Source organism: Melozone crissalis, unplaced genomic scaffold (genome assembly GCF_028551555.1).
Source record: "Melozone crissalis strain CALT ecotype California unplaced genomic scaffold, PUWL_Pcris_2 ptg000063l_1, whole genome shotgun sequence".
Taxonomy (NCBI): Eukaryota; Metazoa; Chordata; class Aves; order Passeriformes; family Passerellidae; genus Melozone; species Melozone crissalis.
This window is the reverse complement of record NW_026535841.1, coordinates 6157815-6227633: the sequence shown is the minus strand read 5'-3', so window position 1 is coordinate 6227633 and position 69819 is coordinate 6157815. Positions and strand designations below refer to the sequence as shown.

Sequence of the window (69819 nt, the reverse complement as noted above, 5' to 3'; positions counted from 1 at the left end):
CCTTCCATGTGTGAGTTTCAGGGAGAGAGTGTGATTTAGGGGAATTTTTATTTTGGCTTTCCTTTTGCCTCTTTTGGGCAGTTGCTAGGTTGGTGGGTTGTTGTCCGTGCCTTGACTGGATGGTTATTATTTTAGGAACTAACATTCAGTCCTTGGAGCTGTGTGATCTCACAGCGATCCTCATGTCACTGTCCTTAGGAGGGTCCCAGCTCTCCATCTCCATGGCTTGCTCAGCTGAGCTCCCTCCGGAGCTCCAGAGCTGATAGGGAATGCAGCTGTTTTCCTGCTGGCCCCTCTGGCTCTGAGTTCCAAAGGGAACTGGAGGGTCAGAGCTCTGTTTGTCACCATCTGACCCCATTGTCATCTGGGGGGACTTTGCCAATGACATTGAGGAGAGCAGCACAAGGGTGCTCTGTCATGGCAACATCACTCTGGAGTAACAGTGGGGAACATTATTTAGGATTTTCTTCCTATGTTGTTGCACATGCTAGTAAAAGTCTAACAAGAAAAATACATGTTTATGAAAATCCTAGACATGGTGTCCCCACAGCCAAACCCTTCACGTGTCTTTATGTTGTTGGATTTTGGATGTGCCTCTCTCTTGACAGGAATTGCATGCCCAACCTTAAAAAGTGGCAAAATATTCAAGGCTTATAAGCCATAATTTTGATTTCCAAGAGGCAGCCATGGGACTGTGATATCCAAATGATCCATGAAATACTGGTGCCATGGCTAGTGCTGGATCCTGTAAAGAATGGTGTTTGGGTAAATATTCTAGAAGAGTTAGAGCAAAAATACTGTTTGCAGGAGAAAGAAGACCTGGGAAGGGGTTGATTGATGCTTGTATTTTGTCAGTCTGGGTATTTTTCTGTGACACACATCTAGTTTAGAGTGCTGGTATTAAGCTCTGATGTTGTATGTTGCAGGTTTTGTGGCTTTTCCAGTTTTCTTAGAAAAGCTGGGAAGAGTTTTGGTGTATGTAGGACAAAATGTGGCAGGGATGACTGGAACTGAGTTTGTGAGCACACAGGTCCCAGCAGATGTTCCTAAGGCCAGGATACCGTAGGAGAGGCAGAGCTGAGTGTGACTCATGGGATTTTAACTGTGCCTTCCCAGACTGACAGTGAAGCTTCATCTTAACTGAGGGAACTGGGCTGAGAGCTGGGGGTGTTCAGCTCGAGAAGGCTCCAGGGAGACCTCGGAGCCCCTTCCAGTGCCTAAAGGGGCTCCAGGAGAGCTGGAAAGGGACTTGGGACAAGGGATGGAGGGACAGGACACAGGAAATGGCTTCCCACTGCCAGAGAGCAGGGATGGGTGGGGTATTGGGAAGGAATTGTTCCCTGGGAGGGTGGGTAGGCCCTGGCACAGAGGCTGTGTCTGCCCCTGGATCTCTGGCAGTGTCCAAGGCCAGTTTGGATGGAACTTGGAGCAACATGGGATGGTGGAAGATGTCCCTGCCCATGGCAGGGGGTGGCACTGGATGGGCTTTAAGGTCCCTCCCAACCCAAACCATTCCATGATTATCAGAATTTGGGAGGCCTGAGTCTGTATTTTGTGGGTTTTGAAGGTGATTTGGAAAGAAAGGGGAAAATGTCATGGCCAGAGCTGAACCAGTTTATGTTACCACCACATTCTCTCCCTGGCCTTGCTGCAAGCTTTCTGAGAAACTATAGACCAGTCACATATTTCCCTCCACTGCCCTGGTATTATTATTTGAGAATTAGAAATAATTAGCTGGTTTTTGCCTGTTACATCTGTTCAGACCACAACTAACTGGAACTTGACTTTCCACTCTGTGGCCAGACACAAGAGCAAGACGTTAGTCTGAACGTTTGGCTTGTCTGATAATTTTCATAGCTAATGTATCAGATAAAACCAAGCACAGCAAGAACGTGTCTTGTTCCTGACTCTGCTCTAAAGGTTGGCTTGACAGTCATGTGTTTCTGCACCAGTGGAGCTGCTTAAGCCAGTGTAATTGTGCTGCTGCATACGTGGGTGGGACTGATTTTGGACTGGAGATGTTAATGGCTCGAGCGTGGTGTAGGACTCCAAGAACAAAGGACGTGGAAGTTTGACTCCCAGATCACAAGTGGGAGATGATAAGGGCTTTATTTGAGTCTTCTGGATATCATCTGATACATATCAGATCATCTGAGTCCCCTGATGAAGGAGGTGGCTAATAAACCCAGCCTTGTGGCAATTCTACCACCCCAGCTTTCAGAGTTCACTGGTTCATGCTGGCAGGTAAAAAGATATTAAAGAGATGGGTACCTCTTATTCCTTAAAAGTTCTTTTTTTACTACCCTGTGTCTCCCAGGTCATCTGCACTGGTTTTTCATGTCATTCTGCTGGGTAGGAACACAGGGCTTGAGCTGGCATCTGTGGGGAATTGCTGGGAAGCTTTGCCCTGCTCGTACTCACACTCCAGATCGTTTACACAAGCTTTGCAAATCCAGTGTTTTGGGAATATGGTCGGGGTATGCTAGAATAAACTAAGCATGCTGCTTCCATGAAGTGTGGGAGCAATGAGTCACATTACACAGAGGGACTTACGTAGAAAAACTCCCTGCTAGGTGTCAGAAGAAAATGTGTTTTGTGCCTGCAGCCTCTGTGGTTGGGCAACACATGCTGCAAAAATGTTCTGGATGTGCAGGAAACCAGCTAGAGCTGGGAGCTCTGACCAGATCCCAGGAACACAGAAATCCTACACAAATGTCCAGAAACTTCTCAGCGGGAAAAGAGGACATGAAATAGACTCCTGACAGTGTTTTATAGGGCTTTGGCTTCCCCCTTTCAAGGGGATTTGTTGGATACACCCTGATGCAAGTTTGGATGGAGCTGTTGCTGCTCATGGCAGAACATCCGAGATCACAAACTCCCTTCTTCCCCATTCCCGTCACAGAAGCCCTTGAGGAAGGGAATAGCCTGATATTGAAATTGTCTGTAAGCTAGTTAGATCAGCATCCCTAGACTGCTGCAAGGGCTCTTGGATAATGTATGTATAATTTTTTTTATGGCTTTTTATGGAAAAGGAAGTCAGGGCTGGGTTGGTGAGACTGGAAGAGCAGGGAGTGGATTGGCTGTCAAGGGTCAGCCTCCCAATAGCCCTGTGATCAAAGGCTGCTCTCAGCAGCATGAGTTTATAGGCAGCCAAGACAAACAATGAACGACTTTATCTACTTTCAGAAAAGAAAAAACAACAAAAAACCAACACTTAAGTTCCAGGAAACCATTTCTGGACTAGACAAATTTTGGTTGTTATTCCCCTTCTCTCTCCTAGTGCAGCTATTTGTAGATGTAGGATGATAACAGAGAGGCAGCAGAGCAAAGTCCAAACATGAACCAGGTTCTCAGGTGGTGAAAATCGGTGCAGAGCTGGGGAACTCCAAGCAGCAGCACCAGTTTACTCCTGCTGAGAATCTGGCCTTCACCAGCAGCTGTCCCTGGAAAAGCAACAGGAAGCTGTGAATTGAACCGTGGCCATTTCCCCTGGTTCGATCCCTTCTCCGAAGGTGTTGCCTCATTTGTTTGCAGTTGGAATATTGCCTGTTTGGCTGTCCCAGCTGGGCCTCCAAAGTCAGCTGGTCAGAGCACAGCTGGCCAGTTTTAAACATGCTGTCTGCAGTCTCAGCTTGCTGGATAAAGTGAGCAGAGGGGAAAAACATTTTGGGCTCCTGTATACTTGATTATTTGTTCGGGAGGGAAAGGAAAATATGAGAAGAAAGACTCTCATTCCTAAAATGGAAAAAGTTGCAAAACATTTAGTTGGGTTTGGATGCGAGGGAGAGGAATCTTCTCAAACTGCAGAGTGTTCTTGATTTAGGATTTCCTGTTGGATACATTTCAGAAAGCTATTCCAGTCATAAGTGGCCAGATTCTCAGCTAGAATAGATGTGTAAAGCTCTGCTGATATGAATCCATGTAACACTTTGACCCCAGCCTAAGATCTTAGGCCATGGTCTGGTCATGGATTGCAAAGATCTATCCCTGTTTATGGGCTCAGGGCAGGACTAAATCCAAACAGAAGTTGCAGTTCTGAGGTTCAGAGCTGCAAGTGGGTGTTTAGTCCCCTCCAGTGACACCCTCAGTATTTGAGGGTTGGACTGTTCTTGGAAGATGTCTTAATTCAGGACTGTAAGGTTTGTTTGGTGTTATGCTAAATGGGCCTGTCACATCTGTCGGGGGAGAGCCAGGAAGCCCCCAACCTTCCAACCAACCAGCCTTGGGGGTTTTATACACATTATGTGTTTGTACCCTTCTACACACTGAACATGGAAAATATTGTGAGAAAATCTTCCCAAGCCAGGATTTAGTGCTGAGAATAGAGGCAAAAAAGCCCTGGGGGCTCAAGAGAACATATTTCCATAGTCTTTCCAGATGTCCACACAACATAGTGGAGAGCTGGGAGGGCATTGCCCTTTCCATTCGTGGGTGCTCCTGAGAAAATAATGGGGACTGTGGCCTGGATGTGCAGGAACAGGACCATGGGAATGGAGCTGCTGCCCAATGAGGGATGAAGCACCAGGAGAAGTTCACCTTCTCTTCTTCCCATCCAACCTGGTGGACTCAAAGGGATACATCTAATCTCCTGTTCTGGATTTTGGGATGGAAGGGACAATTGGGTCCAGGCCTGCATACTGAGGTCAGCAGCATAATCAATATCAGGACAGGTTGTCTGGTTCTCTGTCCTGGCTCTTAGTACATGAAGTTCATCAGGTTTTGCCAATGGCTGCAGCCTAGGGTGGAAGGGCTTTCTCCAAGGAGTTACTGAGCTCTAGCTGGAAGATCTGAGATGAAGCAGAGAGAGATTTGTCAATGTTTGGGGGGTTTTGAATTTTTTTTTGTCTCTTACCCTTCCTCCCACCATGGGAAGGCACAGCTACTGGAGACCTCCATGGGAGGGGAGGATTTCCAGGGCCGGGACACGAGGCCCCTAGATTTTCCTTCCTTGGCTGGCACCACTGCTCCAGGATATATTCCCAAATCCCCAACTTTGTTTCCACACCTGTCAGCAAGGGCTGGGCTGTGTCCACTGCTGTGCTCTCCCCTTGATGTCTCATTCTCTCTGCTCACGTTCTGTGTGTTCCTCTGCCTTTCTCCCACCCTTCAGAATCAACACTGCAGCAGCCTGTGAGTGACAGCAAAAAATGAGCTACTTTGTTTTGTTGAACTTTATTGACTTACAGGCCTTTGTTTTAAGCCTTTAACATTCAGTCTGCTGCCTGCTGCTCCTGCCTCATAGGAGCTGTTGAACTCCAGAGGCACCAGAGCTCACAGGTTGGTGCTAACACACCTGGTACCTTCAGAAGGTCTAAGAAAATTAGGTACTCACTTGCCCAGGGATCTTAGAAAAGTTCAATTCTCCCATTCCTAGAAGGTGCCTGTGACTCCTCCAGTGAAAACATGCTGCATTTCCCCAGCGTGGTTCATTATTTATACAGTATTTCTGCATAATTACTGGGCTCGTGTGAAGGTCTCAAGGTGCCCTGCAGATGCCAAGGTGTGACCTCACCTGCAGTTAATGAAACTGGTGACCGATAGACCTGTGACTTGCCCAGGGCACAAAGCACTGGGCAACGTGAGCCGGCTCTCTACCTCCACCCTGATGAGTTACCCCCATTCTGCTGCTCCAGAGAAGCTGGAAATCCAGTTTAACCATGTGCTTGGGAATTCCCCAGTAGCTGGAGGGGATGGAGCATTCTCACACCCCAGCACCGTGGGTGCGGTTGAGGTGAAGGACGCATGCGTGGGATCGTGCGCGCTGCCTGAGCCTGGCTGACCCCCAAACTGTCCCTTGGGAACTGGGACAATTGCTCAGCACTCAGCGTGGCACTTTGGGCTGCCAGCTGTTTCCCAAGGCTGGACAGAGTGTCCTGAGCATCCTGCAAGCTTGGTGACTGTGTTTGTGCTGGGATGTAACTGGAAGAAGAGTGCCTGACGTACGGGTGTTGGGAATCTGCCCCATCTCTCTGGTTAGAGGGCCTGTGGAAACCTGGGGACAGAGCTGCATTGCTCTTGAGCAGAACAGACTTTATGAGGGGGGAATACTCCCAAAACCAGCAAAATCTCTCTCTGTAATTAAGGAAATTTCTAAAATAATAGCTGCAAGCACCCTCAAATATTCTAAAAGTGGTTTGCAGCATAGCATTGTTAGGACCTGGTTCTCCAGAACTCACACTGGAAGTTTTGCCATCTTCCACTGCCAGACAACAATTTGGAAAGCCCCAGCTGTTGAACAACATGTGGCAGCAGCATGTGCTCCAAAATTGGGGAGAAACCCATAAAACAGTGACAGTCAAGCCATAATTTGGACCACCACTATTCTGCAGGGTTGGGGTTTTTTTTAGCATCTCTGATTGGTTTTTTAATTCATTCTGATTTCTTCACAGAAATAATCCAATGGTTTGATTGAGGAGCCTGTGGTTCCCTGCTGACTGGAGAGGCCCTGCTGCTGTGGCAGGGCAGGGGGGCTGGTGCTGCTCTGTCACTGGTGGTACAGAAGGAGCTGAGAACATCACCTGGACAGAGGTGATTTATTCAGTAGTGTGGGGATCTATTGCCAAACCCCACAGAGTATTGCATAAGAACTGGGAAGCCAACATTAAGGTTATTTGTTGCAATAAGGAGTTTTTAAATTTATTTTTTTGATAAAGGTCCCAATGAGAGCAGCTCAACAGAGCTGACTGGATCTCAGTAGGATATCCTCATGTGGAGAGGGCAGCACTTGGAGTCGTGCTCAATGCTGGGTGTGAAGGGCCATTCTTACAACCCAATAGTCAATATATTGGATAAATCTGTATCCAGCAATGAAGTCTGGATTGAGTTAGAATTGCCCAATGACCTATTAGTGCAATGTACTTGTTCTTTTTCCTGGCATGCTTGGGTTTTTCTCTACTCCTCATGGTTTTTTCCTGCAGTTCACAGATAGTTGGGAAAATGTACCGCCTTTATTTTCTGCATGGCAGAAAACATCTTCATCTTCTGCTCTTCTTTTTTTTTTTTTATTTTAAGCATAATTAACAGAGCAAAATTGCTTGCAGATTCTGCTTTTCAACGGTCCAAACACAAACTGTCGGTTTTGCTTTGGGGTTTTTTTATGGCTGAATTTTGGGAAAGAGGGGATAGAAGAATTAAAATTACCTGTTTTTCTGTAATGGGTAGAAACAGGAACCTTTTCATGAGAATTGACTGACGACAGTACTTTTTTTATAGGGAGGAGGGAGGATTAGGGTAAAGAGCAGAAAGAACAGCACGAGTTAAAACTCCTTTTGCCAAGTGAGCACACATCAGCACACTCAACAAAATTCCACCCTGCCTCTGCTAGATTGAGTTGGATGCCATTAACCTCCCAACTGCACTTTCTTTAGCAAATATGGTTTTCATTTTGCCTGTTTTGCTGCTGTTTAGGCCCTTATCAGTTCCTTGCTTGACAAGAGATGCTTCTGCTTTTTCTTATTTGTCCTTGCCTTCCATGCTCAAACTTGAGCATTTCCCATCATTGTTGGGTTGTTTCATCACAGACCAAATCATTCCCTTGCCTGTCCCCCCTCCTCTGCTGTTGAGCTTCATGATGAGGAGTGTGGAGGAAGGAAAATACAGAGCTCATTTATTTTTAAGTAACTGTAACTAATGGCTTCATCAGCTAACGTAGTGGAAAATATGCAAACTGCTTGGAGGAGAGTGGATGTTAAAAATGTAACTACAACATTATTGAGACATCTTTCAGCTCTAATGACAGGCTGAATAACAAACATGTCAGAAACTTTGTTGCTTCTCTAAGCAAAACCAAATAATTGAATTTATTTTCAGTGATGGTTATTTCTTTCACATATTCAGCTCCTCATCCATTTTGCTGTAGACCTTGTCAGATCTCTTTGAATAAACAGATTTTTTTCTTAAATGGTAGCATGAGCAGGGGGACAGGACTTTTTCGTACCTCCCTTTCTTCTCTGACCTACACTTTTTTTTGGTTTATCACATAAGACCAATTCTTAAATGTTTCTGCTGTGATTCCATCACATGCTTACATGGTGGTAGCTGTCTCTGCTCCTTGAGCACATCCATAGATGATGTGGACTGGACCCAATTTATTTATTTCTCAATAGCTGTGTTACCTTGTATCAGCTGATGATCGGGTTCCCATAGTCTGGAGCTGTGAAAGTTCTTGCACAAGCCTTTGTGTAAGTTGGGGGTGCTCATTCTGCTGTGGCCAGCAGGCTCTTCTCTGCAAGACTCCCATGATGGCGCAGGCTGTGAACAGCGCAGCAGAGTGTACGATGGGATCTTTTCTCACAGTTCTCACGGGAAACAGGGGAAACAAATCCACTTGTCTAATGGGACAACCCTTGAGAAGGCATGTATTCACTTTAAAGGCATCCTCCCAAAGAGAAAGGTTGGTTGGATTTCCATCCTTCCCCCATGGAGGGGCTGGGGAGGCCCTCATGGCACGGTGCCGCGCCGCACCTGCCAGCCCCTGCAGCTCTCTGCTCCAAATTGCTCCTTGCCCTTCTTGGCACCAGGAGCTAAACCTGCAGCTCTCCCTCTCTGAAAGGGAAGCCTGGAGCTGGCCCACAGCTCTGCAAGCAGTGGGGACATGGCAGCTCAGACACATGGTTCTTGCATGTGCGTTTCTTTTTAATGTAACGCAGAGCTGCAGCAAACCATTCCACCCACAGGTGAGATCCTTGGAAAACTGACTGCCCAGAGCTCTGAAGCTTTCAGCCTTCACGCTAACACACGGGCCCAGCTGGCTGCAGATTAAAGACCGCAGTTGAAAACCAAAAAGCATTTGAAATTGCACCACTGAGCTGGCAGGAAATTCCAGCTTTTTGTAGATGTCGGAGGCGTTGGAACGGCGAGGAACCAGAAGGTAAAATTCCGGGGTGAATCGCATCATCAGCGTTTCAGCAAAGCCTTGGACATGGGTTGTGCATGGGGGGGCACTATCCCCACCCCTCCCAGTCTTGGGAAGGGGGGAAGAGCATCCTGGCTTGCAGCTTGGCTCATGCCTCAGCTGTCTCTGAGCACAAGAGGCCTCTCAGCTCAGTGTGAGTCCCAGAGCGGTGCTCAGCACTTGCTCTGGGGATGGAGCTTCCAGCCCTGTCAGCCTCAGCCAGCCCCAGGCGTGCCAGAGATCTCCAGGGCAGATTGGAGGCTTTTGTTGTGCACAAGATAAACGTTCCCTTTGCTTCTTGGACTGACTTGCTCATACCCTTGGAAGATAACTCACAGTTTAGCGGGGTTTTAACTGCTCTGAAAGGAGTCAGTGTTGTGTGCGGTTTGATCAGAGAGGACATCTGCCTGCAAGGAGCAAGGGTAGGAGACCAAGAGGACTAAATGGTTTTTTGGACCTTTATCCTTTATTAGTGCAGGCATGTGTGGGCATGAAATGAGGCTGTTGGTGGACATTGATTCTGAAATCCTCCTGAAAATCAGTGTGACTGCTCATTCCCTTCCCCTCCTAAATGGGCTGCCGGAGATTATCACTCCAGCAACAATGCTTACAGGCAGCTGAAGAACTCGAGGCCTCCTGTGAAGCCATTGGCACCAATGGGAGACTTCAGCTTCCTCTTCTCTCATCCCCTTTCCTCCCCCCTCACCAAGAGTAGATCAAGCCCTGCCAGCATGAGCGGTGGAGAGCAGAATCTGCATTGACGACAGATGGAACGAATGTTATGGATGCATCCCAGGCCCTGAGCTGTTGTGCCACATAAATCAGTAGTAAAACTTTGCCAACTCAGAGTGCTTCATAGGACCAGTCTATCAGCCAGCTTAATGTCTGGCTCTGCAGCACCAAAATTGCATGGTCCAAGTAAAAGAAAAAATAAAATAGTGAATGCATGTGCCCTCAGTTGAACTTCCAGCCAGCAGAGCTGGGTTGGGTCCAGCTCCTGGAGATGAATGTGTCTCTGTGATAAGTGACTTGTGAAAGATAATTCATGGTTTGGAAACCTCCCACTGCACCAATGGGCCGTGGATGCTGCAGATGAAGTGTGAGGTCCCAGGCTGCAGATGCTATCGGAGCTGGGCAGGCGGCTGGATGTGAGCAATGGCCAGCCCCAGCCATCAACCCTGATTAGATACCAAAGAATCAGAGCACCCAAAAATACTTCATCTTGCTCTCCTTGTATGTGTGCCAGTGCCTGGACCACTCTTTTGCAGAGAAAAGCTGGAACCACACACAAGCACCGTGTGTGAAAACTCGCTCCCGTCAGGAGAGCTGCTTCCCATGCACTGCATAAATCCCAAGTGGCTGGGATTTAAGACCAAAAAAAAGGCAAATAAAAAGATTTGCTGTTAAAATTATGGCTTGGCAACCTTGTAGATGTGCGTGGGGGAGAAGTGCCTGCAACCTTTTTAGAGGCAGACTTGCCCTTTGGAAAATGAACTTCCATTAAAGTAACAAGGCTTCACCCTTCTTGGTGGGATTTTGGCAGCACAAGGGGGAGAGGAAAGGCTGAAATGATCCCTTCAGCTTTCTCACTCTGCCTCAGCAATGATAAAATGAAATATTTTAATGCAGCACTTCAGATCTCTGACAGCTGTGGTAGCCTGGTGTTTACAGAGGACATCCTGTTGCTCAAGGGAGACACTTCTGCCTCACTGAATTTAAGGGGTTTTAATTTTTTTCCCCTCCTCACTGCTCTTTAATGCAATTTCCACTCCAAGAGGCCATTGCAAGGGTGACTCTGCACATTCTGAGGGTAGTAACAGCAACAATTATCCATCAAAAAGCAGATCCAGCTTGTGGGAAAACTGCCCTGGCACCCACACAGGGCTGAGCAACACTTGGAAGGGAAAAAAAGTCTTGATGGTCATGGAAACTCTCGCTGCAGCACAGAGTCCAGCACGTGAGTGTATCCTCCTGGGATTGCATCCCAGCTTGCAGCACAGTGGGATGAATCATAAGGAAATGCCACCCCAGGGAACAAATTGGTCATTCTTGGAAAGAGCTGATGGCTCTTGGACTAGCCATGGAAGCAGGGAGGGAGGCTGCATCCAGCTCGCTGCATTTGCCATAGCGCTGCAGGAACACGCCAGCGAGGCCGGGCATGCTTTGCTGCCTTCCCAGCAGAAAAACCATTTCCCTGTGTTTTTGGTTCCTTGATCTTTCTAAATAAACAGTTTCTTTGTACTGAGAAAGAGAAAAAAAAAACCGAAAGCTCAGCCGTTGGTGCGCTGTAAAGATTTTTTTGGGAAGTAGGGAATGTGGGGACTTTCACCTGCTGGCAGCCCCTTTGGTGCTCCACAGGGGTTTTGGAGTCTTCTGAGCAGGGTGATGGGAATGATAACTGTGAGCCTTGAACAGCTTCTTCAGCTTTGGATCTCCAAACCTGCTGCACTCTCAGATTTTCCCCAGCCTTGTGGGCGTTCATGACTTTGTTCAGCTTTGCCTCTGGATCAGGAGAGCTCACGGGGCTCGCTCAGAACTCAGGGTCACTGGGAGGATCAGCAGCTGAGCCAGAATCAGTGGTTCACAGCCTGCTTACCACGAGCTGTGGGGTAGCTGGAGTAGGGGGAATTCTGGTGTTTGGATTCTGCTTTTCTTGGCAAAGGCTGTAAGACTCAAGGATAAAGCCTGGTTTACTTCTGTGGGATCTTCAGTGGAAACCAGGTGAAGATCTCACGTCTTTCTGCGATGACACCCCATTGGGAAGTCCTGTGAGCACCACCCAGGCATCCTTTGTTCTTATGCAGGAGATCCTGGGAGCTGTGACTTTAGAGGCCCATGATGTCACCAGGGAGAAATCCCTGCGGATGCTCGAGTGCATTCAGCTGGCTTGGGTAGGAGAAAGGGTGAGTCCCCCAGACTGATGGATATCTTGCACCTCCGGCCACTGATTTAAGGGGAAATGTGTCGCCGTCCTCCTGTCTCCCCACAAAAAGCCTTAGATGGAAGAAACTGGGAGATCTTACAAGATCTCTATCAGGGGACTTGCTTTCAAGTGACAGCCACGTCTTTAATCCAGCAAAATCTTTCTGTTTCTATTGATGCCCTACAATAAAAACAAAAGTAAAGAGAGGGAAGAATTAAGAACAGGGAGACTTGCTTTTAAAAGGCTTATAAAAATACATATAAAGCGAGACACGATGAGAACAAAGGGGTAATGGAAGCCGACAGACAGTTCTCATGCCATTAAACTGCATCTCAAAAAAAATCCTCTCAAAAAATAAAAAAAAAGAAGAAGTTAATCGTTATTGGGGGAGGGGGGAGTGTTTTTATTGTGAACATGTGCAAATGGAGGCTTCAGCCATATAAAACCCATGCCCACAATAAGTATATTTGTGTAGCAATTAATGTGAGATCAGAGGCTCAGCTTTTGCCAAATAGTCGTGTCAGCATGGGGTACATTATGTGTGTCAGGAATCCAGTTTCCAAATGTGGAAGACATTGGGCCACTCATAATTAAATGTTTTGTCATCGCGGGGCAGAGCCGCGTGCGCTTCGGCTGAGCCGAGCGCGGCACCTCCAGTGCCATAGCCCAGGGTTTGCTTTTTGGCAGCTCTTTAAGGAAACTTTATGCAGAAGGAATTTAAAGACACTTGTAATTAGATCTCCCCCCCTCCTTCTTTTCTTCCTCCCCCTCCCTGAAATGCAGAGGGCAATTTTGATTTTCTCCCTCAGCCAAGAAAACCAAGTTTCAATTTCTCTTTATCGTAGCAGGGATTATCTCCCTGATTGGCTGCATTGAGACATCATTTCCATGGGTTTCTGTTAGTGTTTCTAGTAACACTTCCGTGAATCCAATACTTTCTGGGAAGTTTATTGCAGCAGCTGCTAAAGGCAAAGCAGAGACGTCCAAATAGTGCAGGAACATGCATTTACCACACTTATAACTCCAACAGATTCAGTTACAAGAACTGCTGCAATATTTCTTTTTGTTTTCCTCCCTTTTTATTTCCTTTTTTTTTTTTCCTTTCCTATTCCTTGTGGTCTTATTAAGACCCAGCAAAGGCTGTGGTCCCTGGTGCTATGTCTCTGAATTAATTTTAAGTAAAGCAGAGGCTGGAGTGGCGTGTGGGAAGGTTCTTGGCATGGATGGACTTGGCTGGAGTTTTCAGTGGAGAGGCATTTAAGGGAAGGGAGAAGAGGATTGCGTGTGTGTATATGGGGGGACAATATTTTTTATATACTCTGCACAAAAAGCCATCTCCAGAGCTATCAGGCTTTCATCACCCCAGTCTGATCCAAGGATGTTCAAAAAGTGAAACACGTCGTAAATCTGGCAGGCTGGCTGGAACTTGGAGAGGTTTGAAAGGCGCTGGAGGGTGGGAGCATCCTGGCTGGGCTGGGCTGGTCAGCGCAGCCCGCGGCGGGGGAAGCCCCTTTCCCCGGCTCCGGGCACTTCCATGGGGCTTTTATCTCCTTGCTGAGGAGATATCCCAATTACTCCCCCACACCTACTTCCAGGGAGATGGGAACAGATGGGCCCCACTGTAGCGCTAAGCGCTAAGCAGCTGAGACAGAAGCTTGAGAGTTCAGAGTGATTTTTTTCTTTTAATTTTTTTTTTAGTTCTTTAATGGTTTTCTCAGTGGTGATGTGAGGCATTGCTTGAGAATAAGGAGCGCAGCGCAAGTCAGTTTTCATTCCACCTTTCCCAGTGCTACTTCTTCAAGCCAGTTTTTATTCCACCTTCTCCAGTGCTACTTATTCAAGTGATCTTCCACTTGATGAGAATTGGGAGAGTGGTGTAAAAGATGATTGGGGGTGGATGGCAGAAGCACTGGTGCTTCCCCACTTTCAGTGCCCTTTTCTGCGTGAGGTGAGTTAGACTTGGATGGGCAGCACTGGATTTTGGAGCCTTTCTGCCCCTCCACTGGTGGTTTGTGACTCAATTGCCCTGGTTAATTCAGAATGAGATCATTGATGCTCCAAAACTGCAATAATGCCTCTTGATTGCAGATCCCATGGTGGTGGGCTGGTATAGACAGTTCCCTGTACCAAAATGTATTCCAGGAATTTTCCCGACTGTTTTCAGACCTCACACTTTCCAAAAGTAATAGGAACATGCACCAGTGATGGAGACATATTTTACTCTATAATGAGCAAAACACCCACATTTCCACATTTGCCCTTTATTAACTTTAACCACAACTCTTCAGGACTGACCATAAATTAAGTGTCAGCCATATTAACTTTGAAAGATGATGTTACTTAAAGACACCTGCTAATTAATTACAGCCAGAATCTTAGCAAGGCTCTAAATGAGAGGGGTTCTCACCTCCCAAGCAGTATTTCATAGGAGGCAGGTAGCGTGCCGAGCTCATGGATACTTCGCTCGGTTTGTTTGTCTTGTAGGTGTTGCAGCGGGATGTAAATTCTTGTTATTATTAAGAAAAAATCCCCTTTTCTGAAAATGATTCATCAAACACTTCATCCTCGTTGCATGTAACATCTTGCTGAGCCTGGAATTGCTCTCTGCTGAGCGCTTGCACCGCAGGGAAGGCGCTGGGTTCCACAGGAGCCGGGGCGCTCGCGAGAGGAGCCTTTGCTCAGTCTGTGCTTGCCTCCCATGGCTGCATGGGGGAGAAGCCTCTGGAGGAGTAGAGGCCAACAGGAGTTGGTTTCAACTTGTCCCGAAGAGGTGAAACCTTCCTTTCCTCTGAATCTCACCAATGATGCTCAGTTTTCCATTTCCCCTGCAAACGTTGTCCCTGCTCAGGAAGTCCACAGAAAGGGAGGAGCCCAGGGTGGACGAGGAGATCCTCTTTCCAAGAGGGAGAAAAATTATTTGGGATTAGTAGTGAGGCCACCTAATCCTATAAGAGCTTCTCCTGGAAGGCAAAATCTCAATTAATAAATCTGCAGAAATCTCAAATATTAATGGTGAGGCTGAAGGGAGAAGGGGAGAGGGTGGCAGCAGTGATTGGATTGCCTGACTTGGTGGCGTGCACTTCCCATCCCTGCTGGGGGAATTCCAAGCTTGTCTGTCTACTTTCTGTGCCTTCTACCACACTTTTGAAATTGCCTCTCTAGGTAGAAGGGCTGAGGGTAGTGAGAGTGCTGCAGATGCACAGCATCCAAAAATGCAAACCTATAGCATGGGGGAAATCTGTCTGAAACTCACCCAAGATTAGGGTGGCACTGGGCATTTGTGCAGGAGGTGTTGGTGTTTCTGCTCCTCCAGGGACAGGGATCCCACAAATTCCCAAACCCCATTGACACTGGAAGAGCTTTTGGGGCTGGAGTTGTATCCAGTGCAGCACCTGGGGCTGCACTTAGGTGTGTGGGGTAATCACAGGCAGCAAAGTGATGGCATCTGCCTGCTCTGCATGCCCCATGCATTATCCAGGGTGGGAAAATCCATGTCAAGAAGGTGGATTTAAGGCTGAACTTGCTTTCATGGATTGATGGAGTGCCTCTCTTTGTAGCAGGATGAGTTTATCTGGGTCCCTTCTCCAAGGACAGGTGAGGGGTGTGACCCACACTGAGGGCTGAGCGCTGGCTTTGCCATCAGGGAGGTTGGGAAGTTATCCTGCTGGTTTCATCTGCCCTTCCCAGAACCAGCACCATTCTTGTCCTTCATGTTGGTAGTGCTGCAGGGCAGTGGCTGCTTTCTGCATCCCAAAATCCCTTTGCGCCAGTAGTGCTACTGCAAAAGCTGCCTGGAGCAGCCCAGCAAAAATCTCACCTTTTCCTTCACTCTCTACCAAGAAAGGTCTCAGTGTTGAGCTAGGAGCCAGACTGTATCCTCACTCCCAAATCCTGGCCCTGTGGATTAAGCTCAGTAGCACCTGGACACACCTTTCTGCCAGCAACCCCAACAGCACTTCCTGCAAAAGAGGGTTTTTCCCCTGGCCTTCCCTCAGTCATGGTCACTCTCCCTGCAGAAACTCTGTCTCTCCATTTCCAGGCTGAACTTTTGAACCTTCCTCCTCAGCCCAGCCAGGTCATTATTTTTGACACCCTTTCCCAGAGTTATTGCACAGCTGAAAAAGAGAGGGCTGGCCTGGCCATGGCTTCTGGCTTTTCCCAGCGTCCAACACTCCCTGCTAGCCCCTGGCACATGTTCAGGTGAGCTCAGGGTGGCTCAGGACTTGTGACAGTGCAGTGGACAAGTGCCACTAGGGAGGAGAGCTGCCTGCCTGCTGGTGTTCCCACTTGTATGACAGGGAGGGTATTTTTCTTGAACTGGATCCTGCATTAATTGTTTCCTGGAATATTTCACTATACGAATGTCATGCTTCTGTCTGCTTGGCTTGCCCTGGGTTGAGCAGAGGTATTTATGAGTGGTTTTTGCACATATTTTTCACCTTTTTGAAATGTTTGGCACTGTTCTGGATGCTGGAACAGATCCTTCCTGTTGCAAATACTGAACTCAGTCTGGTTGGGCACTGAAGGGAAAAGCAGTGGTTTAGCTGCTCAGCTCTGGCTTTGCTGATGCTCAGTGATGGTGAGCCCTGCACTCCTGGAGTTGGCCAGTGCAGGGGTCAGGTCTCTTTGCCTATGCTGGTGTAATTCAGAAGTCAGAAAAAGCCTCCTCCTCCCCAAAAACAGCATCAAGGAAATCTGTCCTCTTCAGAGCTGGGTGCCAGGGCAGGGTGGGAGACCTTTGGCTGCAGCTCCTCCCTGCACACAAGACTTATTGCAGTATTTTGTTTGTTGTGTGACAATCCCTGAACCAGGTTCAGGCCCATGATCAAGTTACCAGGGCTCAGCTGCTCTGCATTAACCAGCCAGGGGGACATTCCCATCCTAGCACAAAGAAAAGGTAAAACCTGTTCATTTAAACATCTTTCTCACAGTTTTAAACAAAACATCATTTGCTTTATGTACTCATGTGTGCAATTAATGAGGCAGTAGCTTGATTTGAGCCCCTGGTTTTCCAACTCTGATGGTCACTTTGGTTTGGACCAAAAGAGAAGCATCCCAAATGTATTTATTTATTCACCTACAGGGCAAACAAATGGAGGAATTAAAGCTTTGCTCATGGGAGTGAAGCTGGGCATTGCCATAGATGTCTTACAACCCTTCCTTGGAGGCCAGGGATTCATGTCCCCTTGGAGGGGAGGGGGTTTCAGACCCCACCAGACTCTTCTTTCAGCTCCAACAGGAATTAGGAGGTTGATGGTGAGCATCAGGCTGTAAATGTTATTGGGAAAATGAAAGGCTCTCTGAGGATCCCGTGCTTCCCCAAAAGATGCCCCCTCATTTTCACCTTGGAGTAAAAGGATGCTGTGCTGGAGGTAGGAACACAGTGTAGAGCTGGTGTAGGTGTGCATTTTAAGGCTCAAAAATCAGTCAAATTAGTCAAGAAATAAGAAAAGTGGTTCCCAAGACGTGGGAGGTGTTTGTAATTTAACAGGCCTCCTTCCAGGGGAGGTTCCCAGCTGCCTGTCAGTCCCAGCCCCAAATGCCCCAATCCTGGTGCTCTGAGAGCCCAGCTCTGCCCCACTCTGGGACAACTCTCCACAAGCCCTTTTGCAACTCTTCAGCTAAACAGGAGCTTAACTGTGTCCTCCTGTGGGCCAAGAGCTTTAGAGCTGGCAGAGCAGAGCATGGTTTGAAGATGATTAAGCCTCTGCCTGCTCTGTCTATTATTGGAACTGCATCGGAGCTCAGGCTGGGGAACCATTTTCTGAGCAGCCCTCCCAGCCTCCTGAAATCAGTAGTGAAAGTAAACAAAACACCTTTACATTCCTCTGTGCCAACAGCTGAGCAGTTTTCAGGTGCCAACTCATCATTTATCTTCCTTTTCTCTTTTCCTGTGTCCCCCAAAGTCCTGAAGAAACTCCAAGGTGATTGTTCTCACCCTTGTTCAAGGCTGTTCCTTGGGCTTTGCAGAATTTCAGAGCTGGTGGCCGACAAACAAACAAAACCCCCTTTCCTGCAAAAATGTGTGTTACTTTTGACTGGGATACTTGCTTATTCCAGTTATTTTGGTGAGTGGTGGCTTTGTTTCTTCTAGGTCTGTTAATCTGCTTTTTTGTTGTACAGAAAGACAAATGCCAATTTATAGTCAAGACAAAATTCTGGTTTGATGTTTGGAAATGCAGTACCCAAGCTAAAATCCTGGATTTTCTGCCTTCGAACTCCTGGGAATTGTCAGGCTTCAGCTCTGAGCCTTCAGACCAGAGACTGAATTCAGACCAGGAGCTATTTCCTACTTCAGGGAAAGCAAAGTTAAATCTGAGTATAGGAATAAAACTTTGCAGGTTTGAGGTTTACAATTCTCAGACTTCTTTGCTCAGGAGCGTTTCTGCAGTGGGTTCATGAGCATTTTGTCCTTTTATGCTTTTCTTATTTGTATTTGTATCATTATATTTTTGAAGCCCTGCTGCTAATTCCCTCCATCCACATGGAACCATGGTTTCATCTGCTAGAATGAGGTGCAGCAAAGTTCTGCTCAGCTGTTTTTCCTGGAGCACCAGTAAAGGAAGAAGTGCAGCACAGCATCTCACAGACTAGCCCTCAGCCCTCACTGGTGCCATAAATCAGAAATAAGAAGCTCACCTAAAGTCAAGCAAAAAAAGCCATTTTTGTAAATGGAAACGGCTGCAAGTCCCATATGGATGTCGTGGCAGAGGTTCCCTGCCCCAGGAGGAGGTGGCCCCATCACCCCACACTGTTTTTTCCCCATGGGAATGGGAATTCATTATTTAGCTTTTTCTGAGCCATAACAACAGAATGTTTTGCAGAGCAGCTGAACAGGACTGCAAAGCTCGGCTGACAGAAATGCCATAGCCTCCAGAGTAAATCAGAATTTCCTCTTTGATTTGAAGGGGGAAAGCTGATTTTTACAGGGAAATTCAGGGGTAATCACAAAGCTGCCCTCTTCTCCCTGTTCCCCAGTGATATTCCCCAGCAAGCAATACTAGAAATACAGATGTTGGGTTTGCCTTTCATGTTTTCTTGGTAAATATCTGAATAAATATTTATCAGTAAACAGAGCAGATTTATTTCTGAACTGGAGTTGGCTGGGTTTGTGCATAGTTTTGGGTGAGGGGTTTTTAGGAGTGCTGGAGGGATGCTCAGTCTCAGGGACTGAGCTCTTCAGAAAGAATAAATGAAACAGAATTGTGTTTTGAATCAGAAAATGCTGTTTAATGGTTTCTCCCTCATAAAATGTGCTGATGGAAAAATTTTATGTAATAAAAACAAACAACACCTCCTTCCCCCTCAAAAAATAAAAAAAAAGAATAGGGAGTTTCCTTTCAAAATGTATTATTTGGATGTTTTCAGACTGAACAAACTTTATTTCATTTTTGAACTCGTTTCTGGGGAGAATCCATAGAGAAATAATTGAACAGAGGCTCCAAACCCAGATAAAAGAACTTGCCCTGACTGAAACAAAACATTTCGTTGAGCTTGAAAGTATTTGTGTGCTTGAAAGCAGCTCGTTGTGTGTGTAGGGGGGTTGTTTTGGTGATCCATGAAATATTTTTAAGATTTATGGGACCTGGTGGTGACTTTGAAGACAGAAAGTTCCTTTTTCAGCACAGCTGCAGCCACTCATGTCTGTGTGCTGTGTGGGCACTGAGGAGATATGAAAGCATAAAATATATTTTGTGAAATGCATTCTTTGCAAAGATAATAGATGTGTTTTATATAAATAGATCTGTCTAAAATAAAATCTACATGCAGGTTTTGGTGGGAAGGGAGCATGTGTGGGTGCATCCCAGAGCCAGGTGAGGAGGGATTTACCCACAGAGATGTGGGGAAGTTGATGTGATTAACTCTTCCCATCACCTACATTACTCTGGAGGGAGATGTCCTGACTCCCTAATCCCATTTTAACCAACCCAACTGAAATATTACCCTGACCAGTTTGCTTCTGGTTTTGTACTGGTCAGGATACTGCTGGTAGGCAGCAAGACTCTGCTGGGCTGCTGCCAGCATTGCCTGGGTTTGGAGGCTCCCCTCTTGTCTAAAATGTTGTGTTCTCCTGGGAATGCAGGGCAAGCAAGCAAAACTTCCAGCCCCTCACTCCTTGCATCTTTACCTTTTGGGAAAAACTCTTCTTCAAGTGAGATGCCAATGAAAAGATTAATGTCCCCTGTCCCAGGAGCAGGTTTTAGGGGATGGCAGAGTCTTTGCTGGGCCCTCCAGAAAGTGATACACCCTCAGCTCGTGTTTTGAGGGAAGGGAGGGCACCAGGGAAGTGCAGGGCAGGTATTTCTAGCCTGATGTGTCTGAGGAACACAGCAGGATTCAGCTCCAATGGTTAAATGTGAGTGATGGATCTGGAAGGTGGAGGGAGCCTCCTGAGCCCTCCTGCTCTCCAAACCTCCGGCTCCACACTGAGCCTTTAGCAGGCAGAGCAGGAAAAGGGGTGGCAGGGTGTTGTGAGGAGGAGGATGGAGGGAATACCTGCTGTTACAGGAGTGTTTCCATCACAGCACTCCTGTGTGGTGCTTGTTTAAAAGACACATTTCTCTCTGCACAGATTTCTCCCTTCAAACCAGAGGCTGAATGGATAAATCCTGAGATTCAGGGGTTGGCTCACATCTGTGTGTTTGAGGCAAAGGGGTTTCCACCTCCTCAGAGCTGAAATTGTTGAAGAAATCCAATATTTCCACATCTTTTAGCACTTCAGAGCATGGCAAAGAAAAAACTGTTTGGGGGAAAGGCACAGCTCTGGGCTGAGCCTTGAATTAGACAATGAAATAAGCTCAGGAATAGCAGAAGTGCATCCAAATGGTTTTGTGATGGCTGGGACATGGTTGTGTCCCTTCCTTCTCTCTGTGCCACGGTCCCTGGGGAGCAGCAGGTCCCAGGGTGCTTGGAAGGAAAAGGAATGGTGGAAAATGAGTGACCTGGGGTTCACATCCCTTCTCTGGTGCTCACAAGGAGCTCCCTGACCCTGGCAGACAGGGCTTTCACTCAGGGCCCATCCAACACAAACAGGAGAATTCAAAGCTACTGGATTAGGAGCTGGTGTGGCTTCCATTAACCCAGGGCTCTGCTGGGCTGACTCCTGGAAGAGCTGAGCATCAAATGCAATGAATCAGGAGGGAAGCCCCAGATCAGAGGAGCCCGCTGACCTCTGGAGTGAGACAGCATTCCCCAGGCAGCACCTTGGGAAGGGGGGCTGACACAACCAGGCTGCCCTCCTATTTATTAATTTCTTTAATCTCTTGATAGGCTTTCAGGCCCAAACTCATTAATTTGCCCATGTATACACAGATTTTTGTCAGCAGGGATGGCTGGGGGCTGAACCTCTGCAAGTATTACAGTAAAAAAGCAGCCAGGGAAGAAACAGCGTCCTGTAAGCAGGGAAGGTTTCACTGCAAGACAGCCAAAAAAATGCTGAGCCCTTCCAGGGAATTCTGCTTGTCTTTGTTTTCTCTTTGCATGCTGCAGATAAATGAAAATATTGATGCATTCCTCAAGCATCCATCTGAGCCTGGAAGTGGATCAGGGAGCCCAAGAGCAGTGCACACCCGCGTGCAAGTGTGTAAATAAAGATTGTTACCCTGAGACCTGGGGCTGCAGCTTTCCTCACTGGGACCAGATTAGTTTCATGCACTGATTGAGTTCATTCTCTGGCCAAGCAGTATTTCAACTACTGAAGGCAATTATTTTTTTAACCTTAAAAGTATATAAAAAAGGAAAATCCCTGAACTAACTCCAGCAATGGTTAGGTGAGCCCCTTGCCAGCTAGGATGTGCCTGCACATATGGACACACAATAACTTTGTCCATTGCTGTCATAAAACTAAAGGCACTTAGATGAGGGTGAGGGGTCAGGGGAGACCTTGATTTAATAACAGGGGAAACATTATTTTTCTGTTATTAATTACACATTATCCATAGTACATTTGCTGCACTTAGCTTAGATAAGGTTACATCTATATTTTTCTTAGGGAAACTTCTCAGGTCACATAGGGGAAGGTGGCTGGAAGGCAGGGAAAAGAAATGTGCTTTAGAGAGCTGGGAAATGCTGCATTTCTCTATGACCTCCCCCTTCTCAATCTGATCTTCTGGGGACTGATCCTTGCACATTCCTGGAATAGCTCACTTGGTGAATGCTAAATGAATTGAGGTACAGAAGAAAGTTGGGGCAGCACCAGCTTGGAGTTCCCAGAAAGTCCAGAGGGATGGATACATCCTTACACCTGTGCTCTCCCTCCCTACCTTGTAGCTACTGGATCAGTCAAATTCAAAGTGAAAAGTTATGTTCAGTGAGAGGGAGACTTAAAAGTTCAAATCGAGGTCTGGTTCAGTGCATTCTTTCTCTTGTTTCCTCACTTTCAGCTGCTTTGGAGGAGCCTACTGGGAGGATTTATCCCATTCCTGCTGGGGGAGATCACCAGCCTGCAGAGGTCATGGACAGTGGGGATCATCATGGGGAAAATGTGGGGCTCAGCTCCAGGAATTGTCCCAAAGTGAGAAGTGCAGGTGCCTCAGTGCTCCCTTCCCAGCACAGATCAGGAGATAACAACTCTGCTCTCAGGGATGGATCCATCTCCCCTTTCCCAGCTGAGACTCTGCCTGAGGAAGGGGTCAGGCAGCTGATGGGAAAGCAGGAAAAAGAAGTGAGAGAAAATAAACAACCCTCAAGGAATCCACTCCACGCAGATGGATGGTTTGTGTTGCAGGGAGTGAAGAACCTCTTCATGTGGTGTCAGCACTTGGGAAATTTCTCCTCTATAAGTAAATTTCTGGGGGAGAAAAAAGAGAAATAGAAAGGTTTGGGTTTTTAACACAGCAAGGCTCAGGATTAGGATTTACCCAGCTGAGACCTCCATCCCTGGGAGCACAGAGGGCTGAGGGAGATGCCTGCCTGTTACATGGGAGAGCAGATCATTCTCCAGGCACTTAATTCCATAGGAAAGGGTGGCTGCTGCCCTGTCATCATCACAGACTCATTAAATTGGGCATGTGAGGCAGTGCTAGTGCTGGAAAGAGGACATAATCCTGTGTGGAGCTTCTTCTGCAGGGGAGGGACAATTGGTGTCCCTGGAATATCTGTAAGGCTGTGCCCCAGCCCTCTCTCTATCAGTGCACATGGAAAATGGGAATCAGCAGCCATTCTGTCCAAGCTGATCTGAAATTGAGCTGTTTCTTTTCTCAACCCCCTCAGGGCACGAGGGGATGCAACTCTGGGTCTGTCTAGCAAGAAAGCAAACACAGAAGTATCTGCTAGGCTGGGTGATCTATAGAAATGGCTGGGGCTGGGTGTTTTTAGCAGTAGTTCCTTTTTTCATTGTCTTTTCCATGTTCCAGCAGTGCTCATGTCAGTAGGAGCCACAGGCTGAGGGATCTCTGCTGGGTTTGCCCTTTGGGATGTCCAACAGGTCTGGTACAAATTCAGTGATGGAGACCCAGCTGTGTCTGCTCTGGCTGAGTTTCTTGCCTGCCCAAAGCTCAGCATTTGCCCATCTTTGTGTGCCCATCTATTTATTCCACTGCTTTCAGATGGCTTCCAGTATCTGTGGAGTGTTTGCCCCCTGTGGCTCATCCCTGGAAAGAAACAAGTGGAATTGTTTTGGGGTTTTTTTTATGTGAAAGGCAGAGACAGCAAAACTCTGGTTCTGCTTTAGTGGCTGAAAAGTAAAATTGATGAGTGTTGGGACACCAGCTTGTGTTACTTGACCAAATCAACTGGGAATCCTGGCTGAAGTCAGCACAGTGACTTGCTGTATTCATTAACTTGATTCATTTATGTGAACACAGTGACATCTCCCTATTGTGGAATCCTGGTCCCAGAGCTGAGCATCCCTTGGATGTCTCTTTAGAATCTTTGTTGCTGTCTCCCACCATCAGTTTCCAGTAGTGAACTTAATGTTATTTCTTTGGGAGTTGTTTTGTTTCCCTGTTCCTAGCAGTAAAATGAGAGCCAAAAATCATCTGTATAGCTCAGGGTGATGATGTCCTTGGGTCAGTGGTGTGTCTGTCACATGCTCTGAAGAGTGATGTGGTCCCCAGTACTCTGCCTCATCAGGACCTCCTGTTGCTTGTGTTTTGTTCAAGGATATGTTAATTTATATGGAAAATTATACATCCATTTTCATTGCTGGCATACTCATAGCAAGGCACTTTGTGCAGATAAAGCTTTCAAGTCAAGTTGTTTCAAAACTTTCCTAAAAGTCTGGCTGTGGAAATTCTCTCCTTGAAAACACTCGTGCCTTAAATTAGGGGATTGATTTAAGCACAGTTCTTAAATCAACTTATTGTCCCTGCTGCAAGGAGTATTCATGAAACAGTCATCTCAGTCCCTGCAGTCAGAGCCTCTGAGCTTTTCTTCATATGTAAATAGAAAAAAAAAGAAAACAAACCAAAGAAAGCAACCCCTGAGCTGAATCAGAGCCCTGTCGCTCCCACGCAAAGTGGAACGATTAAAAAAAGGATGCTTTTGTTTTAAGTGTAGAACCAGTCATAATAGGCACAACAGGGAAGTGCTTAATAGGGTTTCAGCTTGCAAAACAGTAATTAGAGATGATATTCCTCTGATTGCTCAAGGCTGAGTTTGTGATAGGTCATCCCTCAATCGGGGCTGAATATATGTGATGTGGAGGCCCATACTTGCAACATTACAAGGCAGGCATGCTTTTCTTTAATCATTATTATTTCAGTTACAACCCGGATGAGTGATCCCAGCTGGTAGATAAGAATCAAACACACACAAATAGGGCTCATCTTTCTTACCATATGGAAACCTGAATTGCAGAAGTCGTCTCCATCTCAAACCCTGCTCAGCCCCCGTCCAGCCAGGCAGTGTTTCTGCCCTGGTTTTGCTGTAGTTAATTTATGAGCAACCCTCTAACCCAAGCACAGCCTCTGCCTGGGTGTAGGGGCAGGGATAACTTCATTTATTTATAGCCCTTCATTCAGAAGGGTTTTGAGTGCTGCCTGGCCCTCCTTTCTTCAGAGCTCAAGGTACCATCTTCTCCTGGCCAGCTCAGAACACATTTTCCATCTGCTCCTTCTTCCTCCTGCTAACAGCTTCATGTCCCAGCCACCAGCTATCCAAATGCTTTTCTTAAAGTCCAAGTAGAAAAAATGAGTCCTGCTTTTTTGAAATATTTCCTTTACAAGTTTTAGGAGGGATTTGCCTTCTTTTACCTGCACAGCCACAGCAGAGACAAGCCCAAGGAATGCTCTCATCTTCCATATGTGAACATACTTTGCCCTGTGTATTAAAAAATAGAGGGGGTAGAAAAATCCCTGATGAAGGGGAAGGGGCAACAATGTCTAATCACTGCAGAGCCATCTTGAGCTAATTGAGTTTGTCTAAAATTCATCCAGCCTTTAAGGTTTAATAGAAGATGATGGTCTTAATGCATCACATGCCTTGGAGTAAATGGATACTCTGCTTTAAAGGCCCTGTTGATGTTATGTGAAGGGGAACAACAGTTGTTATGATTCTGAAACTCAGATTGAACCCAATTAATCAATGCTGAGATGATTTGAATCATGTGGCATGCATGGTCACCTCTCTGATATTCTATCCTTATCCCTCCCTGGACTGAGACATGATTGATGTCAACTGTACACCGAATTTTCAGGGGGAAGGCTGAGCCAAGTCATTTGGACAGAGAAACAAATTAGATCAAAAGTGTGATCCAGGGGAAAGGAGATCAGTTTCAGAGCAGAAGCTTAAATTTCTTTTTATACCTTGGGTGCTCTGTCTGGGTGCACAAGCCCTGGGGATTGCACTTGTGTGTGTGTGTGTGTGTGTGTGTGTGTGTGTGTTTTGTGGGGGTGTTTGGTGTGTGGGGTGTGTGCACGAGCAGCAGCTCAGGACACTCAGCAGGGGATGGCCACACATGCCTTGGTCAAAGCCCAGCGTGCAGAACTCATCCAAAGGCACGTTTGCATCTTCAGGCAGCCCTTCATGTAAAAATAATCTGCAGCCATCCTCAGATCTTAGGTTACAGCCAGCCGTGGTTACCTTGTGACTCTCCTTGGAGAAGAGGGAGCGGGAGGAGGCAGGAGGGGGCAGAGCTGGGGGAGCAGCCCGGGCCCTGCACGGTGCTTCACACCCTGTCCCCCTCTGGCTCGCTGCTTTTCCACCCTCTCCGCCCGCCAAGCCTCGGCCGGGGGTTCGCAGGGAGGGGGATTTTGGATCTCGCCTTTTATTTCCTTGGGCTTCTCCTCCTGGGTTACAGAAAGCAGTGGGAGGGTGGCGTGATATGGGTGTTTCTAAGGACTGGGGGTTGGGTTTTGCTTCTTTTTTTGTTGTTATCTTTTTTTTGTCTTTCTTTTCCTTTTTCCCTCCTTTTTTCCTTTTCTTCTTTTTTTTCTCTTTTGTATTTTAAACTCCTTCTTTCTTTTTTTTTTTTTTTTTTTGGTCTCCTTTTTTTATCCTTTATTTTTGCTTGTTTCCTTATTTTGTTTGTTTCTCTTTTTTGTTTGTTTGTTTATTTGTTTGGGGCTTTTCCTTTCTTTTCCACAAAGGGCTTTTCCCTGCTGCTCTCCACTCTCCCCACAAACCTTGTGCCACCAGTTTGGGGGTGGAAGGACTGTCCTTGCCTCCTTGCCACACGTTTTTCCCCACAGGAGGTGTCCGGGGGACCGGAGATTCCGAGCAGCCGCTTTATCCCTTCACTTCATACAGCGCATCCCGCTTCCCTGGCAGCTCCGGGGGCTTTGGAGAATCCTTGCCCAAAGGCACGGGTGGGATGTGAGCGGGGAAATCGCGGTGCAAACCCCGCTCCACAGCCCCGCTCCGTCCGCAGGGAGGGTCCCCCCGGTCCCCTCCGCTCCCTCCTTATCCCTCCCGGTCCGTCCCGCTCCCTCTCGGTCCTTCCCGCTCCCTCCCGCTCCCTCCGCAGGGACCGGCGCTGCCGCGGCTCCCCGGGACGCTGCCCGGGATGCTCCCTCTCGTCCCCGAGCCCCGGGTCACATTTATTTCCTACAAGGAGCTAAAGTCGCTGTCGCTTCACCCCTCGGTGGCACCGGCTCGGACGCGGTGTCACCTCCCCGCGGGAAGGTGGAGACGCCGAACCCCCCGAGGTCCCCAGCGAGTTCCTATTAAAGGGGTTTGAAAGCTTTTCTGTCCACAAATTTTCGGTATCCGTCTCCAGCTGCTGGTGCTGGGGATGCTGGAGTTTGCTGACGATAGGAACTAAGGAATTTTTTTTCTTCTTTTTTTTTTTTTTTATAGGAGCTTTCCTTAATTGTGATATTAAGCGATTCAGCCTAATTCTGATTAAAGCGAGCGTTGTAACAGCTCAATACGACCCCGTCTCATCTCTTTAATAGCTCTGAAAGCGTCTGCGGGGGGGAGATACCTTAAGGAAGTTAAATGATGTCAAGATTATTTTTCATTACTGCAGTTTTGTATAGTTAGAAAAGCAACAAACACTGTTAATCTGGTTCAGTGAGGGGGCAAAGCCTTTAACCACACATTTTTTTTTACTCATTAAGTTCATTTGTGAAAAAATTCTCGTGATATAATTGCGTGTTTATACTACCTTTGCTCGTTTTCCTCCTTTTTTTTTAACCCCCAATCGAAAAAAAATCACTGCTGCTGAAAATTGCTGATTATCCTGACACATTTTTTCCCCCCCAGTGGAAACGCTGATGATTTGAAGCACAAGGAATAGGAAATTCTGACGGGAGATCTATTGTTTTTCAGAAAGATCTGAACAATAACTGTCATGGAAGGCTCCGCGCTTGTATATGTGTTAATTAGAGGCTGCATAAATAGGTGCACAGAGGAATAGAAGCGGCTTCCTTAAGTTTCCAGAGCTGGGCTATAGTTTATGTTACAAACAAAAGAAAATTCGGGTTTGGGTTGGCGTTTTTTAATGACAGCGCATAAAACCTTCTCGCTTTTCTCAGTACCGTCCATCCAGCCCTTCCTGTCTCTCGCCTCGGGGCGGGGGGGAAATAAATAAAGGAAAAGTGGGGATGTAAGCGTTGCCTTAAGAGTTTGGGTAGTTTAATTCATCCCCGCTTCCTTTCCAGCTGAAATCCTCGGGAACTCGCACACCGGCGGGGAGAAGGGATGGGGGCAAAACCGAGGCTTTTCCAGAACAGCTGGCCCGGGGGGTTGGGGTGAAAACGCTGAATTTTGGGTGCCAGGGTGACACTTCTGTCTCTTCGCAGCGTTTCCACAGAGTTTGAGCGGCTGCGGTGGAAGCTGAGCTGGGTGCGGGGATTTTCCCCCATGTCCCCAGCGCTGCCCTATGCCCCGAGCTTTCACCCTCTACGCCAGCATCATCCCCTCCCACAAAAAAAAAAAAAAAAAATTAAAAATTTAAAAAGCGATTTTGTCGCTTTTTATCACTTGCTTCAAAAATAAACCCCAAACAACCTCCAAGTCTTGGGGTGAGGGTGCTGTAGCCCCCGCATCCCCCCTCTCAGAAGCCGCCCTGGCTTCCTATTGATTTTATTCCTTGCCCAGAGCCTCCTGGAAAATGGCATTTGCCGGGATGTTTTTCCCTCGCAGCCTGCGTATCGTCACTCAGCGGCAGAGCTCTCTCCATCCTCCCTCCTTTTGTGTCCTTCCAGCCCTCTGCTTAATTGTATTCCCAATTGCATTTCCTTTGATGGATTTACTTCCTTTTATAATTTCCCTGTTATGGACCCTGGTTTTGCCTTCCCGACACTTAATGTGGAAAATAATGTCATTTATGTGTTCAAGTTGAGGAGGAACCGCTCGCTTTGGAAGTCTCTGCCGGGATGTAAGAAGGGTTCTCCCCTTTTTTGTCAAGCCTTGACATCCCCCCCGTTTTCCAGCTGTTCTGACGAGTCTCCCCATTTCCCTGCTGTTTTTACAGCCTTAAACCCCTCGAGCTCCCCGAAAAGACAGGGAGAGCAGAGCGGGGGAAGCCTGGAGGAGAGGGGTGTGGAGGGGAGAGCGGGGTCGGTGCGGGACAGGGGCAGAATTGGGGTGATCTGGCACTCTCGGGGTGCTGGCTGCGGCTCCACGCATGGATCCATTGCCATGCAGAGTAATGCAGGTGGGGGGGCGGTGCTGATAACGCCGATGGACGTGGAAAAGGTTCGGGAGGCAAACCCAGGGACCCAAGGGCCAGGGCTGGGGGCATCTCCCTGCGGAGCCGTTCCCGGGTCCGGCCGTTCCCGGCGCTCCGGGAGCACCTCCCGGGCCCGTCCCAGGACGTGCCGCTGTCCCCGCGGTGGCCGTGGGACAGTCCCGGTGGTTCGGGAGGGCAGGACAGCAGCCCCGATGTGGGGATGTGCGGTTCCATCCCTCCGGAAAGGAGCCGCGTTCCGAGGGACACCAAATCCCTGCTCTGCAGAGAGGGACGGAGCGGAGCGGGAGCAATCCCAGGAGAAGGAGCCGAGGGAGGTGGGAGCGGGGGACGAGGAAGGCAGAGCCCCCCAAGGGGGACACGAGGCACGGGCAGCCCCGGGCGGGAGGGGCGCTCCTGTCCCCCCCTCGGAGGGGTCGATTTCGTTTGCGAAAATAAAGGTGGGGATGCTCCTTAATCCGGACACTGCGGTGCTGCTCTTCTGCCGATCCCCCAGAGCGGAGAGGTCCCCGCGGCCCCTTCGCGGTTCTTTTGGGGAGGGATGATGTATTTGTCCCTGTGCAGAGCTGCTGCCTTTTCCCTGCTTGTGGGAAAAGCTGTTTTCCCCCTCTCCCGAGTCCGGCGCCGTCCCGGTTTGAGACATTTGCAACATTTAAAGTCCGAGATCTTTTTTCTTTGGCAACAGTAGTGGGTTAAGCGGAGATCGGGGGAGGAGGTGCCCGGCTGGCAGTGCCCGGGGCCGGAGCCCATCGCCCTCCCCGCCCGCACGGCTCCGGCTGCGACCCCCGGCCCCTCCGAGGATGCTCGGGTGGAAGGGATGCAGGGGATGGGGAGGTGGATGCGGATTGGACTGGGACTCAAACCCGGTAAAAAACAACAAAAAAAGAGTGGAGATGGGGAGTAAGGAAGGAGATGAGGGAGCAGCTCGGGCAGGGGGACACAGAGAAGCCGGCTATCCCCACAGGTGGCTCCTCGCAGGGTGTGTGGGGGAACCTGCAGCTTTGGGAGTAAAAAAGACAAATTATCTCCTTCCCTTTTCCCTTCGTTCCTTCCATGTCCCTGTGCTGAGCAGGAATGATGTGGGGATTGGGGCAGGGTGTAGCTTTCCACAGGGGGCTGAGCCCTTTTTACCCCTCTGTGTCTGTGTGTGTGTGTCCCGTGCAAGAGTTCATTCTGAAGGTGGATGCCTGATGCCTTAGACCTGGAAAAAATATTTCCCTACCCTCCCAGCACCCTTTTCCCAGCCTCTCTCCCTCCCCTCCTGGGTGAGCAGCTCCAGCAGTGTCCAACCCACCCTCGGTGAGCTCAAATGGGAGAAGAGGGGTCGGGCAAAGAGGGGGCAAGAGGTTGTTGAGGCAGCAAATAAATCCCAACACCCTGTTCCCCCCAGGTCCTTTCTGCTGCCCCTCATATCGCCAACAACAATAACAGCCAGGCTGACACTGAAGCCGTTTGGGGAACAATCCTTTTAATCGGGGAATAATCCACAGGACACTTTAAAGAAAAGCTGGAGCATTAACCCTGTGCCCCAGTATAATTCTTCCAAGAAGCATCTGGTACTTACATCACAACACGGGATTAGCTTTCTCCTTGCAATACAGCAAGATCAAAGGGGTTTTCCTGTGCCCTGCAAGGACCTCGGTGAGGTGTCCCTGGCAGAGGGACACGGGTGGGAGCCCGAGGTGTTTCTGACAGTGCAAACTTAAATGAGCTCAGCTGAGCCTTCTTCCAGGGCACAAGGGATGATCAGGACTTGGCTGGGTGGGGAAGGGTTGGGGGATATTTTAGGGTTTGTCCCACCGTATTCTGTGCTGCCAAGAGCTGCTTTTGGCATCATGGCTCCAAATGTCCCACCTCACCTGCAGCTCTCAGGGGAGAGACCAGAGCAGGAGCTGCTCTTCAAGGAATAGGGCAAGAGGACACAGCCTTAAGTTGTGCCATGAGAGGTTCAGATTGGATAATAGGAAAAATTTCTTCATTGAAAGGTGGTCAAGTGTTGGAGCTCCCTGGGGAAGGGGTGGAATTGCTGTTCCTGGAAATGTTCAGAAAATATGGGATTGTGGCCCTTGGGGTGCCCGTGGTGAACCTGGCAGTGCTGAGTTAGTGGCTGGACTTGATGATCTTAGAGGGCTTTTCCAACCTTAACAATTCCAACAGGGGATTCTGTGATTCCCCTGTCCCTGCTCCCTTACTCATCCTGCTCCAGCTCCAGTTTAGGCCTCACTGGAGTTCCTGGGCTGGGTCATAAAAAGATTTACAAGACACTGTTAAACCAGCAATAAAAACAATTAACTTTAATGGCACCTTGGTTGGGTTTTTCTCTCTTCTCTTTTCTCCTCCAGAGTGTGCATCAGGCCAGGAGCAGTGCAGGACAGTGTGGGGAGAGACCCCAGGGAGGGAGGGGGCAGCCAGCTCCCAGCACCCCTCCTTGGGGGTCTGGGAAGGGGTTCAGCTTGTACAACCTGGGTTTTGGGATGTTTGGGGTGTGACTCCATCCCCACAGCCCCAGAGGAGCTGCTGAGCTCTCGCTGTGCCAGTGGTGGCACCTTCCACCACTCCCTGGGGATCCCCACAGCAGCAGGGATGGAGGAGCAGAAATTGCTCCCATGCCTGGGGCTCTGCCCTGCCCAGCCTGGCCAAGGCCCATCACAAACCCCACAGTCTTGGGCTCAGTCAAGGTATTTTTCTTCCTTTAAAGTACAGGAATTAATTTCTAAGAAACTGGAAATGCCAACTGTAGCTATAAATCAGAAATTGCCAGAGGATGAACATTATCCAAAGTGAAGCAATTTAGTAAAATCATCTCTTTCCTTCCATCTTCCTCCCCCTTCTGCTCCCCAATGAAAATTAAATTATTAGCTCAGCAGTATAAATGATAGTGCAGCACCAGTTGGAGATGCTGTTTGGGGTGAGTTCATTAGATAAATGGCATGGAGAAAGACTTGCGAAAATACAAATAAAAATTGATGCTTACTTCTGCTGATCACCAAGGGGGAGTTGTCTGTTAATTTTGTGATAGCAAACATTTTTCTTGTAAGGACAGAAGAGAGGACCTTCTCTTCTTGGAGCACTTCTGTATTGGTATTTGAACATCTGGACAGATTGTACAAACCATTTGCCTAAAATAGCATTGCTTCGTTGATCTTAGAAGTTATTAAAAATAAAAGAGCTGGCAACAGAAAGGAATCATAAAGTACATTTGGATTTCATATGAAATTTCCACCCTGAGATAAAACAGTAGTGTTTTACAGAAGATGAGAGATCCCAACCAAGTTTGGCTATGTAAAAAAATCATCGACCCAAATATTTCAAATGTTCCCAAGTTATTATTAGTATTTTTTCCAAAAGCTTAGCTGATGGGGAGGGAGCCTGTGAAGGTAAATCCCCCTGAGCAGAAGCCTGGCTGAAGCAGCACTGCTGCCGTTGATATTCCCAAGCCAGAGCCCTGGATTTATGTCAGAGACCCCAGGAACTGGTGTTGGGAGGTTCAGCCCTGAATCCACCTGTGGGACACGGGTCTGGAGTGAGGATGGGTTAGCCCAGATAGAAATTTTCCTTCACAGGGCACCCACATCCCCCTGGGATGAACGGGGACGTTTGTCCTCCCTCCATCCTCCTGCATTTTAAAGCGCAGCCAGCTGATTTCTCACGCTCTCAAACACAGATACCTTATTAGCACACAGATGCCACCATGCAATTTGCTCTGGGTTTGTGCCTCGAGCTTTGCCTCTGTGCAAAATGTCCAGAGAGAGAAAGAGAGAGAGAGAAGTGTAATTATCTGGTTACAGCTCTGCTGACACAGGGCAGGGCCACGCCGACAAGCCACAGCCTGTCCGTGCTCCTCACTAACTGTCCATGGGGCTGCTCCTACCCTATCCCTACTGGGAAGTCACCCAGAGCAGCACCTCCTCCTTCCCTTTTCACTCCACATCAATTTTTTTCTGGCTTTTTCCTTCTTAAAAAATATTTGCTGTGCTTCAAAAAGTGCTTTGAAACAAAAAGTGCTTTGAAAGCATCACGGCTTGCAGCGCTCGAAAGAGGGAGATAAAAAATAACTGGGGCTGAGTTTACTGCAGAGCCACAAACCCTCTGTCTTTGGGGTTCCAGCATTGTAGAAACGTTGCTGTGGAATGGGTTTATTAATTGCTGGTTTATTAATTTACTTCCCCTCTGTGCTTGGTGTAGAAGAGGGTGGCTGCTGCAGTCTCAGTGTCGCACCTGGGAACAGCAGCACGGACAGGTAGTTGCATGTCATTAGATCCCATCATGAGTTCCCAGCTCTCAGCCCAGTCCCTGCTCGGGGCATGCCCTCAGCCCAGCCATTCCTCCCTCTGCCAGCCCTTCAACAGCTTTTCCCCCCGCTGGGTGTGGATCCCTGAGTTCGTGGTTGAACCCCAGTGACAAGCTGTTTGTTTTCCAGCCACCTTTGCAAACCTCTCAGGAACCAGCCTTAGACTGTGAGGCTGGAAAACGCTGTGCCAGCCCTTTGCCAGCACAAAGCCTGTCCCAGCTCTCCGGAGGGAGCAGCAGGCAGTTAATGCTCCTCAGCTAACGAGCAGTAACTCGTTAAGTTTCAGTGACTTAGTCCTTTATGTTGGCCTGTCTATAAGGGAGAGACCACACAGAAGCAGAAAGAGCAGCCAGCTCTGTGGCCCCGTTGGCCAGAGTCAAGGGGGAGGTGATAATTGTTTGTTTGGACTCTCCTGTTTTAGGGGAGTTGCCGATTGTTTGTTTTTAAGCCCATCAGGAGTTGAACCGTGTTTGCCTTGCGGCTCTTAAGCCGGACTAGGGAGGAGCAGAGGCAGCACTGGCACAGGCTGGGGGAACCCCTGGGGCAGGGGTAGGGGCAAGGAGCACAGGGGATGCTCGGGGTGAGGGGATGTGGCTGCTCTGGGAGTCATTTGGGAATCTCAGCTAATGATAATTGTGGCTTGGAGGTGTCACAAGTGGGCTCCAGCGAGTTTGGGAAGACAGGCACCCCTGACAGCTCTCTCTGCGGTGGGAGGGGGATTAGGGGATGGTTTTATGGCATTTAAGTACCCTCCTCCCCCAGTTTCATGACAAATAGCCCAAGGGGGAAAAAAGGATTTTGTTTCCTCACCCTGCCTTCCTGGAGCTCCGAGTGAAAGGGAGACAAAGCCCAGGCTTATCTCCTAAGTGTTTCCCACTGCCTTGCTTAGCTCTTGGTCTCCTCTGATTCCAGTTGTAGGCCCCCTAATTCTCCTCTGGTGTTGTAGATGGGGCTGGAGACAAGGCTGGGACCCCACAGCTTGACCCGTGTCCCCAGCTCCTGCTCCCATTTTAGATGGCAGATCAGGAGAGAGCAGAGCATTGGAGATGGGGCTTCCTGGATCACCCAGACCCAGGCTCCTCACTAGCAGGGCACTAAAGGTTCACTGTCACCAGTGTTCCTGCTGGTAACTTGAGCCCAAACTTTCTTATCACATCCCAAGGGAAGGCAATAGCAGCGTCACACATAACTCCTTGGGGCAGGAGAACAGCAACATGGAATTGCTACTTTAAAAAGCCAGCTGCAGATAAGCTTTCCTGCCTTTCCTTTGCTGGTTATACAAGCACTACTTAGGGAAAAAAAAAATACGAAAACAACACTGGGGACAGATTTGAAACAACTGCTGTGTGCTGGAAGAGCGTGCGTGTGAGATATGGAGTAGATTAGAGCTTGACATGGCACGTAAAAACACTCTTTCCTTTTAACACCTTTATTGCAAGTTTTAAAGGGCAATCAAAATCCTGTTCTTAGCTGTTTGTCTCTGCTATAAAAGGACACTCATACCTGTGAAATCTTATGACCTACAAATAGAGTAAATGGGGTATTTTTTGCGTCAGTGACCTCTAGAGTGAGGCTACGTAAATAAAATGTAAAGGAAGGGTTGGGGATGAGTTGTGTAGCAGGAGGATGGTGGGGACAGTGCTGGTTTCCACCAAAGAGAGGGAAAAAATTGTTATGAGCACCTGCTCAAAGAAAATTAATCCAGTCCTGAGGGAGCATGGTTTTTCTGAAGTCAGCGGAATGATGTCGGTGTGTGTTGGGCTTTGGAGAAAAGCTCAATCCTGCTTGGAGGAGGGCACCTGTGTGTGCTCTTGGATCCTTCTCAAATCTTCATCCCAAGGTTTTCTTTACTGCTTTTCTCTAGGAGGCCCAGACAGATGGATTTGTGTATGATGGGCTTAAAAAGGAGTAAAAGAATGAATGGATATTTCCCAAAAAATGCCCCCAACAGCCAAAGCTCCAGGCAGGAGGGAAGGGCAGCGAGATTTCCCTCCCGGCAAACTCTGCTCCCTTTGGTTTTATTTTTATTTCTGCTGCTTTGTATTTTGTTATTGAATGTTTTCTTGGCTTTTTTCCTTTCCCCAAGTCAAACTCAATGAAAGTCTGAGAATGAAGTCAAACCAGTGAATTTTGTGGCCTTGCCTCCACAAGGTCATGAGATTTTGCAAGAGACCAGGGGCTGAAATGCCTTGAGCTCTGATTGCTGAGTCTCACAGCAGCTCAGGAAGGTGGTGTCCAGCAAAAAGGGCTCACTCAGGTACCTGGCCCTGCTCTGTGGTGGTTGGGAAAAGGTGCAGGAGCAGTGGAAGCACTGGTTCAGCTGGATGGAGCCTGACTCCATCCCTCTGTCTGGAAATGAAGCAAATGCCTCTGCCCCCACTATCAGCTCTGTGCATCATATGATTCATGCTCAAGGAGTCCCAGAATTACAGCTGTAAGGCACGTTGTGTTTAGGCTCACTGAAATCATTCTGTCATAAAAGGGCTGCCATTGTGGGTGCACTGGGGAGGGAAAAAAAAAAAGAGGAAGAGTCACAAAGGCAAGGCAGGCACCCAGCCATCTTGTGCAATCAATATTCCTGCAGCCGTTCCTTACGGAAAGACCTCGGTTCTTTTGAAATGCCAAGCACCTTCTCCCTCTCCATCAGGCAGCTGCCTTGCTCTTCCCCCCTGGGGAGGGCATGGACCCACTGTGGGCATCCTTCCATGCCCATGCAGCAGCTGCATCCAGCCTTTCCCTGCTCTCAGCTTGCCTCAAATGTATCAATTTTCATTTGTTTCCCAATTATCCTGGCATGACTTGATTAAAGGCTGGTTGAAATGTACAGTGCAATCTGGTTCATCTCTACACTGTCCTTTTTTTTTTTTTTTTTTTTTCCTGTGGATAACAAGGGGCTGGACTTGGTGGGAAGGGTCTTTTCCAAGCCTGGCTCAGAGCAGAGCTGCTGAGGTGGGGGGCAATGAGCACGTGGGAAACGTCCCAGGTTGTTGTTGTTCTGTGTTTGGGAAGTGGGAAAAGGCATTTCCCATCACCTTTCTTACACTTGTTTTAGGAAGAGGTGCCACAGCAATCCTTGTGCTTGGGGATCAGAGGAGAATCCTTCAGTGCCAAGGAAATCTCGTCCTCACTCCTTGCCCGGGACCTTTCAGCTCCTTGCCCAGGCTGGGGGCTCCCTGGGGTGGTGGGAGCAGGTTCTGAGTGGCAGGACCCCTTCTCTCACCCCTTTCCAACTCAGGGCACTGACTTAGGGCAGTCCAGTTTAGGCTGATCCCCAGCTGCTGCTCAGCTGCATTTCCAGGTATCCCACCCTGCATGATCCTCCTGGTCTGTGCAATTCTCACCTAAGCCCACCTTAACTACAAGTTCTTCCCTGCCAGCAAAGCACAAAGCTGCCTTTCTGCTGTGGGTGTTTCTCAGCCCGTGGGTCACAAGCTCAGGGAAGGCAGGAGGTGAAGGGAGGGAGAAGTGAGGGGGAGGGAATTGCTGAAAACTTTATTGCAATCGAAGGCCAGAAAAATCCTGCTCCTCCGCTTTGCTGCTGCCAGGGATTCTGTGTCAGAGCGCTCTGAAACCTCTGCCCGTGCAGGGAGTGTGGGGATGGGGAGGTGTTGCTGAAATGTTGCTGGGTTTACTTTCAGGGAGAAGGAATGGGAGTAACAGTGTGGCTTTGGTGTTGTTTTGTGCTGGGGTTTTTTCCCTGAAATAATCACAAAAAGAGCAATGAGTTGTTCTAGATCAGACTCTTTGCAGCACACGAGCACAGGATCAACATTGTTGCCATGCTTCTGTTTATTATTCTACCAGCTCTAATTGCTATTAGTCATAAAGTCATACTACAGTTAACCACTTTCCAAATTCATCCTGGGGACACCTCTCCTAAATTATTTCCATGCTGGTCATTTGCCATTTATTTCCTTCTCCTCTGTTTTCTGTCTCAACAAGTTTTTAATCTATGACAGCACTTTATCTCCCAACCCCATGATTATAAAATTTCCTTCAGAGACTCTACTGAAGGGCTTTATCAAAAGCCCTTTGAACCTCTCCATAAATTAGAATCTCTGTTCTACTTTTCCTACCATTTTGTTAACTCTTTCAGGGGTTCAGAGGGATAAGAAAGGTTTAATTCACCTTTAGCAGGACTGGATTCACATTTCTTTTCCTTTACTCAAGGTGGTTAATTTACACCCCTATTTTGGCATTATTCTCTTTGTTTATCACCCCTCTCTCTCTTTGGCCAACACATCCAGACCCCTGGCTTGGGAGCACAGGTTGTGCTCTCCTAACTGGGGAATGGCTTTCAGTGAGCTCCCATCTCCCCTCTGCTTTTCCTGGCCTGGGTGATTGATAAGGTGGAGCAGACCCTGCTGCTGTTCAGTGAGCAGAGCCCTGGCTGCTGGGAGCTGTGCTGATTTACCCCAGCCCACAAGTGACACCATCATGGTTTTGCTGGTGACAGGCACTTTATTCTCAGATAATCTCTTGATATTTCTCCATTTGCTGCTCCTTGGCTGTGGCCTGGCTTCTCATTTTGATAGGAGGTGGCTCTTGCTCCCTGCTGTTATGAGCACATCAAAGGAATAGGTAGGAGCAACCTTGTCTGAAGGGCAGTGTTGGACTGGCACTCTGGAGCCTTGGATTATTCCTCCCTGCCTCTATTCTTGACCAGATAAGTAACCCAGGGTGAGTCAGTTCAATTCTCCTCAACCCTCCCATTTTCCCTCCCACACTCTTTCTGTCTCTGCAGCTTAGATTTTAATATATCTAGTGCAGGAAATTGTCTCTCACTGTTTGCACAGTGCCTGTTGCAATGAGATCCTGGAGGAAAAATCATAAGTCAACTTGGAAATCTTTTCCTTGAATATCTGAATCTCCTTTCCCCCTTGATGGATTCTTTCCTGTAACTTATTCTCTGGCTGCATGTGGGTAATACACAATTACTCCTTTTTCTTCAGAGAATTGTCAGGAAAAGGAGGTTGAAGTGGCTTTGCCCTTGCCATCCATCCCCTCCCCCAGTACCTTCTGAATGGTGGTTTCAGTCAAAGCTGAAAAAAGGGTGAAAGTTTCCTAAAACTTCTGTGGGAATGGATGGAAGTGGGATAGAGGAGGAGACCATTACTGATCCCCACTAAAGCAGTGGGTATTGGAGCAAGCTCTCATTTCTGGGCACAGGATCCACACTGGGAGCAGCTGCTTGGTGCCCACAGCAGGCACAAACCAATCCCTGGTGCCCCTGAGGAGCTGCAGACACCACTCACCAGAGTCAAACCTTGTGCACAGCCCCACAAGGGGACAGAGGAGGGAAGAATTCCAGCCTGAGCCTCCATGGGATTTCATTGAAATGGGATTTTATTGAAATGGGAGATGAGCTGTGGGTGCTGGGAGCCAGGCCATGCTCTGGGGCTCTGCTGGCCCTACGTGCTGCGTGTGACTGAGGTGTCTCCTGGCAAGCAGCAGCTCTGAGCCTCCTGTGGGGCTGCTTGGGAATTCCTCCCTTCCTCCCACCTTCTGCCTGCACCCTGAGCTCTTGGGCAGGAGAGGGGGAAGCTATTACCTGCTTTCCTATTTTCCCCTCTAGATATCTCTTCAATGGAAGTACAGAGAGATTTGGGGCTCATTAATAACATACCCTGTTATCAGCTGAGTGTCACAAACCACCAGTTTTGGATGCCCTGATTTTTTCTGAGTGGGTGGTGTGGAAGAAGGATGGAATTGGCTTTCTGGAGCGCTGCAGAACCCTTCCACCAAATATTTGGCTGCTCAGCAGCCCTGAATACTGAAGCCTTTAGGGCATTCTGGAGTTGGGAGTGTGGAAAACGAGGAATCCTCAATGAACAGACTCGTGAAAATTACAGGTTTCCCTCTGCCGTGCCTCAGTTTACTCATAAGTAAATTGGGCAAAGCAATCCTTGGGCTTTTGCCCCAGGGGGCCCCAAGTCAAAATTCTTTAAAGTCCTTGAAGGCACTTGAATGAAAGACTCTGGACCTGGTAATTACAGAGTGTTGTGCTTGCATGAGGCTATGAGATAGGGAAACCTTTGCCAGGCAAGGTTTGGAGAAGGAAATCAGCCTGGCTCTGCCAAAGCCTCCGAGGGGAAAATGCAAGATTTACTGTTGCCAGCATCAAAATCAGCTGTTGTCGTTCAAGGCCATTGCAAATGGATTTGTGGCAAGACTGCATTTGCACAAAGCAGGAGGGAAGAGCAGCCTTTGCCAGGGTGAGGCTGCTGCTGCTGCTGCTGGGATTTGCATAGGAGCAGGTTAGGAGGCAGCACTGCCTGGCCAAAGTCAGCTCAGCCCCATCAGCCCAGCCAAGCTCTGTTCATTTCCCTAAGCTCAATTTTTGGCTTCTTTCCTTGAAAAACATCTTCTCGAGGAGAGAGAGAGAGAGAGAGAAAGGAGGTCAGCTGTGTCAGAGGATGTTTTGCCTGTCTCCCTTAGGACTCAGTTATGGATTTAACACGAGATTTTCTTGAAGCCCTGGGAAAAAAAGCAGGCTTCAAATTGTGGGTCAAAGCTGTGACTCACCCCTTGGTTTCTGTTTTGCTTTGGGAAGGAGGAGAAGCTGTTTGGGCCAGTTCTGCCCTGTGCAGGGGGATCTCCAAGCTGTGCTGACTCCTGTGGGGGTTGGATTTGGGAAGGTGATGGGAGCAGGGCTCTCCTTGCTGCACTGCTGTGCCCCATCCCTCTTGAAGAGGGAGATGTGGCCTTCAGAGGTTGGTTTTCCTCCCCTGTGCTCTGCCTGACACTGGGCTGGAGAGGACAACTCAAGGAGTCTGATATTGTGACTGATGTTTCAGTTCAAAGGTATAGACACGCCTCAGGTCTTCCTTTGCTTGGCTACAGGAAAAGCTACAAGACCCCTCACGGCTCATTCTGCTGACACCTCTTTCAGAGGTGCCATTCAGGAGCTCTGTGCATCAAGGAAGTTGTCAGCACAAGATGATAAATGATGAGGTGCTGGCGCTGCTGCTAAGGGCCCATTAAAAGCGAGACACCTTTGAATTCACAGGGTAATAACAGGCATGGCTATGGGTTATTGGTCTCTTTTTCAGCAGAGAAATGATAAATGTTCCTGTGGAAAGAAGTGCCACACCCCCTCAAACAAGCCACCCTTCCCTCTGCCATCAAAATTCCTGGGTCAGAGGAAAGGATTTCATTTCACTGCTAACACTCAGCCAGCACAAATATGTGCTAGGTGTGAAAGCCACCTGTTCTCAGCACAAACCTGGCAGGGAGATGTGCAAAGAGCAAAGGGTGTGAGGCAATTTGGCTGTCACTCATCTTCTCAGGAACTCTGGAGTGATGTGTGAGTGTCTAGAGGAAAACTCTCACTTGTGGTGAAAAATGCAAACAACTTCTTTTACCATTTCCTTTCTTAAATAAAAAATAAAATCCAAAGTTGTCTGACTGCACAAAAAAAAAAAAAAGGGAACTAAAAAACCTTGGGTCAGTGTGTTTTTACCCATTTACTTGGAAGGGGCTGAGCGTGGCCTTTGGAAATCCCACTGCTGATGACTTGGCTCAATGCTAATCTCCAGGTCTTTTGATCTTTGTACATTTAGGGCTTGACCTGAAGTCTGGAGAAATTAATGGGAGCCTTTCTCTCTCTCACTGGGTATTTGCTCAGGGACTGATGAATTGATTTTTACATTTGTTGACTGTGCCTATATCATGGACTCAGAGTACACCATGAAAGTTTAATGAAATATTAAAATGGGATATTTGTTGACAAGAGTGACCCTGTGTGTCATGCAAGAAAAACTGCACATTTGGAAGTGTCTTCTGAATGTCCTCAACTCCCTCCAAATCTGAGGTTTCCCAGCCATGTGCTCCATCTTCAGGACTTTTTTTGGCTGGATGAACCATCTGATCATGGCAGGTCTTGAGTAGGCTTAGGAAATGTCTGGGGTTTCTGAGAACACCCTTTTCCATGCCTGGAAATTATGCCTGGGCTTAACACATGCAGTCTTCCCAGACGTGGTCATTGAATATATGCAGATCAGCTGTGTCTGGGTGAGAAGCAGCAAACCCAGCGCTCCTGGGGTGCCCTGGATGTTTGTGTGTACCCTGGGAAGTGGGAAGGAACTCCAGCATGTTTGGGGCCTGGCAGGGCAGCACACATTCCCATCTGGGAAGCCCTGGCTGGACAAGGAGTGATCTCCACCAGGAGGGTGCCACAGGCAGGCTTTGGTGAAGGGAGGTGAGAAGTGGTTGTGCTGCCAGGGCCTCTCACCGGGCAAAGGCAGCTGTCAGCACTGCCCCACTGCCTCCCCCGGGACAAACTCCAGTGATCCCAGCACACAGGAGGGGGAAGTGACTTTTTCCTAAAAGGCAGGGCCCAGAGCATTTAAAGGAATGAGGAGGAGACCTTGACTTTGACTGTGTGGTTAGATTGATGGCAGATCCCCAAACACAGGTAAAACACCCTGGGTGTGAAATTGAGGATGGCAGTGGCTGAGGAAGTACCTCCATGGGGAGATTAACTCTTCATGGTTGTGCACCTGGATCAATGCTTCCCTTGGAATATCACCCATCAGCTCCAGAGTGGCTGGAAAAAGGGCATTCAAAATAGTCTTGTACTCCATCCTCTTCCTGTGCCAGTCCCAAAGAGCACCTTTGGATCTTCCCTGGAAGGCATTTACTCCACAGAGGAGTCATATGCAAATCCATCTGCATATTCACATTGCACAGGACAAAACACAAACCTTTCTTCTTGAGTTTCCACAGGGTATTCCTGGCCTCCTCAGTTCCTGCCATGTCTTCCTTGGCAGGATCATCCCAGAAAGCCTCAGCCTGTGGAAGGGAGGGCAGGGAGAGCCATCCCAGCTCCTTCCAGGCTGTAAAAGGTTGAGCTCCTCTCTCTATCCCCGTTACCCCTTTGTGATGTGCCGGCCATCCTCACAGGGATGAGTGTTACCACAAACGATGTTATCTCATGGTTACTGTGCAGCAATGGTGTGCATCACAGGTGAAATGGTGAGTTAGTAATCCTAATTATCTTAAGGAAGGCACAGTGAAGTTGCACAGCCTATTTTTCTGGCCAGAGACTAAAAACTCAGCTATTAAGAGGAGACAAGCTGTGAAATCTCTCTCCAGGCATCTGAAGAAACCTCAAGAGATGTTTAGAAGTGCCGAACCCTTAGATGTTCCCAAAGATTTTAGAGGAATCTCGAGTGCTTGCCTCTGGCTATAGCGCCATTCCAGGGCTTAGGGCTGTCCCATGAGCAGAGGTACCTGTTTGCAAATCCCCACACTTGCCTCATTTGGGGCAGGTTCTCTACACTTTCCTAGCCTGGGGCACTCAAGAGTCCTCCCGTGAGGCATTCCCAGTCTTTTCTGTTGAAACTGGCTCTGTGTAATTGGGAAATCATTGCTGCAATGAGCTTAATAGAGGCATGACAAACCTCTGGCTTTTATTTTTTTTTTTAGAACTGATGGCTTTGGCTCCCTTGCTGTAGCAGGAGGAGGAATCCAGCTGGAGATCTCCAGCAGAACGTGGCACTTAACGAAGTGAAAATGCTGAGAGCAGCTTAGGACCTGTTGTTTCTCCTCTGCCTGATGTCCTACACCTGTGCACCCCATGCCTGAGCACTTTGCTGCCCAGGATCTGTCCTGGGAGCACTGTGGGCATGTGGGATCCATCAGGGGACCTCTGTTATGCACTGCCATGTCATGGGGCTTTTGCATTTGGCTCTTCAACTGTAAGTTCAGGCCCCCACGCTGGAGCAGAGCCTCCCAAGGTCTTGCTCAGCGCTGTTTGATGATGCTGAGTGATGAGATGTTGGGCTGTGCTGCTTGCTCACAAGATGCTTTGGCTACGGGTTACTGAAACATATTCCAGTCCTCTCCAGAGGTCCTCAGCACCACCCCCATGCCCTCAGCCAGAGTGGCTGCAGCCTCCCAGGCTGAGTGGTCCTGGCTCCAGCAGCCTCCCCACTCGAGAGCTGCCTCTGAGGAGGCTTTCAGCAGGCACTAGGAGGTGGCAACAGCCCCTTGGGCTGGGGGCTGGAGAGGGCAGCCTTTGTCCTCTCTGGGGATGAAGATGGCAGCTGGGTCCAGCCAGATTCCAGAGGCATCTGGACAGGCTCTGTCATCGAGGTGGGATGTTTGGGGGCAGACAGGGCATAAGGGGGGGTTATCTCCTCTCTGCCTTCTTGTCTGGCAGGGGACAGCTGAGAGTTGGAGGAGGTTAGAGCAGGAGGCTGGAGTGTGCTAAAGGCAGACCTTGAGCACCCTGTGTGCCCGAGGAGGTGCTGAGAAGGGGCTCCGGCGTCAGCTGGGATGTTCCTGGGGCACGGCGTGGCTCCGGGAGCCTGTCAGCCGTGTCCATCCCTCTGTGCTTCGTGTGGTGCCGTAAGAATCCAAGGGAAAGGGAGAAAGAAGCAGGAGGGGCAGCGTTGGGGGAGGACAGAGTGAAAAGGCATCAAAAACGCCGAGTGAACCTGCTGACTGCCCCAGACTCCGCGGCACCACTGGTCATTTCTGTAGGCTATAGGGGTTGTCAGAGTAGGCTGTAAGGACAGGTGTAAATCTGTCCTGTCATTCCACCCTTCCAACATCTTCTCACCTGAAGGGCTCCCATTTGTTGCGGAGAGCAAGCAAATAAAGCCAGCCATTGCTTTGACTCGCAGAGGGCATGAAAAGACACCCCGTGCCGCCGGTTAACCTCCGTCCCCTGCCTTTCCCCTCCCGCGTGGAGCTTTTACAGCCAGCCTGAAAGTAAATCCCCCCCTCCAGCTGTTTGTTAAAGCAAAGCAAATAAGGGCTATTACAGCTCAGACCAAAATCCACTTGTTTGCAGTCTGATTTTGAGCTGTCATTCCAGCAGAGAGGGCAGGGGGAGGGCTGCAGGCTGGCCCCAGCCCAGGGCAAGAGGGGCCATTTGTCTGCCAGGAGGAGAGGGGGTTTCGGCAGCTTCCAGGGCGCTCTGGGGCAGGCAGGGGGATGCTCCGCGGCTCTCTGAAGCGGGGGAACATCTGCGGAACGACCCCGAAGTGTGTGTCGGGTGGAGACGTGACCCCTGGCTGCGGCTGCGCTGCTCAGCCAGGCGAGGCGGCTCCTTCTCCCGGCTCCTTCCTCTCTTCTCCCTCTCGCAAATTGTGCCGCTGATTTTTGTGCTCGGAGCCGGAGCGAGGATTCCTCTCCCTCTTCAAGGAGCCATCCGCAGCATCGGTCTCCCCATGGTTTTCATTAAGGAGTGGATGGTGTGTTTCCCATCAAGAACAACTTTAATCTTGACCGAGTTCTGAAAGCTAAAGGTTTGCAGTTTTCTTCGGCCACCTTTGATTATTACTTCTTCTTGTTTTCCAACTCAATATTATAGATTCTCCCTCCTGGCTGAAGTCCTTAATGGCCCGGTCCATCCCCACTCCCCCAAATACCCATTCTGTGGATGTAGCAAACTCTAATTAATTATAACTTATCTCATGACTTGTCAGCATCACATGTTTGATCCTGTTTAGAAACCATATTCCCAGGGGACGGAAAGACTCGGGAGTAGGTTGATGCTACTCAACAGTGATTTAATGGACGCATTAATGCCGAGACAGATAACTGTGTAGCCATGTTAAGTAATACATCAAGAATCTTTCCAGAGAGGCAACTTTACAGGTCACTGCAGAACTGCTAACTGATATTAACCCGCTTTGCATTGTGCTGTGCATACGGGCGCTGGGAGTTCACACACTTTCTTTTGTCCGTGGCTTTTTTCGAGCAGCCTCTTCCCATTCCCCCCTGGAAGCGATGGAGATATTAGACGCCTAATGACAATGTTTCACACGCGGGGGTGGGGTGAGGAGGACAACACGCTCGTTAGCCGGGTTGATTTTAAGCACACCCAATTACTGGCCCGGAGGAGGCCGGGGCAGAGCGGGGATGCTCCGGGCTCTGCCGGGCTCTCCCCGGCCCCGCTGGCACCTCCCGGGCACGGAGCGGGACGCGCTCCTTTTCCAAACCTTCCTCTCCTCAAAACCCAGCGGGTTTTCCCTTTCCTCCTCCCCGGGAGGGGTTCCTGCGCCGGGAGGGAAGCTGCGACCTCCCTTCTGCCAAGCTCCCTGCCGGGATGGGGGCACGCCGGGGACGTGCAGCGGTGGCCCCGGTGGTGGTCGGGAGCGCGGTAGCAGCGCCGGGGCTGCTGCCCATCCTGGGCGGGCAGTTCGCGTCCTCGGGGCCCGTTCTTTGCTCAGCTCAGGAGGAGGGGTTATAGGGTTAGGATTAGGGTACTCCGCAGGGCAGGGATCTCCCTAATTACAAGTAGCAGCGTGCAGCGGATTTTACCGTTCGGCAAGGTCCGTCTGTCCGTCCCTCGGGCTCTCCCAGCCCCACGCGGGATGCTGAGGGATCTGGAGCCGGACTCCTGCCACAGCCTCATCCTCCCGGGCCTCGCCCCGCTCGGGTACGCGGAGCGACCCCCGAGGGATCCCTCCGGAGCCCCGGTACCCCCTGACAGGGGTCCCGTTCCCACTGCGAGCCCGCGCGGCGGCTCAGGGGGGACACCCGCACCCAGCTGGGAGCTCCCGTGGGCTGAGGGCTCCCCCTCTCTGCTCCCCTCGCTCCATCCCGGCACAACCGGGGCCCCCTCGGCGTGCGGCTCCCCCCGGCCCGGGACCAACATTCGCCTTCAGTGCTGAGGGTTTTCCTCCCGTGAGCACTCCTCTCCTGAGACTGGAGGGATGCGTTCGCTCGTTCCCAGCTCTTTCCCCGTCTCCCTCTTCCTGCCAGCCGGACCCTTCAGGGCAGGCGGAGGGAGGAGTGTGCCAGGGAAGTCACTGAGAGCGAGGGGAAGCTCCCCTGCTCGGCCGGGGGACAGCCGGCAGGGCTGCGCTGACCCAGCGGGGGCCAAGCCGTGACTGCCCGAGGAGAGCAGGCCGGGACGGGGAGAAAGCGGAGCCGCAATGTCGGCGGGGCGGCCGGGGAATGGGGTGGGCAGCGGGGACCGCCCCGTCCAGCACCGCGGGAAAAACTTCCCCGGCCAGCCCTGGGCGGCTCTGCGGGCGAAGGCGGCAGCTCCAAGGGCTGAGGCAGGCGGAGCCCCGGCCCCTGGAGCCCCACGTGCCCGGCCGGGCTCTCACCGCGGGCAGCGGCGGCTCCGCCACCCTCCCAGCCCCTGGCACGGTTTCACCCACTCGGGAAAAGGGGGGGTATTATTTTTATTTTTCCTCTCGGGCCGTTTGCAGGGCGGAGGGACGGGAAGGTGGTGCGGTTTGCCCAGGTTGCGAGGGTAGGATTGTGTGCCACTGTTGATTAAACGCTCTCCCCGAAAGATGGTATCCGACATGAGATAATGAGGCTCTGTGACCGGCCCCAGGTTCCCTTTAAGTTTTCCCATGGACTCGAGCTGTCGCCAGTTCACAAAACGACAGTGTAAGACAGCACCACGCTACTCAGATCCAATTTACGGCGCACAAAAGCTGATCCCCAAATCCCCACTAACAAACCGGGACCCGCAGACAATTCCGATAATGTTTAGTTTTTATTCATTTCTCGACTAATTAACTGGAATCCCACCTCCTCTTCCCCCCTCTTGACAGTGCCCAATTAATCCGCAATGTATGTCAAAGGTCTGGAACCCACTGTAAACTGCTAAACCTTTGCAAAGATTTCTGTGTCTCTATATTGATCTGATTAGGACCTCGATGCTTTTTCCTCGCTATTACTGCGTGAAAAATAAAACTGTCGCGGGTTTGGGTTGGGATTTTTTTGTTTAGTTTTGTTTGTTGTTTTTTTTTAATTGTCCCAAAAGCTTTACTTTCCCCAAGTCTAATAGGATTTCTCCAAGGCGCCTTCAAACCTTATGTGTCCATGACTAACAGTGGCTCCAAAGGGAATCAAGCGAAATAAAGTTATCTGCGAGACAGGAGTGGAGCGTGCGATGGCGGGGTGCTCCAGGGAGGTTGGACTCAATTTGGATGTGTTGGAAATTGGCTTGTCTTGATAAACAAACACGAGTGGGGAGGGATGGGAGTAGAGAATTAATTTTTTTTTATATTAACTTTTTTTTTTTTTGTGCCGGGGCTGGGCTGGGAGCGCGGAACGGAGCGATCCCCGCCGGCCGGGGCTGCCGCCCACCCCGCTCTGCTGTCGCTGGGGCTGGGGCAGCTCGTTTCTAATCTTCGGAGGGAGCGAATATAAAAGAGGAATTTATTAGCTTTCAGGCCATCAGAGGAATAAACATTGATTTTATTGACCTAATTATGGGCCAAATGACTCCTTCCATCGATCACGTAAAATACTTCATTTGGAGAAAACCAGGCGCAGGCGCCCGGAGGCGGGGAGGAGAGCGGGTGGATGTGCTGCAAGAGGGGGAAAAAAGCAAAAGCTCGAAAATGTATGGAGAGGTTTTAATGCAGTTAACGTGCCCGTCGCGCTGGAGCTCAAGCCCTGTCTCCCAGACGTTATAGTGCGGATGTTTTGCAAACTAAAGCTTTTATGTCGAATTCCAATCCGGCCAGTCAATTTGGCTAAAATAGCATTAAAGAAATGGACAGCAGTTTATTTATATTCCCCCCACACACGCTGTATTTTATAGACAGAAAAGAATTACTTGAAATGTATTTTACAAGCGCAGGACAACACGTCGTTTCAGCCCGAGAGCAGCGATTTCTCGTAATTAGAGTAGGCTCGACACTAATAAAGAAGCATACAGGCTCTTTTTTATGCTTAAACACAGCTACTGTCCCCTTTGCTCCACCATGGGATCGTGCTTGGGCGATGGGCGCACCTGCCCAGGGAAGGGGACAGCGAGGGGCGACCAGCTCCTCTCCTGCTCTGATCAGGACGAGCAGGGCTCATAAAACGCGATTTTTATTTCTTTTATTTTTTTGTCTTGGCTGGTGGGTGACAGTGAGACGTGACTTTGGATTTATTTGCTCGAGGTTTTTTTTGGCGGGGGTGGTCACTGTATTTCGGGGCAGGAGGTGGTGCAGGATGAGAGATGCTTTTGGCAGGGTGTTTGCTCCCTTCTTATGTCACCTGAAATATTAGATCGCGTACACCTTCACTCCGGAGGGGGAGGGTGGATATTTTTAGTCCAGCTGTTTTGAAGAACGGATCCTTCCCTTCCCGGTCCCCAAGTTTAGCTCAGCGCTTCTCTTGCTCCGCCGCGTTATTCCTCCCTCTTGGCGAGCTCAGGAGCTGCTGAAAGCGGCGGCCAAACTCTCCCCTTCTCCCTCCGTCCTCGCCACCCTCCCCGGGACAGGTTACCCTGCGTCACCCGCGGGATGCTGTGCCCGTGGCTCGCCTTGTCTCTCAGCCCATAAACGCCTGGCTGTCACTTCTCAAAGCTCTTTTATTGCGATCCGTTGGGATGAGCGGTGCCGCCGCTCCAGCCGCTCCCGGGCGGGGCCGCTCTGGGGGTGCCCGTGCCCGGGCCGGGGTATCCGGGCCGCCCAGGTGAGCCCCGCTCCGCAGGTGAGAGGCGGCGGCCGCGGCGCCATCCCGTGGTCAGAGCCCACGGAGCCTCGGCGGGACCCCCGCGCCCCCTCCCCGCCCGCTGCCTTCAGCCCTCCCTCCTCCCCTCGCTCCGTCTCATTAAGATAGGGCTTTATGCAGAACATCTGTAAGGGAAGGCAAAATAAATGACAACACTTTTACACCACTTCCTACTTAACTTCTCTTTTTATGTGGCTGCTCTGGATTTTCCGACGCTTTGTACGGCTCGAATCTTGTTTGGATGTTTGTACATGTAATACTCTGCCCACTCCAGCTCTTGGGACGGGCTTGTCTTGTATGTTCTTTCTCTTTTCCCCCTCTCCCGCCCCCGTCCCAGTGTGCAGAGGCTTCACAATCTGCTCTGCTTGCTTCGCTGTCGGGGGACGAGCAGCAGGATTTGTGAGGCAGGGCAGGGACAAACGGCTCCACAAGTGCCGGACATTAATCACACCTTGTCTTTGCAGAAGGTGAGCTCCAGGCACCATGCACCCACTTATTCGCTCTTCAAATCCCCCCTTCTCCTTCCAAGCCGTCGCCTTCCTGTCTCCACTGAACAGCATTTTTCCCTGACCCGGGGTCCGGACAATTGTCCTAATGGTATTTAAAGAAAACAAGGATTAAACATTCATTAATGCTTTTCCCCCTTATTTATACTGTAACATCAGAAAGTTGAGTGCCCCGAGCCCGGAGTGTGTGTCAAGCCTCACTCTAAGGAGAAAAAAGCTGTTTAAGGGGGGTGACTCCCAGGGACCAGGACGTGGTTTGGGCTCCTGAATACTCCTGATGAACAAGAACCAATTTTCGGGGGGAATTAAGGCTCCCGACACCCCCGAGAAGCGGTACCGAGAGCAGAAAGTGGCTGTGCTCTGTGCGAGGGCATTTCCTTCCTTACCCCGAGGATCAGGAGCGATGCCCCGGCTCCCCGTCTGTTTCATCCTCCCCCATCTCCCATCTACCTGCAATCATTCCTTCCCTCCGCCGCTTTTCCGACATCACTTGTGAGCATTTTAGCTTCCCCTTAAGCCCATGCCATTAAAGAAGCGGCTGAAGCAACAGGTGAGCAGGGAATTTTCAGGGCTAGGAGGTGGCGGCCGGTGGCCCCGCGGGGGCTGCAGGCACCGAGCCGCCCAGGCGCGCATCGACCGCGGGGAAAGATGCTCCGGCGCCGGGCCGAGCCCGATGGCTCCCTAGCAAAATCTCCTGCGGGGAAAAAAAACCCCAAACCTTTCCCCTCTAACCCCAGTTAGAGCAAAGGGACGGAGCCGCTCCGGGAAGAGCAGCAAAAGCTGCACAAATGCAGCAAAAGCTGCACAAATGCAGTTTACACCTGCGGCGCGGAGCTGGTTATATTCTGCTCCTCTCGGCTTTAATTGGAAATCTTTTCCGTCTGCCCCAACTCCTGGATCATCTGGGTTTAATAAATTTTTGCAACACTCCTGCTGCTCCAGAGAAACGCTGCGGCAGAAGCCGGGTCTGCCCGCGTTTCTGAATCCCAGCAGAACTGTGATTACCGTAGGCGCAAGAGTGGCCTGGGACTTGTTTTTGGTCCAGGGGAAAGGGTGGAGAGACGAGGAGAGAGAAACCTGGCCGTGAAATGGGGGCTGTAAAGCCTGGAGATGGATATACACACACATTCATATATGCGCAGAAAAGCAAGGAGCAAGTGCAAGATCGAAAGCAGAGCCCGGCTTTGCTGCAGCCACGTGTGCCATTAAAAGCAAATAATTCAAAGTACTTTTAAACTATAAAAACATGGGATCTTTCCCCTTCTGTTACTTTTTTTTTTTTTTTTTTTTTTTTTTTTTTTTTTTTTTTTTTTGCGGGGGGCAGGGGGGAAGAAGAAGGATACAGATCCCGTCTCCCCTTCTCAGATGACCTCGAAGGACCGGTTTTTTCACTTTCCCATGTGTGCGCGTTTGCGCTTTCCGGAAATCAATCTGAAGTTTGTTCAAAATACTAAACTAAAATAAAACTGCGCTACAAAAACCTCCCACGCCCCAGAGACAGAGAGGAGCCCCTGATTTCTTTTTTTTTTTTTTTTTAATTCTTAATTACTATTATTATTTATTTCCATCTTGTCGTGCTCCCCACGGAAATGATCTCCGGAGGGTTTTGCTGGGTCGTGCGTGGATGTGCGAGCGTGTAGAGGAGATTTTGGTGAAGCGCAGCAGGAGCCGGTGCCCCGACGGGCCGGGGTTTGGTGGCGGGGCTGTCAGCACCCCCAAAGCGGGGGTGAGGGGCTGAACTGCTGGCTCAGCCCCCCGGGAAGGTGTCCCCTGGCAGTGGGGACAGTTGGGAAGCGGTGGGGAAGGAGCAGAGGATTTTCTCGGTCCATCACACCCCATGGAGTGGCGCTCCGAGGGAGCCCGCAGCCCCCTGCCCTGCACGTCGGGTGATGCTTTCAGGTTGACCGAAGCGCTCAAGTTCTTTAGAGGAATTTGCCGCTACCCAAAAGTTTCCCAGGGCTGAGCTGGCACATTTCGGCCGCCTTTTGCAGCTCCCGTTTGAAGGGAGGGCGGGTGTAGCCCTTCCCTCGCCCTTCGCAGGCAGATGCCAAGGGTCAAACGCACAGAGGGGCTCCACGAGAGGAAAAAAAACAACCCGTTCCCAGCCTTCTCCTCCTGCCCCGAACCTCCTAAATGGGACATTGGAAAAACGTAAATAAAGTTCTTCAGTCTTTCACCAAAAAAAAAAAAAAAAAAAAAAAAAAAAATTGTGGCGTTTGTTAAGTTTTTGTTTTGGGGTTTTTTTTTTTTTCTTGTTTTTTTTTTTTTTTTAGTTGGAGATAATTTCGGATCTATTTCACACGAGAAGGGAAGAGTGAAATGAAATTGTCGGGAACACGGTCACGCTGTGGGTGCCCACGGCTGCGCCCCGAGCTCCTCAGCTGCCCAGATGCTCGGGGAACATCCACCTTTAGGAGTTTTTAGTTCCTGCAGCCCACGGCGGGAGGGAGCGGTGCCGGTGCGGGTCCCGCTGCCCGCAGGGACGCGGCTCTGCCCCGGCCCGGCCGCTCGGGGCCGGGGAAATTCGCTCGGGCACGTCAGAGCTCGGGGCTGGCTGGAGTTGTCCGCTGCCTCCTCGTCCCTTTCATGTGTGCCCTGCCTTGGGGTGTGCGTGTGGGGGTTACAGCTCTTTAATTGAAACCTAGTAAGGAAAATAGTAATGGATACCAGGCTTCGATGGAGAATACGTGTCCGCGGCTGCATGATGAGTGTTAGTTCAGCAGACTTTAAGAAGCCGATTCTTCTTCCCTGTCATTTCTTTATTGACAGCAGCCCCTATTAGATTTACCATGTCCTTTTGCAACAGCTGGTCCTCCCCCCGCCCGAGGTATCAATCGATGACCGGGTGACTTGGTGGCATCTTGGAGGAAACGGGAGCAAAGCGTGTGTCAGTGGCGGTGCCAGAGGCTGCCGGCTCCCCTCCCTGACCTGCAGGCAGCGTCTGCCGAGTGCCCGGTGCCGCTCGGCCCCCGCCGGGCTCCGGCCCCGCTCCGGCCCCGGGGGCGCGGAGGAGACGCCCGGGGGGCGTGTGGAGATGGGAAAGGCTCCGGTTCTGGGTTGTTAAAGAACACGGCTGATGGTCAAAGCAGATAAAATCGGCTTCTTTGCCGGGTGCTCTCGAGTGCCTTGTTCTACTGGGTCTGCGGGGAGGTGGGGGGGCGATGCCGCGTCTGCAGAGCTGGAGGGCTTCTGCGGGAGGAACCGGCGCTCCTTGGCCCTCTTGTTGTGTTGTGTGTGTGTTTAAATAATTGAATAAACGTATCCACTCGTTCCCTCTTTCTGCCTCGCACGCAGAGACACAAAGACAGCATTGAAAAGATAGATCTGTTTGACTATAGGAAAGGACAATTAGCGCGACTTCCTGAGCGGCAAACTGCATGTATGGCTTGGGTATTAAAAAAAAAAAAAAGCCTTGTCCAAATAGTGAACTCTATTTACAATTTCTGCTCGGCCAACGCTGGTGGAAGCAGGAGGACGGGTGCAGAGAGGGCAAGGGAGGAAACTGGGCTTTCATTTTGTTTCTGCCAGCAGCACGTTGGTGAGAAGAATAAGACCAGGGGGTGGAAAGGGTCGCCAGATCTGTGAGTGCAGAAGGTGTTGGTTTGTGGCAAGCAGAAGCTGAGTGGTGCAAAAAGGGCTCAGAAAAGGTAAAAAGGGATGTGAGCTTGGGAGGGAAGAGGTCCAGCCCCAAACCTTGCTGTGCCCTGACATGCCTTGGTCGGTGAGGCTGGGCCTGGCCCGAGGCAGAGGGGAGAGGTGCAGCAGGCAGCTCTGGGTGCTCCTTTATTTTCTTTTCCAGTCCAGGACAAAGTGGAGGCAACTGGAGAGTGTCAGAGCAGCTGAGATGGAGACGAGATGAGCACAGATTTTGTGGGGAGAGGAGGAACTGGGGCAGGGCTGGTGATGTGAGCACCTGGAGCCCTGATGTTCTGGGCTTCCAGCAGAGCCAGCAGCTGGCAGGACCCCGAGCAGGCTCGGGGTGCCCAGGAGGAGCGAGGGGAGCTGGGGGCTGTGCAGGGCTGCTCAGTGTGCTCAGTGTGGTGACCTGTGCTGGGGGACAGTGCTGCCTGACCGTGCCACACTCAGTGCTGCACTGCTGCCGCCAGGCTGGCCACGAGCAGCCTTCCCCTGAGCACTGCATCCCACTGAGAGGTGCTGGAGGAGAAACCTCTCCAAGTGGTGCTCTCCTTTGTCTTTTCACTCCAGTATTACAACAAGCTGTGCTATCTCTGGTTTTCCCCCAACTCTGCAAATCCCTCACTCACCTCAGCTGTGTTGGGAAGGGGGCCTGATCCCCCTGGTGGGGAATCTTCTGTTCACAGAGATGGGAATGGCCCCTTTGATTGCAACACGATGAGGCTGAGCCTGCTCAGAGAAAGACGTGGGGAATTTTATTTTTTGGTATTTTTAATGTCTCACAATGCTTTTTTAGACTCTGGCAGGTTATTTTTTAAAGTTTTTGGGCCAGGCTTTCCATGAAATCCAATTTGCAATTGGAGGAAGTGCTGTGCCAAAGGGCAAGGCAAAGAACTGCTGCAGTGATTCCCCACTCTCCCCATAGCAGTTTGTATAATCCAAGTGTATAGACGAGCTCCCTGAGGGAGCTGCTCCATTACGCTTGTGGCCTGCAGTGCCACTCGGGGATGGATCTGTGTCAGCACGGCCCCATCTCCTGACACCTTTTGTGGGGCTGGGGAAGGGCCTGCCCGGGGCTGGGCACACTTTCCCTCGCAATCAGCGTGTAATCACCCTCCCCAGATGCCCCCCGTGCTCCAGCCAGTATTTACTGCAAACCTGCCAAAGTAAACCAGCCCGCTGCTGCGTTTTATTTGGGATAAACACAGCGTGGCCACGCCAGGGTGTTGCCTCCCGAAGGGCTGGAGACGGAGCAGAGGTTGCATCGCCGTGGGAAAGGGAGGGAGGAGAGGGATAAATCCTGCAGGATGCAGAGCTGCTGGCAGGCACGATGGGTCTGGGCCCCTGGGGATGCTTGGAACAGCAGCGTGATAAGGAAATGCATAGATAGGATGCAAAACCCGCTCAGGCTGTGCACGTTGGCCCTGCTCACCACGCAGCGAGGCTTGTTCTTTCCTGCAGAGCACCCAGCACATGGAGGGGGTGTCGGGGACACCTGAGGGGCTGCTGTCGGAGCGGGGATTGGCGGTGTGCCCCAGGGCACGAATCCCTCCCGGTGCCACACACCCACAGCATCCCGGCAGAGGCCGAGGAGCACCCGGAGCCCCTCCACGCACGCACACACGCCTCGGAGCTGTTCCCGCAGGCCTGGGAGAGGACGTGTGGGCCCGAAAGCTGGGCTGCCTTTATTCTCCTCTTGCCTCCTTCCTCCAGCTGGCTCTTCAGGCCACCGGGAGAGAGCCAAAGCCTCTCTCCTCCCATACCTCCAACACATACGCACGGGGAACGCTCGCTGCAGCGCCGAGCTCTCGTGCAAACGCTAAAAGTTGCTTAGGAGGGTGAAATCCGAGGAAGCGGAGCTCTCCCAGCCGCTCAGCCACCACAGACCCGGGGTCTGGATTCAGCCGGGGAAAACCCATGGAGGTGCTGGCGGTGGAGTGAAGAGCTGGGGAGAGTGGGAGCCGCTCCCCCCGCCCTGGCCTTTAGCTCTTGTGCTCCGAGATTAGAGAGCCCCGGCCTGGCCGCTCTCCGGGGAGACAGCAGAGACCTTTCATGCCTCTTTGAAGAGCCAAGATAGTGTCGGCCTTGGTGCAAGCCCAGGCTGCAGACAGGCCGGGAGGCGCGGGGGCAGCCGGCTATCTCAGCGTGCTATCACCCTGGCTCCCCCCGCCACCAGCCCCATTCCCACCTCCACCCGCTCCCGCTTCACCGTCAGCCACCCTGATCTCTTTTTCTTTTTTTTTTTTTTTTCCCTTACTCCCGTACCATCCCTTCACTTTGTCTTTCATTTCTGTGGGTCTCTCCTTATTTATTTACTCCTGCACCTCGCTTATTTATTTCAGGCAAAGAGGAGGCTAACAAGTAGCTGGAAGCACTGGCCAATATTTAACTAAGATGGCTGGCCATCAGGTCCCTTTTGTTTGCTTGCAAATTAATCATCCAGCGCGCAGTCGGCGCCAGGGTAGATTTATCACACACAGAAGGGGGAATGAGGCGGCCGAAGGGAGACAAAGACTGTTCGCACCTTCCCGCTTTTGATCTTAGATTAGTGCAGCCTCCCTTCATAATACGAGTCTCCGGGGGGCTTCGTCGGGGAGGTCACTCGGAACTGGCGGAAGTTTGCACGCCATTAGGCCAGACGCTGCAATTGGAAATCATAAGCGGCAAACATTTTATTTTCCTGCGCGGGTGGGTGCGGAGCGCGGCGCAAGGTGCGGGACGGGCGCGGAGGGCGGCAGCGGCTCCGGTTTGTGCCGCGGGGCCGAGGGCGCGCTCCGGCGGGGCGGGCGCGGGGCCCGGGGCGCGCCGGGGCCGGGGGCGGCAGCGCTTGTCCCGCGGACACCTCCCGGCCGCCGGGAGACAGCGGCGGCCCGGGTGGGGTAAATTGCAGCAAACTTCTTGAGGCCGCCGGGCGTTTGCTGCGGACGCTGATAAAGGGAAGGCAGAGGCTTTGGGGGTTCCCACCGCGGCAGGACCCGAGAACCGGTTCCGAGCAGAGCTTGGAAAGACTCGCTCTCCTGGTCGATAAGCAGCCGCACAGCGCAGCCGAGCGCTGCGCGGGTAACCAGGCTCCTGGCTTCGTGAAACACATCAGGCTTCCCCCCCTCAACCTCTTTGAACGCATTACTCCCGCTTCCTTTCCTCCCTCCTCCTCTTTTCACCCCCACCCCCGACTAAAGGGGAGATATTTTGGTGAATGCAAAGCGATCCTAGACGCTGGTTACTACAGGGACTTCACCAAGCTGGCGCCAAGCGCTCTTAACCATGTGCGTCAAAAATGCAATGTTAGAAGAGCTAATCACTTTAGAGGTTCCGCTCCCATCTGCGCGCAGCCAGCGCCGAGCCCCCGCGCTCCCCCGCTCCGCTCCCGGAGGATTATCCTCCCCTGTTTAAAGCAGGGTGGGGGGCGTCAGGAGATTCCCCCTCCCTCCCTAGGGCAGCCTAGTGATTCCTCCCAGCGCTGGGATACCCTGCCTGACACGCGTGGGCGCTCCGTGCCCTGCATGCCCACGACACGCACGGTCCCAAGCCCCCTCTTGCTGCCCTGCACTGTCACACACCCACACCCAGCAGCACCCACCCCCCCCAAAAGGAATATATGTCCCCAGAAACTTCCCAGGAGGATCCTGCCCGGCTCTTCCCTCTCCGTGGGGTGGGATCAGACCCACGCGTGCCGCCTTCCCCGGGGGGCGGCCGGCTCCTTGCGAGCCCGGGTGAACCCGGAGCTGGGCCCCCCCCGCCTGGCGCTGCCCGGCCCGGGCGCAGGGAAAGCCGCACTTCCCGTCTCCTCCCCGCGCACCTCGTGGAAGAGGAGGGGTGTGGGAGCGTAACCCTGTCGGCGCCGGTGCCGGCCGAGTGGCCTTCATCGGCTACGCCAGAGAAAGAAAGAAAGAAAGAAAAGGAATAATAAATACATTGAAATCCCATTTTCCAGCGGCCTCCCGCTTCCCTGCGCGCACCCGCCTCGATCGGCAGCCGCCGGGGCCGGAGCTGAGCCGGTGGCGGCCGCCGCCCGCCCGCCGCAGCCTCCAGCCGCCCACCACAACAATAACAGCGGCGGCCGCGGCCGCTGGAGCCGAGCTCCGAGCGGGGGAAGAGCCGCAGAGCCGCCCCCGAGCCCCGGAGCTCACCCCCAGATTCTGGGGGGAAGGAAAGCGCCCGGCTCCCGGGCCGGAGGTGTCGTTTAAAGAAAGCAACTTTGCCGGGGAGGGGACAAACGGCGCGGGGGCAGCGGCCGGGGGTGACACCGGGAGCGGCGGGGATGGCAGTGAGGAGCGGCGGGGATGGCAGTGAGGAGCCGCGGCCTCCCGAGGTGGCGCCGGGCCGGGGGGACACGGGGGGACCCCGCCGCGGTACCGGGAAGGGGGGACGCAGCTCCGGACCCCCCCAGCGAGCCCCCCCCGCTGCCGGCGCTCGGGAGCTCCTACCGGGGCAGGGCGGCCGGGCAGCGCCGGGGCTGCCGGGGCGGCGGGAGGCCGGGGCCGGGGCCGAGGCGGCCCCCAGCACCCCCCGAGAGGCGGGCGCTGCCGGCCCCTTCCCTCCTCCCTCCCTGCTCCCTCCCCTCTGATCATGTTGACATATTCACACGGCCCGAAGTACTAGTGATGCTTTGCTGCAGCGTTACAGTTTCCGACACCTTCTTTTTATAACTCGGCGCTGTCCCCCTCCACCCGAGCTGTCAGAACCCCGCCTATGGAGCCTCACAATTGGTCCGAAAGCGTCAAAGAGCCAATCAAGGCGGCTCCAGCTCCCCTGTAACCCACAACACATCCCTACGATCGGGTGCACGCAGAGCACAGACTCACAGGGAATTCTCAGAGCCGAGAGGCTCCTTCTCCCTCTCTCTTCTCTCTCTTTCTCTTTTCCTCTCTGTCTCCCTCCCCCTTTTTTTCTCTTCCTTTCTCTTTCCCTCTCACTTTCTCTCTCTTTCATGGAGACAACAGTATAATTCTGGCAGATTTTTTTTTTAAGGCACAGCGAAAGAGAAAGAGAGGGGGAAAAATAAATTAAAAAAAAAAAAGAAAAAAGGAGGAGGGTGAAAGAAAGAAGAGATCCTGATGGAAATCAGGACACCCTGACCAGCTCCTGCTTGGGGAGCGAGGAAGGCGAGGCGGAAACGAGATTTCCCTACAAGTTTTTGCTGCTGAAGGTTGCTCAGGAGCCTTCCTCGGCCGGCAAGGGGGGGTGGGTTTGTTTGCTCCTTTCTGCTTTCCCTCCTTCCCCAGCCTCTGCTCTGCAGCCTGACCGTACGGAGGAAAGGTGGAGGGGTGGGGGGGAGGGGGAAGAGAGCCAGCCACCCTAAAAGAAAACCCAGCTTCGAGCCGTCACCCTCCGCCACGGAAGAAGAGAAGAGGGATTGGGACTAAGAGAAAAAAAGAAGAAGAGAAAAAAAAAAAGGATTTCGGCTTGTCCAGCTCTTCTGCGGCAACAGGAGCAGACAGCGAACCCGGTGGATTTTTTTTTTCTTCCCTTCTTCGGCGTTTCTTTTCCAGCACAAGGACTTCCACTCAGGAAAAAAACCGCAAACAACTCAACTAAAAAGCAAAACAAAGCCTCTGAGACCGAACACGAGAAAAAGCAAGACTAATAATGAACAATCCTGTTAATCCGCTGTCCCGAGGGCTGGGGATATGCCCCGGCTCGGGAAGTTGTAGGCTGTAGAAGTTCTGCCTCTCCCTCATGTACTGTGCTGTTTAGAACTTGTTACCCCCAACCCCTTTTTTTTTTTTTTTTTTTTTGGTGCTTTATTGCTGTTATTGTTATTATCTTAATTTTTCTTCTTCGTGATGTGCTGTTAGAAACCACTCCGGGACTACTCCAGCAGTAGGAAGACCGAGGAGTGGAGTGGATGAATTTACCGATGAGAGATCCAGTAATCCCTGGGACAAGCATGGCTTATCATCCCTTTTTACCGCACCGGGCACCGGACTTTGCCATGAGCGCCGTGCTGGGACATCAGCCTCCCTTTTTCCCGGCTCTGGCTTTGCCTCCCAACGGGGCAGCCGCCCTGTCCCTTCCCGGGGCTCTGGCTAAACCCATCATGGATCAGTTAGTGGGGGCTGCAGAGACTGGTATTCCCTTTTCTTCCCTGGGTCACCAGGCAGCAGCCCATCTGAGGCCTTTAAAAACTCTGGAGCCAGAAGAAGAGGTAGAAGACGATCCGAAAGTGCATCTGGAAGCTAAAGAGCTTTGGGAGCAATTCCATAAAAGAGGCACAGAGATGGTGATTACCAAATCGGGAAGGTAGGTCTGGCTCGGGGGTTCGTGCCTGTTCCCCCCTCTATCCCCCAGCCCTCAGTCTCTGCACCCCAGCAGGGCAGGGCTCTCTCTCGGGTGGTTTCCTCCGTAAATCTCCTTTCACCTGCAGTCCTGGGAAGCTTTAGGAGCTGAAGATCCGAGCCCGTCTGGGGCACCAGGCTGCCGGGAACAGCCCAAGCGCGACCCGGCCCTGCTCAGCGTGAGCGTGTGCAGGGGGTGAGGGGGTCCCTTCATGGTTCAGCGGCTTAATGCTTGCTGGAGAAGACTGGGAGCAGGAAGAAAATAATTTGGGGTTGGCAAAGGGGATGGCCTGGTTTTCAGCCTCGCTACACGCGGTTTTTCTTCCTTAAGAAAGGGGAATGAAGGAAAAATGCTATGGAGAGGCGTCTGGCTGCTGCTGGGGCAGGAGGGCAGATAGGCTCGGTGTGTCAGGCTGTGCCTGTCTCTGTGCTGGGATCTCGGCTGGGTTTGTGCCGCCTGGTTATGTCTGGAAATGTACAGAAAAGCTGACAAAACTCCCCAGCCGTCCTGCAGCCGCTGCAGGAGTGGCAGGGAAGGGTTTGCAGCTCCGCGCTGCCTGTCCCTGTATTTATGTAACCTTCACGTGGGAATGAATGAACACACACGGCGCGTCCACGCTCGGCATTTCTGCTTTTTATAGGTTTACCCGTCTGAAATCTCTCTCTATATTCGCTACTCATTGACATCTGGACTCTTTTACAACTCTACCTATCGCTGTGATGATACGTAGGGTGAAAACCTCCTTTGCACCCGGGTGTTTTTCTAAGGGGCTCTCTGAGAAACCTCCCAAACTCCCCACATCTGATTTGCCAGGAGAATTACTCGAGGAAGCCACTCCTGAAAAGTCTTCTTAGATGGCCTTCAGCTGCCTTACTGGAGCTTCGCCTATTTGCAAAGCACTAGTTACAGGCTACAGGCTCAGGAGGAAAAAAAAAATAAATAGAAGCCCTAAAAGCAGCAAGGAGAAAAAAAAATTCTCGCCCGTTTTACTGCTTTCCCGAAGTTTTTGCTGTTAATTGTGGTCAAAAGTTTTTGCGTGAAAGCCTCGGCCAGTATTAAGAGCTCTTACATGTTGCAAAGTCATGTGTTTCCTTTTAAGTTGAGATTTGCTGAATGCCAACCACTCGATATAATAAACAGCAAATTTGTGGTATCCTGTTGCAGTTTGGAGCCGGAGCTGGGAGCGGGGATCGCAGGGAACCCTGAGCACAGGGGGGGATCCCCGGACAGCCCCGGCAGCCACGCTGCCCTCGCTGGGGCTTTTTATTCCCGTCTGCGAAGTGTAAAACTCCGCACTTTATCGGGAGCCCGGGTTGTAATAGTTCAGACGATTTATTTTATCGGGGTGCGATCAGCTCCCATTTCTTTGTTTAGCAGGCAAAAAGGAAACTAATGAGAGATCAGAGAGCCCCAAATGGGCCTTTGCTGTTTAGGAATGGCAGAGAGAGGTAGGCGCCTGCTGATTTCCAGGGAATGCGTACCTTTCCCATCCAGGGACCATTTTCTCCTGCAACTTTTAAGCATTTGAGAAACCTTTTCGCTGGGGGCGGTGGGGGGGGGGGGGGGGGGGGAGGAGAGGAAACCTTTTTGCTGGACACAGACTTACTCTGCTGCTTTTGAGAGCCAAAAAAAGTTGCTTTGTAGACACGCTACCAAAATTCAGAAGCTTATTTAAACGTTGTAATTAATTTCATTTTATTTTTCTCGTGTCTTTTCTTCCCTCCACTTCCTCCCTCCCCCCTCTGCCCATAGGAGAATGTTTCCTCCATTTAAAGTGAGATGCACTGGACTGGATAAAAAGGCCAAGTACATTTTATTGATGGATATTGTGGCGGCTGATGATTGTAGGTACAAATTCCATAATTCCCGGTGGATGGTAGCCGGCAAGGCTGACCCTGAAATGCCAAAGAGAATGTACATCCACCCGGACAGCCCGGCCACCGGCGAACAATGGATGTCCAAAGTCGTCACCTTTCACAAGCTGAAGCTCACTAACAACATCTCTGACAAGCACGGATTTGTGAGTGCCTTTTACACCTTCCTTTGCCCCCCTTTTCCCCTCCCTCGCCCCCGGCCCGAGCGGGGGGTCCCGGGGGGAGTGCCCGGAGCTCGGCGCCTGCTCGGCCGGGCAGGTCCCGCTGGCAGCTCCGACAGGCGCCGAAATGAGGGGAAAACGGGGCAGAAACACCTCCCCACGCACCCCGGGACGGGCATCTAACAGTCCTTGGTTTTTCCTCCTGCTGGGGTCAGGATTAAAGCCCGGAGTTTACTCTGTAACCCTCCGTGCCATGCCGCGTTAACTTTAGGGATACGTTTCCAGCGCAGCGCAACTCGATATTTCTCAGAGCTGCGGTGACTTTATATATCTATATATCTATATATATATTTTTAATAAAGTCGATCACACTTTCTAAGCGTAGGAAAACGATATGCATATGTGTATAAAGGGCTTAAAGGCCTAAGTACGCAAACGTTTAAATCTATATTAATCTGGATAATGTAAAGCAAGCCGGAGTGAAAATAAACAGGGACCAAAAGCAGAGGTCAAGTTGCCCATTCATGTCTATCCACTCCTTTACATTTACCGGGTGTGCAGAGATAAAAACTTACCCTGAGAGTGAAATCAAACAAACCTGCTGATAAGTGCTCAGTCGGTCCTGGCCATTTCTTTCTATTCCTGGGAACGCCTCGGCCTCGGAGCCGGGGCTTGCTGCTGGTGGCCGCGGCCAGGGGATCTCTAATGTGCCGAAGATTGCATTTGCTGCCGTGATTTGATTAGACGATACATTTTTGCCGTTCGCAGAAGGCCTTAAGTGAATTGGGGCACGCAATTAGACCGAGCCGAGGCTCTCGTGGTGGTGTTGCAACTGTAGCTGCTGCTGCTGCTTTACTTGATTTTATTTTATTTTTTTACACTTTGAAATCAAAAGGCGTTGCTGCCGGAGCCCAAACAGCTTGTCCCCCATTCCCAGCAGAGCTCTGAGAGGATTCCCCCCTCTCTCCTCTCCTTCGAGAGGTCCAACGACAGCCTTACCCCGGCGAGCTGGAGCTGTCAGTGCTTTTAGCTGGATGCTGCGAGGCGTGTGCGTGTGTTTGGAGTGTGCTTGGCTGGGAGGAGTGAGGGGAGGAAGGAGAGGGAAATTAGGAGGAGAAAGTGCCGATGGCCGGGGGAAATGCTGCTCCTGCTGACCGTCTTCTTTCCCCCCCTCCTGCCCTCTCTGCTGCCGGCCGCTGCCCCCCCCCCCAGACCATTTTAAACTCCATGCACAAGTACCAGCCCCGGTTCCACATCGTCCGAGCCAACGATATCCTCAAGCTTCCCTACAGCACGTTCAGGACCTACGTTTTCCCGGAGACTGAATTCATCGCAGTGACCGCATACCAGAATGATAAGGTAAGGAGATTAAGAGAGGATTTGTTTTACGTGTTTTGGCTTTTAAGAGAACTTTTACTCTGCATTGTTCCCTTAAAACTCAGGAAGCCCATCCCGCTCTTCTCTCTCTCTCTCTCCCCCTTCATCTTTTCCCCCAAAACCTCCTTGATCCAACTTCGGGGAAGGCGCTGGGGGAGGGGGTCGAGCGCTTTCCTAATACCGACCTCGGGGAAGGCAATTAAAAGGAGGGAGGACTTGGGGTGAGGGGGAGAATGTTTAGGGGTTTTCTACCTTTTTTTCCCTCCCCAGTATGAGGAAAGGGATGGGGTGGGGTTTGCTGCTCTTAGTGTGGATTTAATCTAAGATGCATCAAGGAAAAAAATATTCATAAAAAAGACTCGACTCCGTGTGTCGAAAGACAGAGTGGGGAGAACAGCGGGGCTGAGATTTTGTAATTCTTCCTGGCCTTTGTGCTGTTTTAGCTCCTTTAACAGCAATTGGCAATAAGGCTGGAGCGCACGTCTGGTTCCTATTATTATTATATTATGATATTTTTTTTTGCATCCTGCAGTGTTTTATTATTTTTTGTGGTGCAGAAATATGCTCTGGTCTGAGAAGGGTATCTCGCTTGAATTTAGCTGGAAGGGCTGAAAAAACCCGTGTGAGAAAGTTCTGCAGCGCTGCAAACGCTGCCTTTCCATTGCTGCTGGTTTATTGTCGCTCGCGATGAAGGTGGTATATTCTGGAGAGTGGCAAACGGCGAATTTACGATTATTAAGTCAAGTGGAAGGAAGGGAAGGAGCCAAAAAAGGGGCTTTGATTTTTTTTGTTGTCTGTGAATTACAACTTTGCGTTCGCCAGCGTTGAGCGCAGAGGCTCTGGATGCGCAGCGCCGCTCGCTGCAGCTCCCCTGTGCCCCTCTCTGCCCCTCTCATCCTTCACCGTAAAAAATTCGGGGGTGAAAAGGGTCGGTCTGTACCCTTCTGCCCTCGCTCTCCAAAAAACTGCTTTCCCCTCGGGGCTCGGGCTATTTCCCTCTCTCTCTGCAGCCAGGCACTTGCAAGGAAACTGAAAGAAAATGGGTGTACAGAGAGTAGACTTTGCTTTGGGACTTATCAGCAGGGCTGGCCGGCCCGCTCTATCAGCTGGGGGCGGCTGGGTTGAAGGACAGAAATGAGCATATTTGTGTGATTGCCATGAAATCGGCTGGGAAGCGGCGTGCGGAAGCGGCGGGGAGCCCTCGGCTCGGCGCGGGGGGAGCAGAAGGCACGGCCGGGAGCACCTGGATTAAAAGTCCCGCTGGTTTTAGCGCTGGGCTTTTCCTGCTCCTCCTGCTCCCGTGTGTGCGGTGCGGCGGGGGGCGACTCGGGAGCCAGGGCTGCTCCTGCCCGCACTCGGGGTTTCCTTTTCGGGGTCATCCTCTGCTCCTGAATTGGGGGCTCGCTGTGCTCGCAGCCCGGCCCGAGATGGGAGTGGAGCTGCGGGGAGGCGGCGTTCCCGTTGCCACTGCTCGCATCCTGTTCTCATTCCGGCCGGGCTGTGAATTCGGCTCCGTGCATCGCAGGCACGGGCACCCGGCATTGCCTCCCAACAGCCATTCCTGAACCCCGAAGAAACCCAAACCATAAAACTTCCACACACACAACCCCCTAAAAAATATGAGCTGGCTCCTGGCACCCCTGGCGCCCCAACACACAGGGAGCATAATGTGATTATATAAAGTATTTTATTATAGCGAGGGGGTGGGTATGATTCCTTTGCGGTTTAATTATGGTATTTAAAGAGTTTTAAGCACAGGCATAACTTGCATGGATCTCATTGCACGGCTCAATTAATTCCGATGTGGTGGCAGCAACACGGGGCTCTTTCATTGCCACCACGGTCCAGGTCACCGGCCAGCCTGGTGGGGGACTGGGGGCGAGCTGCCTCCAAACAGCTTGGAAAACACAAGGATTCACCCCAAATCCTGGGACCTTTGCCCCCTGCCCTGTCCTACTCCTGCCAGCACTAGGGGAACTGAGAAGAGTGGGGTTTGCTGTTGTTTTATGATACAAAAATCTCCTTATTCTGCCCCAACCCCCTGTTATTTTTTTTCCTCTCTCTATCCTATAGATCACACAATTAAAAATTGACAACAACCCCTTTGCCAAAGGTTTTCGGGACACCGGGAATGGAAGGAGGGAAAAGAGGTGAGTCTGGCTCGATTCTTTACAGGCGCCTCGTTTGGTTTGCATGTGTTAAGCTCAGAACACGAACAGAGGTCAGAATCACCTTGCCTTGCCTCCAAACCACACTTCCCCCCCGCCAAAATCCATAAGGATCTTGGCGTTAATAGCGTCAAACGGATTGCATGGGAATTCTTTCCTGCTTTCCACGTTTAGTTTTCACGTCACAGGGGATGGCTGGCCAAAGGGAGTGCAGTACATTGAGCAAATATTGCTTGAAAAAAGCTTTCCCTTACAAATTTGAGAGGGAATATTGCAGTGTAGTTTGGATGTGGGACTGGAAAAGAGGGACAAGTGAGGGCTGAGCACTGCTTGAATCTCCTCCGGCACTTTTCTGGGGGTTGCCTGGAAAAGAGTAAAATGGAGGAGAAACACAGAAATAAACAGAGAAATGGAGGAGAAACACAGAAATAGAGGAGAAACACAGAAATTAACTGTTTGGACAGAGGTATCTCATGAATATGGAAGTAATTAATGACAGAAGATTCTTTATTTTTTCCAAAAGCAGCAGGACAGAGTTTGTGCCCCAGGTAGACAGACAGAACTCTTTATAATGGGACTCAAGACTTTTATTTTTAATATAAGAAGAAAATACACAGAGAAAAAAGGGACAATTTTTTTCCTTTAATGGGGAATATATCTGTTTTGTTGTGGTACAGGAGACAGGATATTTTAGCCATTTGCACAGGGGGTTAGATAATGAATAAATAGATCTGTTTCTCTTTTTTTTCAAACAAACATCAAAATAAAAAGGTGAGAGGAACGTGGTGTAAACCAAGAAGCCTCTCTCCCTGCCCAGCACACACACAAACATGCACACGCCAGCTCCTCTTGTCCATCAGTGTGAAAATAAAGCCAGCGCTGGAGCCACAGGACGGAAATGATTTCTAATTTCTCTAAATATAAATAGATTTTTTTACTCCGGGTTAATTGTTGGTGAAAAGATTACATAAAGTGCCTAACAAAATAACCACTTCCTAGCAATCTTAGCAACCATTAAGATGGCTCATATCTCTGGAACATCCTTGCCTTTTAAAAGCTAATCTCCAGGGAATGCTTCCCTCTCCCCTCCGCCCCTTGTCTTTAATATCAGCCCTCGCTGAGGAGCTGCTCACACTTCCAAGAAATCTCCTCTCATTAGCAGCCAAGCGCTGCCTGCCAGAAACGCGCTCTGCTCCTGGGGGGACCGAGGCTCTGATTCCCCGTGCCCCGATGGGAGCTGCAGGAGGGGCTGGGGAGCAGGGGGGGTCCCGGGGGGCTCTGGGGACCCTCTCCCAGCGGGTTCTGTGCCCGCAGGAAGCAGCTGACCCTGCAGTCCATGCGGGTGTACGATGAGAGGCAGAAGAAGGAGAATCCCACCTCGGACGAGTCGTCCAATGAGCAGACGGCCTTCAAGTGCTTTGCCCAGTCCTCCTGTCCTGCCGTGCCTGCCGTGGGCACCTCCAGCCTCAAAGGTGAGAGCTGTGGCCCCTGCTCTCCTCTGGGAGAGCCTGGGTGCCCGCTCTGTGCTGGCAAATCCTGGCCTGTGTCACTGCCCTCTGGCTCTGGCCTGTTTTCCTTCCTCCCTTCTTTCCTTCCTTACCTCTTCCCTTCTTTTCTCTTGCTTTGTCTCTTTGCTCTCTTCTCTCTATTCTTCCTCTCTTTAGTTTTTCTGCCCTCTCTTTCTTTCTTTCCCTCACTCTTCTTTCTTTTTGTCTTTCCCTCTCCTCCCTTCTCCCTTTCACTCTCCTCTCTCTGCCTTCCTCACTCTTCCTCTCCCTCTCCCTCTCCCCCCCGGCCTGCCTCTCCCCTTGCGGCACATTCATCCCTCCCCTCCTTGGTTCAGAAAGGAGCCAGCTCCGAGTCAAGGGAGCAAAGACAGACCACGGGGCAAAAGTTCAGAACTGGAGTCACTCCATTAATATCCCTCACTGAATCTGTTACTAGAGGAAGGATCTTTCCCCTGGATACAGTCTCGAACTTTGTTATAGAAAAGTCACCCTGGGTTTCTCCGTGCGGGGCTGGGAGCTGTCTGCAGCTCTCTGTCTGTATTAATCCATCCCGGGCCGGGGGGGCAGGGGGAGGAGGAAACAACCTCCTTTTTGTAGTTGCTTTACTCGTTTCTTTCAAGGCCTGCCGAGCTGAGGGGAGGGGAGCTGGGAGGGGACCCGAAAAGCAAAGCAGAGCTTCGCACCTGGGGCGCTGAAATTAGGAGATGAAGTGCAGAGGAATCCAGCGAAGCCCTGCATGTGTTTGGGGAGAAGGGGGGCCCAGGCCGTGATGAAGACGGCTGCGGGTGTCTCTGTGAGCCTTTGCAAAGTTTGCCCGTTGAAAGGGATGAAAACTTTGGGAAACTTCATAGGAGACTCATCCCCAAGGCCCTCCAGCCCTGTCCCGAGTTGCTGCTGTCCTGTTTCTCCTCTAGCCCCGCTGCAGCCGGGGAGGGAAGGGGGGTCCCTGGGGGCTCGGGCAGCCCCGGGGAGCCCCGGGGAGCGGAGCTGCTGGCCCCGGGCCCGCCCGGCTGGGGGGTCGCTGCTCTGGGCCGCTGCTTTGTTTCGCAGCCAAATTTGCTGCGTTGTGTAAAACTCGGGCTGGCTTGGACGGGGCGGGCGGTGGGAGCCGGGGGCTGTATTTATTTATATAATAATAAAGAAAGGGAAGGATTTCCACACAAACCTGTGGCCGGCCAGGAAGCGTCTCTGCCCCCTCTTCCAGCCCGGTGGGGATTTTGGGATGTGCAGTGCCGGATCCCAGCCCCGGGCCCCCTTTGTCTTGCAGATCTCTGCCCCAGCGAGGGAGACAGCGATGCGGACAGCAAAGACGATCCCTTGCTAGAAGGAAACGAGTCGGGCAAAATCAGCACGACCACCGCCGCCACCCCAGCGCCGGCCAGCTCCGCTGCCACCGCGGGGGACGACCCCCGGGACAAGGGCGGCAGCCCCTCCAAAGGGCACTTCTTCCCCGGGGACTCGGCAGGGAGTCGGAGCCGAGAGAGGACTGAGAAAGCCCCTCCGGACTCCCGGCACAGCCCGGCTACCATCTCTTCCAGCACCCGGGGGGGAAGCCTGAGCGGCGAGGAACTGAAAAGCCCGCTCAGGGATGGCCCCAAAGTAGATGAGAACCGACTGCTGGGGAAAGAGCCCTTCACCCCCCTGACGGTCCAAACCGACAGCACGACCCACCTGAGCCAGGGACACTTGCAGAACCTCGGCTTTCCCCCTGCCCTGGCCGGCCAGCAGTTCTTCAACCCGCTGGGGAACGGGCACCCGCTGCTGCTGCACCCCGGGCAGTTCGCCATGGGGGGAGCGTTCTCGGGCATGGCCGCGGGCATGGGGCCCCTCCTCGCCACCGTCTCGGGGGCGTCCGCCGGGGTCTCGGGACTGGACAACACGGTCATGGCCACGGCGGCGGCCCAGGGACTCTCGGGAGCATCGGCGGCTGCTTTGCCTTTCCATCTGCAGCAGCACGTCCTGGCTTCGCAGGTACCGCGTTCCCCCCGCGCCGCCCCTGCGGGCCGGGGGCTCCGAGCCTGGGGACGGGGAGGGGGAAGAGGGAAACTCCTTTAAATTCCCCTGTGTGTCCCCCCAGTGCCCCTCTCAGGGGTCGGTCACAGGGCCTGGCAGGGAGGGAAAGCTGTGGGCGGGGAGGGTGGCCCAGCGTGATCCCTGAGCTCTCCCACCCTCCCCGCTGTCCTGCAGAGCCCGGGGTGCGTCCCGGCCTGCGGAGCGGAGCCGCTGTGGGGGGGATGTGCCGGGGCTGCCCTGCGGAGCGGAGCCGCTGTCGGGGGGATGTGCCGGGGCTGCCCTGCGGAGCGGGAGGGGGCTGGACCGGCGGGTAAAGGGCGCAAGAGAATCGCCCGGTGCGGGGGAGAGTGCGGAAGACACCCCACGGCCTTTTGGCTCCCGATGGGAGCGGGGCCGTGCAGGGCAGAGCCCTGGCAGGGTGTGTGCCCCATCGCCCCCGTGTTTCTGGCCCGGACAGCGGGAGCGCAGCTCTCATCCCCTGCAGCTGCGTGCGCGGGGAGCACCTGGTGCCGTGCGGGCCGGTAACCCTTTCCTCTCTCTCCTCCCCTCCCGCAGGGCCTGGCCATGTCTCCCTTCGGCAGCCTGTTCCCCTACCCCTACACCTACATGGCAGCGGCGGCCGCCGCCTCCAGCGCCGCCTCCAGCTCGGTGCACCGGCACCCGTTCCTGAGCGCCGTGCGGCCGCGGCTCCGCTACAGCCCGTACCCGCTGCCCGTGCCGCTGTCGGACGGCAGCAGCCTCCTCACCACCGCCCTGCCCGGCCTGGCCGCCGGCCCCGCAGAGCCCAAGGCGGGCGGGCTGAGCGCCAGCCCCGGCTCCGTGCCCCTGGACTCCGCCTCGGACCTCACCAGCCGCTCCTCCACGCTCTCGTCCGGCTCCGTGTCGCTGTCCCCCAAGCTGGGCGCGGACAAGGAGGCGGCCACCAGCGAACTGCAGAACATCCAGCGCCTGGTCAGCGGGCTCGACCCCAAGCAGGACAGATCCCGCAGCGGCTCCCCGTAACCCCCCGGCCTCCGGGAGCGCATTTCAAATCCGTCTCGCAGTGCACTTTGTTTGAAAGAAACCACATCCTCCACCCCGCGAGTGTTTGTTTTTTACCCCCTTCTTTATTTTTTTTTCCCCCCTCCCTCCTTCTATTTTTTTTTAATATAAAATCCCTCAGCGTTTATCGGGTGGAGCAGGGAAAAAAGGGAGCGCTGGGTCGGAGGCTCCTCACAGGGATCGAGGCACCGGTGGGGTTTGTGGCATCCTCCTTTAATTTTCTTTTTTACCAGTGTAAAAAAAAAAATAAAACCCAAAACCAAAACACACCGGATATAAAGGAAAAAAAAAGAGAAAAAAAAAAAACCTAAAAGAAAAAATGAACAAAAAAAAAATCAAACAAACTTATGAATAAAAATTAAGTAAGAGAAGTGATTTTTTTTCTCTCCTAAAGAAAAGCGTGTAAGTAACTCACGTATTGGTTTTTCAACAGTTGTTTCCTGGGCGGGTTGTTAACCACAACCCTCTTAGTCGATATTAAGGGAAGCTGTGTGTTTAAAATATTATTGTGATGTCTGAGAGCCAGTTGGTGGCTTTTTTTTTTTTTTTTTGCATGTTCCAGAGTAGTCTGCTTTTTTTTTTTTTTTTGAGGGGGGGTGGTGGTATTTTTTATTTCAGTGGGGTTTTTTGTTTATTTTTAATGCTC

At 51.2% G+C, this 69819-nt stretch overlaps 1 protein-coding gene across 2 annotated transcripts; it reads left to right on the top strand.

The window, feature by feature from the left end:
- The first annotated feature begins 58541 nt into the window (after positions 1-58541).
- Positions 58542-69156, top strand: TBX3 (T-box transcription factor 3). 2 transcript variants are annotated; one of them, XM_054288879.1, is made up of 8 exons: positions 58542-58995; positions 60784-61055; positions 62111-62118; positions 62279-62425; positions 64517-64593; positions 65926-66083; positions 67387-68090; positions 68688-69156. In XM_054288879.1, the coding sequence occupies exons 1-8, from the start codon at positions 58601-58603 to the stop codon at positions 69132-69134; spliced, it is 2208 nt and encodes a 735-aa protein (XP_054144854.1). In that variant the 5' UTR covers positions 58542-58600; the 3' UTR covers positions 69135-69156. The 2 variants fall into 2 exon arrangements, with proteins under 2 accessions (XP_054144854.1, XP_054144853.1); XM_054288878.1 differs by lacking the exon at positions 62111-62118 and having other exon boundaries at positions 60784-61051.
- The last annotated feature ends 663 nt before the right edge of the window (positions 69157-69819 follow it).

Coding starts and splice junctions, on each gene's coding strand:
- TBX3 (XM_054288879.1), top strand. CDS start 58,601: ATGAATTTACCGATGAGAGATCCAGTAATCCCTGGGACAAGCATGGCT. Junction 62,426..64,516: donor CCGCATACCAGAATGATAAG/GTAAGGAGATTA, acceptor TCTATCCTATAG/ATCACACAATTAAAAATTGA. Junction 66,084..67,386: donor GGGCACCTCCAGCCTCAAAG/GTGAGAGCTGTG, acceptor TTTGTCTTGCAG/ATCTCTGCCCCAGCGAGGGA.